Here is a 72,089-nt window from a genome sequence, read left to right as displayed (position 1 = left end):
CACTTAACCACCATGCATTTTCAAGCCTGGACTAACTACCAAACGTCCCTTAAGGTTGTAGCACCCTCGGCCAATGAAGCTAGTCAGCAACGCAACATCCCTTCCGTCACTGTAAGGCCACCATTTTCCGCACCACCGGCAGTATCTGTGCAGGTTTCTTTGCCAGCCAAAAGCAGTCAGGGTCAGGGAATCACCAGTTTAGTAGGAGGAAATATTGCATCTAGGGCACCGGCGGAAACAATACCGTCTCCAACCGTCTCTCAGTCTGCCATGTACACCGGCACACCCGAAAGTTCCACGATCTCCTGCTCTCCAGTCCAGCTCACCCTACATGAGACTCTGGTTAGAAAAAGGAAGTACTTATCCTCGCATCCGCGTACACAGGGTTTTAACGCCCACATAGCTAGACTAATCTCGTTAGAGATGATGCCCTACCGTTTAGTTGAAAGCGAAGCTTTTAAAGCCCTGATGGAGTACGCTGAACCACGATACGAGCTACCTAGTCGACACTTTTTTTCCAGAAAAGCCATCCCAGCCCTGCACCAGCATGTTAAACAGCGCATCGTCCATGCACTTAGGCAATCTGTGAGTACAAAGGTGCACCTGACTACAGATGCATGGACCAGTAGGCATGGCCAGGGACGTTATGTGTCCATCACGGCACACTGGGTGAATGTGGTGGATGCAGGGTCCACAGGCGACATCAATTTAGGGACAGTTGTGCCTAGCCCACGGTCTAGGAAACAGTTGGCTGTAGGCGTTCGCACCCCCTCCTCCTCCTCCTCGTCCTCCTGCAGAAGCTACAGCTCTTCCACAGAACGCAGTCGGCCAACCACTCCATCGGCAGATGACACTGTTGCACACCAGTTGTCCCATTATGGGCCAGCTACTGCCAAGCGTCAGCAGGCTGTATTGGCTATGAAGTGTTTGGGCGACAACAGACACACCGCGGAAGTTCTGTCCGAGTTCTTGCAACAAGAAACGCAGTCGTGGCTGGGCACAGTAGATCTTGAGGCAGGCAAGGTAGTGAGTGATAACGGAAGGAATTTCATGGCTGCCATCTCCCTTTCCCAACTGAAACACATTCCTTGCCTGGCTCACACCTTAAACCTGGTGGTGCAGTGCTTATTGAAAACTTATCCTGGGTTCTCCGACCTGCTCCTCAAAGTGCGTGCACTTTGCTCACATATCCGACGTTCGCCTGTACACGCCAGCCGTATGCAGACCTATCAGCGGTCTTTGAACCTTCCCCAGCATCGCCTAATCATAGACGTTGCAACAAGGTGGAACTCAACACTGCACATGCTTCAGAGACTGTGCGAACAGAGGCGTGCTGTTATTTATTTGTGGGAGGATACACGGGCAGGCAGTAGGATGGCAGACATGGAGTTGTCAGGTGTGCAGTGGTCGAAGATACAAGACATGTGTCAAGTCCTTCAGTGTTTTGAGGAATGCACACGGCTGGTTAGTGCAGACAACGCCGTAATAAGCATGAGCATCCCCCTAATGCGTCTGCTGATGCAAAGTTTGACGCACATAAAGGAGCAGGCGTCTGCACCAGAGGAAGAGGGAAGCCTTGATGACAGTCAGCCATTGTCTGGTCAGGGCAGTGTACAGGACGAGGTAGCGGGCGAAGAGGAGGTGGAGGACGAGGAGGATGATGGGGATGAGTATATTTTTAATGCGGAAACTTTCACGGGGGCACAGGAAATTGGTTGCGTGTCACGGCCGGGTTCTGGTTTTTTGAGGGACACAAGTGACGTAGATTTGCCTGCAACTGCCCCTCAACCAATCACAACCGGAGATTTGACAACTGGAACTTTGGCCCACATGGCGGATTATGCCTTACGTATCCTAAAAAGGGACACACGCATTACGAAAATGATGAACGATGACGATTACTGGTTGGCCTGCCTCCTTGATCCACGCTATAAAGGCAAATTGCAAAATATTATGCCACATGAGAACTTGGAACTAATATTAGCAACCAAACAATCAACTCTTGTTGACCGTTTGCTTCAGGCATTCCCAGCACACAGCGCACGTGATCGTTCTCACACAAGCTCCAGGGGGCAGCAGACTAGGAGTGTTAGGGGTGCACACATCAGAAGTGGCGTTGGACAGAGGGGTTTTCTGACCAGGTTGTGGAGTGATTTTGCTATGACCGCAGACAGGACAGGTACTGCTGCATCAATTGAAAGTGACAGGAGACAACATTTGTCCAGTATGGTTACTAACTATTTTTCATCCCTTATCGATGTTCTCCCTCAACCGTCATTCCCATTTGATTACTGGGCCTCCAAATTAGACACCTGGCCAGAATTGGCAGAATATGCATTGCAGGAGCTTGCTTGCCCGGCAGCAAGTGTCCTATCAGAAAGAGTATTCAGTGCTGCAGGTTCAATATTAACCGAAAAAAGGACTCGTCTGGCTACCCAAAATGTTGACGATCTAACATTCATTAAAATGAACCACAACTGGATTTCGAAATCTTTTGCCCCACCTTGCCCGGCCGACACCTAGCTTTCCTATGAAAAGCTCTTGCCTGTGAATTACTTTTCTAATGTCTAATTTGCTGCAGCTGATTGTACAGCATACGACATGTTTACACCTCCCTAAATGGCAAAACTCCCCACACGGGGCCGTGGTATCGCGACTTGGCGCAAGCACCCGTGAGACTGCTGTTTGTCTGAAGAGGTGGGTGTGCTCGCTTTTGGTTGACGGCATTGCTACTGGGTCCCTCATAGTACAATGTAGTGTCTCTGGCGGTGGTGGTGCGCACCCAACGTCAGACACACCGTTGTAACATGAGGGGCCCTGGGGCGGTCCCGCCGGCCTCAAGAGAGTTCCCCCCTACCCCAGCTCAAAATGTGCTCTACCACGTGCAAAATTATGTCGCACAGCTCCACCAATCTTTAGTCTATTCGCTGACATCATTCAATGTCTGGCACTGACAATACAAATTTGTAGACATCTATGATGCAACTTAAAGTAGTCTGTGTCTGTGTCCTATATTGGCACCATTAAATAGTTACTGCCAAATTACAATGTCAGAAACTCAGTAGATGAGCCCACCCCTGTACCTAAGTATGCCACCTTTTTTTTTTGTTTTGGTTGTTTTGCGAGACATTAACATCTATTTATATTTTGGGAGTACTGGGACAGACACTCCTTGCACTACTCCTCCACTCACCACCAAGCTGCCTGTGTATCCATGTAACCGCTGTAAAACTGCCATGAGCCTATTGTTTGTTATTTTAGGCCTTTGATAGCCTGTCTGCGGTCCCTACTTTAAATACTCCTCCACTGACCACCAAGCTGCCTGCCCGTGTATCCATGTAACCGCTGTGAAACTGCCATGAGCCTATTGTTTGTTATGTTAGGCCTTTGATAGCCTGTCTGCGGTCCCTACTTTAAATACTCCTCCACTGACCAGACCACTGCTGCCCGTGTACCCCTGGAACCAATTATAAAGTGCCTACAGCCAGCCCATTTTCTTATGTTAGGCCTTTGAAGCCTGTCTGCGGTCCCTACTTTAAATACTCCTCCACTGACCAGACCACTGCTGCCCGTGTACCCCTGGAACCAATTATAAAGTGCCTACAGCCAGCCCATTTTCTTATGTTAGGCCTTTGAAGCCTTTCTGCGGTCCCTACTTTAAATACTCCTCCACTCACCACCACCAAGCTGCCTGCCCGTGTATCCATGTAACCGCTGTGAAACTGCCATGAGCCTATTGTTTGTTATTTTAGGCCTTTGATAGCCTGTCTGCGGTCCCTACTTTAAATACTCCTCCACTCACCACCAAGCTGCCTGTGTATCCATGTAACCGCTGTAAAACTGCCATGAGCCTATTGTTTGTTATTTTAGGCCTTTGATAGCCTGTCTGCGGTCCCTACTTTAAATACTCCTCCACTGACCAGACCACTGCTGCCCGTGTACCCCTGGAACCAATTATAAAGTGCCTACAGCCAGCCCATTTTCTTATGTTAGGCCTTTGAAGCCTGTCTGCGGTCCCTACTTTAAATACTCCTCCACTCACCACCACCAAGCTGCCTGCCCGTGTATCCATGTAACCGCTGTGAAACTGCCATCATGAGCCTATTGTTTGTTATGTTAGGCCTTTGATAGCCTGTCTGCGGTCCCTACTTTAAATACTCCTCCACTGACCAGACCACTGCTGCCCGTGTACCCCTGGAACCAATTATAAAGTGCCTACAGCCAGCCCATTTTCTTATGTTAGGCCTTTGAAGCCTTTCTGCGGTCCCTACTTTAAATACTCCTCCACTCACCACCACCAAGCTGCCTGCCCGTGTATCCATGTAACCGCTGTGAAACTGCCATGAGCCTATTGTTTGTTATTTTAGGCCTTTGATAGCCTGTCTGCGGTCCCTACTTTAAATACTCCTCCACTCACCACCAAGCTGCCTGTGTATCCATGTAACCGCTGTAAAACTGCCATGAGCCTATTGTTTGTTATTTTAGGCCTTTGATAGCCTGTCTGCGGTCCCTACTTTAAATACTCCTCCACTGACCAGACCACTGCTGCCCGTGTACCCCTGGAACCAATTATAAAGTGCCTACAGCCAGCCCATTTTCTTATGTTAGGCCTTTGAAGCCTGTCTGCGGTCCCTACTTTAAATACTCCTCCACTGACCAGACCACTGCTGCCCGTGTACCCCTGGAACCAATTATAAAGTGCCTACAGCCAGCCCATTTTCTTATGTTAGGCCTTTGAAGCCTTTCTGCGGTCCCTACTTTAAATACTCCTCCACTCACCACCACCAAGCTGCCTGCCCGTGTATCCATGTAACCGCTGTGAAACTGCCATGAGCCTATTGTTTGTTATTTTAGGCCTTTGATAGCCTGTCTGCGGTCCCTACTTTAAATACTCCTCCACTCACCACCAAGCTGCCTGCCCGTGTATCCATGTAACCGCTGTGAAACTGCCATCATGAGCCTATTGTTTGTTATGTTAGGCCTTTGATAGCCTGTCTGCGGTCCCTACTTTAAATACTCCTCCACTGACCAGACCACTGCTGCCCGTGTACCCCTGGAACCAATTATAAAGTGCCTACAGCCAGCCCATTTTCTTATGTTAGGCCTTTGATAGCCTGTCTGCGGTCCCTACTTTAAATACTCCTCCACTCACCACCAAGCTGCCTGCCCGTGTATCCATGTAACCGCTGTGAAACTGCCATCATGAGCCTATTGTTTGTTATGTTAGGCCTTTGATAGCCTGTCTGCGGTCCCAACTTTAAATACTCCTCCACTGACCAGACCACTGCTGCCCGTGTACCCCTGGAACCAATTATAAAGTGCCTACAGCCAGCCCATTTTCTTATGTTAGGCCTTTGAAGCCTGTCTGCGGTCCCTACTTTAAATACTCCTCCACTCACCACCACCAAGCTGCCTGCCCGTGTATCCATGTAACCGCTGTGAAACTGCCATGAGCCTATTGTTTGTTATTTTAGGCCTTTGATAGCCTGTGTGCGGTCCCTACTTTAAATACTCCTCCACTCACCACCAAGCTGCCTGCCCGTGTATCCATGTAACCGCTGTGAAACTGCCATGAGCCTATTGTTTGTTATGTTAGGCCTTTGATAGCCTGTCTGCGGTCCCTACTTTAAATACTCCTCCACTGACCAGACCACTGCTGCCCGTGTACCCCTGGAACCAATTATAAAGTGCCTACAGCCAGCCCATTTTCTTATGTTAGGCCTTTGAAGCCTGTCTGCGGTCCCTACTTTAAATACTCCTCCACTGACCAGACCACTGCTGCCCGTGTACCCCTGGAACCAATTATAAAGTGCCTACAGCCAGCCCATTTTCTTATGTTAGGCCTTTGAAGCCTTTCTGCGGTCCCTACTTTAAATACTCCTCCACTCACCACCACCAAGCTGCCTGCCCGTGTATCCATGTAACCGCTGTGAAACTGCCATGAGCCTATTGTTTGTTATTTTAGGCCTTTGATAGCCTGTCTGCGGTCCCTACTTTAAATACTCCTCCACTCACCACCAAGCTGCCTGTGTATCCATGTAACCGCTGTAAAACTGCCATGAGCCTATTGTTTGTTATTTTAGGCCTTTGATAGCCTGTCTGCGGTCCCTACTTTAAATACTCCTCCACTGACCAGACCACTGCTGCCCGTGTACCCCTGGAACCAATTATAAAGTGCCTACAGCCAGCCCATTTTCTTATGTTAGGCCTTTGAAGCCTGTCTGCGGTCCCTACTTTAAATACTCCTCCACTCACCACCACCAAGCTGCCTGCCCGTGTATCCATGTAACCGCTGTGAAACTGCCATGAGCCTATTGTTTGTTATTTTAGGCCTTTGATAGCCTGTCTGCGGTCCCTACTTTAAATACTCCTCCACTCACCACCAAGCTGCCTGCCCGTGTATCCATGTAACCGCTGTGAAACTGCCATCATGAGCCTATTGTTTGTTATGTTAGGCCTTTGATAGCCTGTCTGCGGTCCCTACTTTAAATACTCCTCTACTGACCAGACCACTGCTGCCCGTGTACCCCTGGAACCAATTATAAAGTGCCTACAGCCAGCCCATTTTCTTATGTTAGGCCTTTGATAGCCTGTCTGCGGTCCCTACTTTAAATACTCCTCCACTCACCACCAAGCTGCCTGCCCGTGTATCCATGTAACCGCTGTGAAACTGCCATCATGAGCCTATTGTTTGTTATGTTAGGCCTTTGATAGCCTGTCTGCGGTCCCTACTTTAAATACTCCTCCACTGACCAGACCACTGCTGCCCGTGTACCCCTGGAACCAATTATAAAGTGCCTACAGCCAGCCCATTTTCTTATGTTAGGCCTTTGAAGCCTGTCTGCGGTCCCTACTTTAAATACTCCTCCACTCACCACCACCAAGCTGCCTGCCCGTGTATCCATGTAACCGCTGTGAAACTGCCATGAGCCTATTGTTTGTTATTTTAGGCCTTTGATAGCCTGTGTGCGGTCCCTACTTTAAATACTCCTCCACTCACCACCAAGCTGCCTGCCCGTGTATCCATGTAACCGCTGTGAAACTGCCATGAGCCTATTGTTTGTTATTTTAGGCCTTTGATAGCCTGTGTGCGGTCCCTACTTTAAATACTCCTCCACTCACCACCAAGCTGCCTGCCCGTGTATCCATGTAACCGCTGTGAAACTGCCATGAGCCTATTGTTTGTTATGTTAGGCCTTTGATAGCCTGTCTGCGGTCCCTACTTTAAATACTCCTCCACTGACCAGACCACTGCTGCCCGTGTACCCCTGGAACCAATTATAAAGTGCCTACAGCCAGCCCATTTTCTTATGTTAGGCCTTTGAAGCCTGTCTGCGGTCCCTACTTTAAATACTCCTCCACTGACCAGACCACTGCTGCCCGTGTACCCCTGGAACCAATTATAAAGTGCCTACAGCCAGCCCATTTTCTTATGTTAGGCCTTTGAAGCCTGTCTGCGGTCCCTACTTTAAATACTCCTCCACTGACCAGACCACTGCTGCCCGTGTACCCCTGGAACCAATTATAAAGTGCCTACAGCCAGCCCATTTTCTTATGTTAGGCCTTTGAAGCCTGTCTGCGGTCCCTACTTTAAATACTCCTCCACTGACCAGACCACTGCTGCCCGTGTACCCCTGGAACCAATTATAAAGTGCCTACAGCCAGCCCATTTTCTTATGTTAGGCCTTTGAAGCCTGTCTGCGGTCCCTACTTTAAATACTCCTCCACTCACCACCACCAAGCTGCCTGCCCGTCTATCCATGTAACCGCTGTAAAACTGCAATGAGCCTATTGTTTGTTATTTTAGGCCTTTGATAGCCTGTCTGCGGCCCCTACTTGCAATACTCCTCCACTGACCACAATGCTGCCTGGAGTGCCTGCCTGTGTATCCATGTAACCGATGTAAAACTGCCATGACTGCCTACTGTTTGTTATTTTAGGCCTTTGATAGCCTGTCTGCAGCCCCTACTTGCAATACTCCTCCACTGACCACACCAATGCTGCCCGTGTACCCCTGGAACCTATTTAAAAGTTCATAGAGCCTAGTTATATATTTTATTTACTATTAATAAGGCCATGATGGACTACGCTGTACCACGCTACAAGCTAACCAGTCGACACTTCTTTTGCGAGAAAAGCCATCCCAACCCTCCACCAGCATGTAGAAGACCGCATTGTCCATGCACTCTGGCAATCTGTGAGTACAAAGGTGCACCTGACAACAGACGCATGGACCTGTAGGCATGGCCACGGAAGATTACGTGTCCATTACGGCGCAATGGGTTAATGTGGTGGATGCATGGTCCACAGGGGACAGCCTACTAAGTCTGTCTGCAGTTCCTAATTCAAATTGTGCTCCACTGTCTAAATCGGAACTTCCACCTTCTGGCTTTCGGCCTATAGTATCAGAAATTAAACTGCATTTGGCCTTCAACTTTGGTTAGGGCCTACTAACGGCTTCTGCCCCTCCCTGGTGTTGCCCTCAACTAAATAAAGCTGAGCTTCAACCTTCTGCTCCAAATTACCATTTTGAAAAATGCAATAGGCTTTTCAGGCCTACTAAAGGAGTCTGTCTGTGTGCCCCTCCCTGGTGTTGTCCTCAACTAAATAAAGCTGAGCTTCAACCTTCCGGCTCTCATTATGTGGTTTTAAAAAAAAAAAAGGTGGTTAGGGCCTACTAACGGCTTCTGCCCCTCCCTGGTGTTGTCCTCAACTAAATAAAGCTGAGCTTCAACCTTCCGGCTCTCATTATGTGGTTTTAAAAAAAAAAAAGGTGGTTAGGGCCTACTAACGGCTTCTGCCCCTCCCTGGTGTTGTCCTCAACTAAATAAAGCTGAGCTTCAACCTTCCGGCTCTCATTATGTGGTTTTAAAAAAAAAAAAGGTGGTTAGGGCCTACTAACGGCTTCTGCCCCTCCCTGGTGTTGTCCTCAACTAAATAAAGCTGAGCTTCAACCTTCCGGCTCTCATTATGTGGTTTTAAAAAAAAAAAAGGTGGTTAGGGCCTACTAACGGCTTCTGCCCCTCCCTGGTGTTGTCCTCAACTAAATAAAGCTGAGCTTCAACCTTCCGGCTCTCATTATGTGGTTTTAAAAAAAAAAAAGGTGGTTAGGGCCTACTAACGGCTTCTGCCCCTCCCTGGTGTTGTCCTCAACTAAATAAAGCTGAGCTTCAACCTTCCGGCTCTCATTATGTGGTTTTAAAAAAAAAAAAGGTGGTTAGGGCCTACTAACGGCTTCTGCCCCTCCCTGGTGTTGTCCTCAACTAAATAAAGCTGAGCTTCAACCTTCCGGCTCTCATTATGTGGTTTTAAAAAAAAAAAAGGTGGTTAGGGCCTACTAACGGCTTCTGCCCCTCCCTGGTGTTGTCCTCAACTAAATAAAGCTGAGCTTCAACCTTCCGGCTCTCATTATGTGGTTTTAAAAAAAAAAAAGGTGGTTAGGGCCTACTAACGGCTTCTGCCCCTCCCTGGTGTTGTCCTCAACTAAATAAAGCTGAGCTTCAACCTTCCGGCTCTCATTATGTGGTTTTAAAAAAAAAAAAGGTGGTTAGGGCCTACTAACGGCTTCTGCCCCTCCCTGGTGTTGTCCTCAACTAAATAAAGCTGAGCTTCAACCTTCCGGCTCTCATTATGTGGTTTTAAAAAAAAAAAAGGTGGTTAGGGCCTACTAACGGCTTCTGCCCCTCCCTGGTGTTGTCCTCAACTAAATAAAGCTGAGCTTCAACCTTCCGGCTCTCATTATGTGGTTTTAAAAAAAAAAAAGGTGGTTAGGGCCTACTAACGGCTTCTGCCCCTCCCTGGTGTTGTCCTCAACTAAATAAAGCTGAGCTTCAACCTTCCGGCTCTCATTATGTGGTTTTAAAAAAAAAAAAGGTGGTTAGGGCCTACTAACGGCTTCTGCCCCTCCCTGGTGTTGTCCTCAACTAAATAAAGCTGAGCTTCAACCTTCCGGCTCTCATTATGTGGTTTTAAAAAAAAAAAAGGTGGTTAGGGCCTACTAACGGCTTCTGCCCCTCCCTGGTGTTGCCCTCAACTAAATAAAGCTGAGCTTCAACCTTCTGCTCCAAATTACCATTTTAAAAAATGCAATAGGCTTTTCCGGCCTACTAAAGGTGTCTGCCCCTCCCTGGTGTTGTCCTCAACTGAACAAAGCTGAGCTTCCACATTCTGGCTTTCGCCCTATACTATCAGATATTAAACTGCATTTGGCCTACTAGTGTGGTTAGGCCCTTGAAACAGTGTCTGCTGCTCTTGGGTTTGCTACTCCACTGAACAAAGCAATGCCGCCTGTTTAGTCCTGTTACCAATTTTGAACTGCATGTAGCCTACTTTATTCTTTGGCCCTATATCTGTTTCCTCCTCATCCTGCCCATTGCCCAGCCACTGCTAAATGAGTCTGCTGGTACATTGACCGAGACCACTACATTCCCCTTGTACTCTACACAGCCAGAATCTGTCCCTGCTGAAAGTAAGGTTCCCCTTCCCGCATGTTATACCACCTTACACAGGGACAAAGAGGAAGGTGCAGATGAAAGTGCAGGTTCCTTCATCAGGTGGGGGGGCATACTCGTTGGCGACGTCACTGGCACAGGGCCCCTCAGAGTACGCAAAAGTGTCGCTGCTGGTGGGAGGCGCCCCCGCCATGCAAACACACCGCCGTACTTTGAGGGGCCCTGTGCCAGTGGCAATGCGAACGAGTGGGCCCCCCCCTGCTTGCTCAGGATCACAGCACTTGCAACTTTTAAATAATTACCTTTCCCTGCAACACCGCCGTGACGTAGTCCGCATTTCCTGGGCCCACGAAAAACTTGAGCCGGCCCTACTCCCCCCACAACTTTTGCCAAATGACCCCCAATTCCCTATGCCCAACTATTATTATAAAGTTAATTAAGATTGACAAGCTTCAGAAACAAGAATGGATGTTTTTGGCATTAAAATGGGCACTGTAGGTGTTTTCCTGGCCTCCACTCACTGCCGACTATGCTTCCCCATTGACTTGCATTGGGTTTCGTGTTTCGGTCGATCCCCGACTTTTAGCGATAATCGGCCGACTGCACTCGACTCGACTCTGGACAAAATCGGGTTTCCCAAAACCCTACTCGATCTTAAAAAAATGAAAGTCGCTCAACCCTAGTAGCCATGTAGTATATAGCCCAGCCACATAGTATATAGCACAGCCCATGCAGTATATAACACAGCCATGTTGTATAAAGCACAGCCACATAGTATATTGCACAGCCACATAGTATATAGCACAGGCACATAGTATATAGCACCGCTACATAGTATCTAGCACAGCCATGTAGTATATAGCACAGCCACGTAGTATATTGCAGAACCACGTAGTATATAGCACAGCCCACATAGTATATAGCACAGCCCATGCAGTATATAACACAGCCCACGCAGTATATAACACAACCCATGTAGTATACAGCACAGGCCACGTAGTATATAGCACAGCCCACATAGTATATAGCACAGCCACGTAGTATATTGCACAGCCACGTAGTATATAGCACAGCCCATGTTCTGTCTTCATACACGTTGATACGGTGTGTGATCCAACATACAGCATAAACCACTTCTGTCTTCCGAAATAAGCAGTCTGTTTTCTGTAGTCTAACTTGTTTATTGGTAACAGGTATTGAAATGCGGTAAAACTATAAGAATACAAATGATTTGGGTAAGTATTGGGCAAATAACAGCACAACTGATACTTATAACTAGCAGGGAAAGCATACAGGATGATGCAACTTCTACATGCAACTACATACAGTAACTGACAGATAATAGATTTCCCAGATACTAGTTGCTATACAGTAATCACATTCTATAGAACACTATATTGCAAGAACAGGGATAGCAATCTTACCGGATAAACTAACCAGGGTGGCAAGTAAGTGAAGTAGTTCCAACACAGCAGATTAACACGAGTGTACAGGAAAATACACAGAGAGAAAAATGGGGGATTCCCCTATCCCATGATGCTTTGGTGCAACCCAGAATGCAACACTCTAATGATTACTAAGAAAAACACAGGTAATAAATTTATCCACCACTGGGTGGTGCTATAACACAGCAAAACCAAAACTATAGCAGTGAAACTTTAATGCTTGGACGAACCCCTGTCCTTCATTAGGAAGGGCAGAACACTCCCCGCTTGGCATCAACCGATGCCACACACAGCTCTTTTGGCGAAAACAGTAAGACAAGTTCTGCAACTGGTCTGAGGAATTAAACGAACGAGGGCACGAACAAGCAAATTCCAAGTTGAGAACCTGGTGAAACGGTGGGATTTGAGGTGATTGTCTTTAGTCACCATATGTAGAACGGATACCTGAGGGCGGATTTCCTCATCTGCCTCTGGATCTACCAGTTCAAAGATGTTTGACTCGTCCATGTATGGCGTCGAACGGTATAAGAATGTAGGGCCAGTAAACCAGGTCGTGTCCTTAAGGTGACTTGCTTCAACGGATCTGGTTGCGTGGTCCGCAGGATTGTGGTTTGTGGACACATAGTGCCACTGTTTAGGTTCGGTGGGTCTCCTGATCCTTAGCACCCGATTGCTGACATAGACATAGAAGCGACGAGTTTCATTGCAAATGTACCCCAGCACTACCTTGCTGTCAGTGTAGAACTCGACTTCTTTGATTTCCAGGTCCGTTTCTGTCAAGATAAGCTCAGCAAACTCTACTGCTAGCACAGCTGCACAGAGTTCCAGTCTGGGTACTGTGTGTTCACGGAGTGGGGCCAGTTTTGTCTGGCTCATAACAAGCCTTACGTGGCATTGTTCATTGATGTCAGTTGTTTTCAAATATGCCACTGCCGCAATTGCTTTGGTTGAGGCATCGCAGAAGATACAAAGCCTTTGCATCTTGATTTCTGTTGATGGCACAGAAGTATATGGTCGAGCCACGTAGAGACTTGACAAGGCTTCTAAAGAGTTCTTCCATCTTACCCACAACTCTCTTTTTTCGCTGGGAAGCGGATCATCCCAATCGGACGTCTCTCGGGTGAAGTCTCTCAACATCATTTTACCTTGGATAGTCACAGGGGTTACAAATCCCAGAGGATCGTACAAGCTGTTCACAATGGACAGGACGCCTCTACGCGTGAAGGGTTTCTCTTCTTCGCTGATCTGGAAGGTGAATGCATCCTTTTTCAAATCCCAGAGTAAACCCAGGCTCCGCTGCATGGGAAGGGAGTCCATGCTTAAATCCAAGTCTTTTAAATCGGTTGAGTAATCTTGAGAGGGAAAGGCTGCCATTAGTTTCTGGCTGTTGGAAGCAATTTTGTGCAACCTCAAATTGGATGAAGCGAGCATTTCTTGTGCCCTTTTTAGGAGACTGACTGCCGACTCCTCTGTGGGTGTGGATTTCAGGCAATCATCTACATAGAAATCCTTTTCCACAAAAGTTCTTACATCCGATCCATACTTCGCTTCACCCTCTCTGGCTGAATGTCTAAGGCCATAGACAGCGACAGCAGAGGAAGGGCTGTTCCCGAAGATGTGTACCTTCATACAATATTCCATGATGTCCTTGTAGGGGTCATTATCACGGTACCAGAAGAACCTCAAGTAGTTTCTGTGTTCTTCTTTAACAAGGAAGCAGTGAAACATCTGTTGTATGTCGGCCATAAATGCTACTGCATCTTTGCTTAAATGAAGAAGTACTCCCAGAAGTCTGTTGTTGAGGTCTGGACAGGACAGGAAGACGTCATTTAAAGAAACACCTTCATATCTGGCACTTGAGTCAAATACCACTCTTATCTGACCTGGTTTCTTCGGATGATACACGCCGAAAATAGGTAAGTACCAACATTCCTCGGAAACTTGAAGTACAGGTGCAATTTCCGCATGGCCACTCTGGAATATTCTCTCCATGAAGGTAAAGAAGTGTTGTTTTGTTTCTGGTGCCTTCTGCAGTTTGCGTGTAAGGGAGACAAATCTACTGTAGACAAGTTCTCTGTTGTTGGGTAAGCGTTGCCTCCGTGGTTTGAATGGTAAAGGTGCGATCCAACTCTTTGATTCGTCTCTTACTATCTCTCGCTCCATGTTGTCCAAGAACAGTCTGTCCTCTATGGACGTTGCTACCTGGTTGTCTTCTCTTGTCCTGTGGAAAACTGTGCACCCTATATGATTTTGCTCACCGTCGCATGCATGGTCTTCACAGGAAGGATCAGCTAATGGACAAGGTGGAGGAGTGTGGTGTGGCAATACTTTAATCAGGAAACTGCTCTCGCATGGCTGGAAGAGAGATGGGCGTCCATTCTCGAGGGTATTGGTGAGCATGCTGTTGACTGATGTCAGCCTGTGTGCTCCACCCAAACAGACATCTCCCACAATGACCCATCCTAGGTCAAGTCTCTGAGCGTATGGGGCGTTTTGTGGGCCGTTGATCTGTCCTCTAGCCTTGTGGACCCGTAGTATGTCTCTTCCGAGAAGTAAGATGATAGGAGCTCCTTGGTCAAGCTCTGGTATCAGGTGAGCTATACATCTCAAGTGGGTGTGATAAGCTGCTACCTCTGGTGTAGGTATCTCAGACCTGTTGTCGGGAATCTGGTTGCACTCCAGTATTGATGGCAAGGATAAGCAGGTTTGACCGTCCATAGACTCTACTTTGAATCTAGTTGCTCTCCTCCCCGCCGTCTCGACAGTACCTGCACATGTCTTCAAGGAGTACGGAGAGCCGGGACCTGCAATGTTGAAGGTGTCGAAGAGAAAGGACTTAGCTAGAGACCTGTTGCTCTGATCGTCCAAGATTGCATATACCTTGATTGCCTTATCCCGTTGGCTCTCTGGGAATACTCTGACAAGACAGATCTTTGAGCAGGATCTTCCTGCTACGAGTTCCTTGCAGATCTCTGTGCACTGAGAGGTGACCACTGGGGTGTCCATGTCGGTGTCCATCTGTTTTTCGGCAGACTCTTCTACTCGCGATGATACCCCTGAAGGTGGTCCAGGATGCAAGGCCGTGTTGTGCTCCACACTACTACATTCTGTGCATTTCACACTGGTTTCACAGTTCTTGGCGAAGTGTGAGGTTGTCGCGCAGCATCTGAAGCATATCTTGTTTTCCTTTAGGAAACTCTTACGGTCTTCTAGAGACTTCTCCCTGAAGGCTCTACATTTTAGCAGAGGATGAGGTTTCTTGTGTAGGGGGCAGTGTTTGCTGAGATCCTGCAGTTTGTCCTCTTCTGGAGAAGACTTACTTGCCCTGTAAGGAAAACCTGTGGAGGTAACATTAGTTTTGTGGACTTCCACTGGTGTTTTACTGGGTTTTACACCAGAGGCAGTGGTACATGACATAGTGAAATCGAAACTAGGGTCATTTCTAACTTTAGCCTGCTGAGCAACAAAGTCTACAAACACCCTGAAAGGAGGAAATGGTACCTTATGAGCCTGTTTGTAACGGGACCCGTGACTGACCCACTTTTCTTGTAAGTTGTAAGGGAGCTTTTGGACAATCGGGTTGACACCTCTGGCAGTGTCCAGGAATGCCAACCCTGGTAGATCACCTTCTGCCTGAGCAGCATGTACCTCCATTAACAAGTCGCTCAGTTCCCTGAGCTTTTGATAACCCTTATTTGCTATCTTGGGGAAATCATCAATTCTTTTATACAAAGCATTTTCTATAGCTTCTATTGACCCATAACATTCTTCGAGTCTCTCCCACACCATACGAAGTCCTGTGTGTGGGTACTTTATGTTAATGTTCCTGATTCTTTTGGCGTGTTCAGCTGACTCGCTCCCAAGCCACTTAACCAGTAGATCTAACTCTTCACTACTGGAAAGATGCAAGTCTCTGGTGACATTCTGGAAAGAGGCTCGCCATGCTCTGTAGCTTTCAGCTCGATCAGTGAACTTTACAAGTCCCTTGGTCACCAGCTCCCGGTGGGTAAAGAACCTTGCAAAGTTCATAGTGGCTGAGTCAGTGCCAACGTGAGCTGGTGTGCTGTTGTCATGCGGTGTATGTGGTGCATCCTCATACCTGGTAGGAGCTTCTGGCTTAGGAAAGTCTGTATAAGCCCGTTCAGTGGCGAAGGGTGTCCCTGTCAGTCTGGGCGGAGGCCGTATCTTCTGTCCCGTAAGACGGTAGTGGTGGTCAATGTCGTTTCGCAGTATACCTTCCTGCTTCCAGTACGGTGTTTGGAGGAAGGATCTCTGGTAATCTGTATAGGCTGGTTGGTGTAACGGATCAGAGTTGTCTTCTATTTTGGGATGTTGGCAGACATTCTGAGAGCGGTGAGCAGGGTACTGACGATCAAGGTCTGGTCCACGTACGTCACTGTCACGCTCAGATTCAGGAAACTCCACGGCTTCTAAGAACTCAGCTTTGGCTATTGCGGCTGCTGCTTCTTTTTCAGCGGAAAGCCTTTCTAAGGTCGCTTGCAGGCGGGCTCTTTCTGCTTCTTGCTCTGCTTGCAGGCGGGCTCTTTCTGCTTCTTGCTCTGCTTGCAGGCGGGCTCTTTCTGCTTCTTGGCGGGCTCTTTCTGCTTGCAGGCGAGCACTTTCTACTTCTTGGTCTGCTTGTCTTAACTTTAACTGCATCTCTTGTGCGGCGAAGGAGGATCTTACTTTCGCCGCCTCAGCTTCCGCTCGGGCGAGGGTGACAGACCTTTGCGAGGAAGACTTGCTAGAGCGGCTTGTTTGGGACCTCGTCCTGAGTGAAGATGTTTGACTTGCAGACATTTTATGTCCGTTTGCAGGCTGTAGGACGTCTCAGAGCGGGTAGGAGTGACTTCAACGTGGACTGAGACGTGTGGTGCTTGGTGGGCTGCACTCTCGGTACTTGTGACTGTATGGTGGCCGCTGCGGTATCTGCAGGCAGTGCGGTGTGGTACAAGTGGCTGCGTAAGTGGTATTTGCTATCACTGGCGTCTAGCCTCCTTCCTGGCCTCCGCTGGTATTTAGCCTCCGTTTTACTGTCATCCCGGCGTCTAGCTTCCGTTTTACTGTTCTGTCTTCATACATGTTGATACGGTGTGTGATCCAACATACAGCATAAACCACTTCTGTCTTCCGAAATAAGCAGACTGTTTTCTGTAGTCTAACTTGTTTATTGGTAACAGATATTGAAATGCGGTAAAACTATAAGAATACAAATGATTTGGGTAAGTATTGGGCAAATAACAGCACAACTGATACTTATAACTAGCAGGGAAAGCATACAGGATGATGCAACTTCTACATGCAACTACATACAGTAACTGACAGATAATAGATTTCCCAGGTACTAGTTGCTATACAGTAATCACATTCTATAGAATACTATATTGCAAGAACAGGGATAGCAATCTTACCGGATAAACTAACCAGGGTGGCAAGTAAGTGAAGTAGTTCCAACACAGCAGATTAACACGAGTGTACAGGAAAATACACAGAGAGAAAAATGGGGGATTCCCCTATCCCATGATGCTTTGGTGCAACCCAGAATGCAACACTCTAATGATTACTAAGAAAAACACAGGTAATAAATTTATCCACCACTGGGTGGTGCTATAACACAGCAAAACCAAAATTATAGCAGTGAAACTTTAATGCTTGGAAGAACCCCTGTCCTTCATTAGGAAGGGCAGAACAGCCCACGTAGTGTAGAGCACAGCGACGTAGTATATAACACAGCCCACACAGTATATAACACAGCCCACACAGTATGTAACACAGCCCAAGTAGTATATAACACAGCCCATGTAGTATATTGCAATGTGGGCACCATATCCCTGTTAAAAAAATAATTAAAATAAAAAATAGTTATATACTCACCTTCTGGTGGCCCCCGGATCCAGCTCAGGCCTTATGCGATGCTCCTCACGACACTCCGTTCCCAGTAATGCCTTGCGGCAATAACCCGTGATGATATAACAGTCTCGCGAGACCGCTACGTCATCACGGGTCATTGCCACATTGCATTCTTGAGACCGGAGCGTCACGAGGAGCGGGAAAGGCTGCCACGGATGCAGGAAAGTGAGAATATAATGAATTTTTTTATTATTATTTTTAACTTTATATGTTTTTACTATTGATGCTGCATAGGCAGCATCAATATTAAAAAGTTGGTCACACAGGGTTAATGGTAGCGTTAACGGACTGCATTACATTGCGTTATGCCGCGGTGTAATGCAGTCCGTTTAACGTGCTGCTAAAACACTATGTGGCCGCTGACTGGGGAGTATGGAGTGGGCACTGACACTCCAACGAGCACTCAAACAGTCCCTCACTACTTTCAAGACCACACTCGCCACAGCAAAACAAACCTGCTTCTCATCTCTCATTTCCTCCCTGTCTCACAACCCTAAACAGTTATTCAACACCTTCAACTCTCTCCTCCGTCCCCCAGCACCTTCTCCCTCCCCACTTATCTTAGCTGGACTTTGCCTCATTTTTCAAGCAGAAGATTAAGACCATCAGAGACCGTTTTAGTCGACAACTCCCAGAGCCCTTCCTACCAACTACCCAGCCATCCACCTCCAAAACCAACTTCTCCACCATTACAGAAGATCGACTCTCCACTTTACTCTCAAGATCGCATCTCAACACCTGTGCACTTGACCTGATCCCTTCCCACTTCATCCTAAACCTCGCCACAGTCTTCATCCCAACCCTAACCCATCTCTTCAACCTATCTCTACCAACTGTTGTTTTCCCCTCTAGTTTTAAACATGCCTCAGTCACACCTATCCTCAAAAAGCCCTCTCTTGACCCATCCTCTGTATCTAGCTATCGCCCTGTATCACTTCTCCCCTATGCTGCAAAACTAATGGAACAACACTTCCATCTTGAACTGTCCTCCCATCTATCTTCCTGCTGACTCTTAGACCGCTTACAATCAGGCTTCCGGTCAAACCACTCCACTGAAACTGTCCTAACTAAGGTCACCAATTACCTATTAACCGCTAAGAGCAAGCAACACTACTCTATCCTCCTCCTCCTGGACCTGTCCTCTGCCTTTGACACATTGGACATTCACTGTTGCTGTGGACCCTCTCATCCCTTAGCATCACAGACTTGGTCATATTCTGGATCTTGTCATAACTAACTGACCGGACATTCAGCGTCTCCCACTCACACACCACCTCCTCACCTCGCCACCTATCTGTCGGAGTCCCGCAAGGTTCAGTTGTAGGGTCCCTGCTCTTCTCATTTACACTTTTGGCCTGGGACAGCTCATAAAATCTCACGATTTTCAGTATCATCTCTATGCTGACGACACACAGATCTACATCTCTGGACCAGATATCACCACTAGTGTTGAGCGATACCGTCCGATACTTGAAAGTATCGGTATCGGAAAGTATCGGCCGATACCGGCAAAGTATCGGATCCAATCCGATACCGATACCCGATACCAATACAAGTCAATGGGACTCATGTATCGGACGGTATTCCTGATGGTTCCCAGGGTCTGAAGGAGAGGAAACTCTCCTTCAGGCCCTGGGAACCATATAAATGTGTAAAAGAAAGAATTAAAATAAAAAATATCGCTATACTCACCTGTCCGACGCAGCCGGGACTTCAGCGAGGGAACCGGCAGCGTTGTTTGTTTAAAATTCGCGCTATTACTTGGTTACGTGAATTCCCGGCTTGTGATTGGTCAGGTCGGCCATGTTGCCAGGACGCGGACCAATCACAGCAAGCCGTGACGAAATTACGTCACGGCTTGCTGTGATTGGTCCGCGTCCCGGCAATATGGCCGCCCTGACCAATCACAAGCCGTGACGTCACGGGAGGCTGGACACGCGCTCATTTTAAAATGGGCGCGTGTCCAGCCTCCCGTGATGTCACGGCTTGTGATTGGTTGCGCCGCGGTCAACCAATCACAAGCCGGGAGGCTGGACGCGCTCATTTTAAAATGGGCGCGTGTCCAGCCTCCCGTGACGTCACGGCTTGTGATTGGTTGCGCCGCGGTCAACCAATCACAAGCCGGGAGGCTGGACGCGCTCATTTTAAAATGGGCGCGTGTCCAGCCTCCCGTGACGTCACGGCTTGTGATTGGTTGCGCCGCGGTCAACCAATCACAAGCCGGGAGGCTGGACGCGCTCATTTTAAAATGGGCGCGTGTCCAGCCTCCCGTGACGTCACGGCTTGTGATTGGTTGCGCCGCGGTCAACCAATCACAAGCCGGGAGGCTGGACGCGCTCATTTTAAAATGGGCGCGTGTCCAGCCTCCCGTGACGTCACGGCTTGTGATTGGTCAGGGCGGCCATATTGCCGGGACGCGGACCAATCACAGCAAGCCGTGACGTAATTTCGTCACGGCTTGCTGTGATTGGTCCGCGTCCCGGCAACGTGGCCGACCTGACCAATCACAAGCCGGGAATTCACGTAACCAAGTAATAGCGCGAATTTTAAACAAACAACGCTGCCGGTTCCCTCGCTGAAGTCCCGGCTGCGTCGGAGAGGTGAGTATAGCGATATTTTTTATTTTAATTCTCTCTTTTACACATTTTAACATTAATGTTGTTGCGATACCCGATACCCGATACCACAAGAGTATCGGAATCCCGGTATCGGAATTCCGATACAGCAAGTATCGGCCGATACCCGATACTTGCAGCATCGGAATGCTCAACACTAATCACCACCCTACTAACCTGAATCCCTCAATGTCTATCCGCTATTTCATCCTTCTTCTCTGCTAGATTTCTAAAACTTAACATGGACAAAACAGAATTCATCGACTTTCCCCATCTCACGTGACCCCCCCTACAAACCTATTCATTACAGTAAACGGCTGCCCACTCTCCCCAGTCCCACATGCTTGCTGTCTCAGGGTAATCCTTGACACTGATCTCTCCTTCAAACCACATACCCAAGCCCTTTCCACTTCCTGCTGCCTTCAACTCAAAAATATTTTACGGATCCGTACATTCCTAAACCAAGAATCTGCAAAAACCCTAGTCCATGCCCCCATCTTCTCCTGCCTCGACTACTGTAACCTCCTGCTCTGTGGCCTCCCCTCTAACTCTCTCTCCAATCTATTCTAAACCTGTCCACCGCTATTCCCCGGCCTCTACCTTCTGTCAATCCCTTCACTGGCTCCCCATTACCCAGAGACTCCAGTACAAAAGCCTAACCATGACATACAAAGCCATCCACAACCTGTCTCCTCCATACATCTGTGACCTCATCTCCCGGTACTTTCCTGCATGCAACCTCCGATCCTCACAAGATCTCCTTCTCTCCTCCCCTCTTATCTCCTCTTCCCACAATCGCATACAAGATTTCTCTCACTCATCACCCCTACTCTGGAACTTTCTACCACAACATATCAGACTCTCACCTACAATTGAAACCTTCAAAAAGAACCTGAAGACCTACCTCTTCTGGCAAGCCTGCAACCTGCAATAACCACTGATCGACCAAACCACTGCACGACCAGCTCTATCCTCACCTACTGTATCCTCACCCATCCCTTGTAGATTGTGAGCCCTCATGGGCAAGATCCTCTCTCCTCCTGTACCAGTTGTGACTTGTATTGTTAAAGATTATTGTACTTGTTTTTATTATGTACTAGATGGTGGCCCGATCGGGTATTCTAGAATATGTAGGTAGTATATAGCACAGGCCACATACTATATTGCACAGTCACGTAGTATACATAACACAACTGACGTAGTATATAACATAGCTACGTAGTATATAACAAAGCCACGTAGTATATAACTCAGCGCATGTAGTATATAAAACAGCCACATAGTGTATTGCACAGCCATGTAGTATCGTTATCTGTTAGCTGGTTTCCTATTTAGTTCACTTGGACTCTCAGTTGTTGCCTGCTGTCGTTGTATTCAGTGCTATTCTGATTGCTCCTGTCTACATCCGTTATCAGTCTCTCCAAGAGAAGCTAAGTTTTGTTTGCTTATTTTTGCTCATCTGTGTTCAAGATGTGTCCTAGTATATGATGTGTTTAGTCCAGCTTGCTAATATGTGATTTCCCTGCTTGCTGGTGCTCTGGGGTGCTGAGTTGCTCCCCCCACATCGTTAGTTGGTTTGGGGGTTCTCGCATTCTCTGCGTGGATATTTTTGCATAGGGTTTTTTACTGACCGCACAGATCCCTTGCTATTTTCTGCTATCTAGCGTTAGCGGGCCTCATTTGCTTAATCTGTTTCATCTCTGCGTTTGTCTTTTCCTCTTAACTCACCGTTATTATTTGTGGGGGCTTCTATATCTTTGGGGTTTCTCAGGCCATGAAGAGACGTCTAGGATTTTAGGAAACGTTCCACGGCTACCTTTAGTGTGTTTGGTTAGGATCAGGTTTGCGGTCAGTCCAGTTACCACATCCCCAGAGCTCGTCCTATTATCTCTGACTTAGCTGGTTAGATTTGTGATCCTAAGCCACTGGGATCATAACAGGTTACGTAGTATAAAGCACAGTGATTTAGTATATTGCCCAGCTACATAGTGTATAGCACAGAGATGTAGTATATAACAGAGCCCATGCAGTATGTAACACAGGCCACGTAGTATATAGCAATGTGGGCATTATATGCGTGGTAAAAAAAAGAACTAAAATAAAAAATAAACATATACTCACCTTCCGAAGGCCCCTTGAAGTCCTGGCGCCTGTGTGCGGTGCATGCAGCAGCTTCCGGTCCCAGGGTTGGTATGAGCGCAGGACCTGTGATGACGTCGCGGTCACATGGCCGTGACGTCATGGCAGGTCCTTCTTGCATAGCATCCTTGGCACCAGGACCTGCCGATTGCACTGCCGAGGACAGCGGGCGACGTCGGATGGTGAGAATAACCATTTTTTTATTATTATTATTTTTAACATTAGATCTTTTTACTATTGATGCTGCATAGGCAGCATCAATAGTAAAAAGGGGTTCACACAGGGTTAATAGCAGCGTTAACGGAGTGCGTTACACCGCAGCATAACGCGGTCTGTTAATGCTGCCATTAAGCCTGTGTGAGCGCTGACTTGAGGGGAGTATGGACGGGACACTGAGTGCAAGGCAGTAAGCAGCAGCCATTTCGCTGCTGGACTATGCCTGTCGCTGATTGGTCGTGGGCGTTTTGCCACGACCAATCAGCGCCTTGGATTTCCATGACAGACAGAGGCTGCGACCAATGAATATCCGTGACAGACAGAAAGAAAGAAAGACAGAAGGACAGACGGAAGTGACACAATTATATAGTAGATACCCCTCCTCACATGTAAAGCACCATGGAATAAATGGCGTTATAATAATAATAATAATGTCTTGAAATGTGTGCACGATTAAGACTATTTTGATTTTTTCTATTTTGTTATTTAACAATCTTCATATCAAGTCATTTTTTGTACCATGGATGCAAATTCTATGGAACCAGGGGTCTTCAACTATACAGCTGAAGATGCTGCTTTTTAAAAAACATGATCCACATTGACCCATTGATCCATTTTAGACAAAAATCAAACTATGAGAGTGATTTAAAAAATTTGACAAGTTTGCAATTGCATTTAACAACATTTGGACAGTACTATAATGACTGTAAAATTCCAAGAGGACTGAGGTCCAAGCTATGCCCAAATTTATTTACAGGGAACTCTTCATTCTGTTTACCATGATATCAAACAAGTACGCCATGGATATTATTTTTCTGAATATTGAGTACTTGCAGATGGAGATAAAAAAAACTACAATGTGGTATTGGTGAATTAGAACAAAAGTTACAATCAATTTTGAAAGCAGAAGAATGGATGGTATTTAAAGAAAATATTGACATTGTTAAGTTCCGTAATGATTTAGAAGAAACAAAGAGAAGGAAATGGAGTAGGGACATGGAGGACTATGATACTGGTCATGTTTACGCTTGGCAGAAGGACAATAGTAAACCCATATGGAGAAAAAGAGGTTATTTTCAGACTGGCAGTACTGTGTTACAAAATGACTACTTGATTGCTAATGACTTTGCTTTTCATAGATACGGAGATGGGAATGGAGGGTTCCCTAGGCTCAAGAGGCGAGGAGGAAAACGCCACCATCACTGGCAGAAAAAAGCAAGAGAAGAACAGATTACAACCCCAGAGACAAGCAACGCTGAAGAAAAAGGAGTAGAGCTTGTAATCAACATTTTGGGAAAGGTATTCACTGACTCACAAATTTCGGTACTAAGTAAGGGACTATCTTTTAGCCCCTGTTCACACACTGACTGGTTTGAGTTACAGGTCGACTTGAATTTTTTTTTTAGAATATTAAGGATTAAGGAATGGTTTCAGGATAAAAATATGGTAGGGAAAGTCAAAAATAGTGAGTTTGATCTCAATCAGGTAGGATTAAAAAAGAAAAGTAATTTTTGTCCCTCCTACAAATTCTGCTGTTATTGATGCTTTTGAGAAAGCTGTTAAAATGGATATAGATGGGTTAAAAATTAAGGCTACAAATGGTTTTAGACATCCAAATGTTTCTAAAGAATAATATTCAGCATTACATGAGCTTGTACATGACGACAGCATCGTAATAAAACCAGCTGACAAGGGGACGCTGTCATCGTCGTAGACAGGACAAAATATATTGCAGAAATCACGAGACAGCTTGGCGATGTAAATGTATATGAAAAAATGGACGGTGATCCGAAATTTAAAATAATTAAGGAGATTGAAAACTGTTTACATGAAGCATTGAATTTACATATGATTGATCAGGATCTACATGACCACTTGTCATGCTCCTAGAACCCCAGGGTTGTACATTATTCCTAAGGTACACAAGTCCCTTGAAAATCCTCATGGATGCTCAATAGTGTCAGGGGTGGGCTCTGTGTTCAATAAAATTGGTGTGTTTTTAGACAAAAATTTAAATCCTATTGCTAAGAATTGTACTGCTAGACCTAATATTAACCAACAGGCCAGACCGCATATCAAATATAAGAGCTGGGGGTCACTTGGGTAATAGTGATCACAAAATAATAAGCTTTCATGTATCCTTTAATAAGATGTGTAATAGAGGGGTTACAAGGACACTAAACTTCAGGAGGGCAAATTTCCAACGGATGAGAGATGATATTGGAGCAATTAACTGGGACGATATCCTGAAACATAAAAATACACAAAGAAAATCGGAGATGTTTATTAGCATCCTGGATAGGACACAGTATATACTGGATAGTGCACAGTATATACCGTATGGGAATAATCATGCTAGAAATAGGAGGAAACCAATATGGCTAAATGGAGCTGTAAGGGGCGCAATCAGTGACAAAAAGAAAGCATTTAGAGAATTAAAGAAAGTAGGCAGTGATGAGGCATTAAATAAATACAGAAAATTAAATAAATTCTGTAAAAAGCAAATCAAGGCAGCAAAAATTGAGACAGAGAGACTCATTGCCAGAGAGAGTAAAAATAATCCCAAAATATTCTTTAACTACGTAAATAGTAAGAAACTAAAAAATGATAGTGTTGGCCCCCTTAAAAATAGTCTGGGTGAAATGATGGATGAGGATGAAGAAAAAACCAATATGCTAAATTACTATTTTCATCAGTATTTACACAAGAAAATCCCATGGCAGACAATATGATCAGTGATAACAAAAATTCCCCATTAAGTGTCACCTGCTTAACCCAGCAGGAAATAAGGCGGCATCTAAAAATCACTAAAATTGACAAATCTCCGGGCCCGGATGGGATACACCCCCGAGTACTGCAGGAATTAAGTACAGTCATTGATAGACCATTATTTTTAATCTTAAAAGACTCCATAATAACAGGGTCTGTACCACAGGACTGGCTTATAGCAAATGTGGTGCCAATATTCAAAAAGAGGACAAAAACTGAACTCGGTAATTATAGACCAGTAAGCTTAACCTCTACGGTGGGTAAAATCCTGGAGGGCATTCTAAGGGATGCTATACTGGAGTATCTGAAGAGGAATAACCTCATGACCCAGTATCAGCACGGGTTTACTAGGGACCGTTCATGTCAGACTAATCTGATCAATTTCTATGAAGAGGTAAGTTTCGGACTGGACCAAGGGAACCCAGTGGACGTAGTGTATATGGACATTTCATTAACTTCAAAATTACACTTGGGGCTATTTAGTTTGGAAAAACAAAGGCTAAGGGGTGATCTTATTTTAATGTATAAATATATGAGGGGACAGGACAAAGACCTTTCTGATGATCTTTTTAATCATAGACCTGAGACAGGGACAAGGGGGCATCCTCTACGTCTGGAGGAAAGAAGGTTTAAGCTTAATCACAGACGCGGATTCTTTACTGTAAGAGCAGTGAGACTATGGAACTCTCTGCCGTATGATGTTTTAATGAGTGATTCATTACTTAAATTTAAGAGGAAACTGGATACCTTGCTTGAAAAGTATAATGTTACAGGGTATATATACTAGATTCCTTGATAGGGCGCTGATCCAGGGAACTAGTCTGATTGCCGTATGAGGAGTCGGGAAGGAACTTTTTTCCCCAATGTGGAGCTTACTCTTTGCCACATGGGATTTTTTTGCCTTCCTCTGGATCAACATGTTAGGGCATGTTAGGTTAGGTTATGGGTTGAACCAGATAGACTTAAAGTCTTCCTTCTACATTAACTCCTTCATGCCACGGCCCTGTTCGTTTTTGCGTTTTCGTTTTTCGCTCACCTCCTTCCCAGAGACATAACTTTTTTATTTTTCCATCAATATGGCCATGTGACGGCTTGTTTTTTGTGGGACAAGTTGCACTTTTGAACAACATCATTGGTTTTAGCATGTCGTGTACTAGAAAATGGGAAAAAAAATTCCAAGTGCGGTGAAATTGCATAAAAAGTGCAATTCCACACTTGGTTTTTTTTTGTTTTTTTTGCTAGGTTTACTAAATGCTAAAACTGACCTGCCATTATGATTCTCCAGGTCATTACGAGTTCATAGACACCTAAAATGTCTAGGTTATTTTTTATCTAAGTGATGAAAAAAAAACTTTGCAAAAAAAAAAGCGCCATTTTCCGATACCCTTAGCGTCTCCATTTTTTGTGATCTGGGGTCGAGTGAGGGCTTATTTTTTGCATGCCAAGCTGACATTTTTAATTATACCACGTTTGTGCAGATACGTTCTTTTGATCGCCCGTTATTGCATTTTAATTCAATGTCACCGCCACCAAAACAACGTAATTCTGGCATTTCACATTTTTTTCTCGCTACGCTGTTTAGCGATCAGGTTAATGCTTTTTTTATTGATATATCGGGCGATTCTGAACGTGGCGATACCAAATATGTGTAGGTTTGATTTTTTTTAATTGTTTTATTTTGGATGGGGCGAAAGGGGGTAATTTAAACTTTTATATTTTTTTATTTTTTTCATATTTTTAAAAACATTTTTTTTACTTTTGCCATGCTTCAATAGCCTCCATAAGAGGCTAGAAGCTGGCACAACTAGATCGGCTCAGCTACATAGGAGCAATCATCAGATCGCTGCTATGTAGCTGAAATGCAGGCTTGCTATGAGCGCCGACCACAGGGTGGCGCTCACAGCAGGTTGGCATCAGTAACCATAGAGGTCTCAAGGACCTCTATGGTTACCATCCTGACACATCACCGACCCCCGATCATGTGACGGGGGTTGGCGATGCACTCACTTACGGCCATGCGGCCGGAAGTGGTAGTTAAATGCCGCTGTCAGCGTTTGACAGCGGCATTTAACAGGTTAATAGCGGCAGGTGGATCACGATTCCACATGTCGTGACTTTGATGTGCGCCGGAGCCCACATCAAAGGGATAGACACGACATGCGCCATACTAGTATGGGGCATGTCATGATGGTGTTAATAACTATGTTACTATGTTACTATGTTACTTTGTATATCCAGGACACCACAAACTTTATGCACAACATCATTTCCCTCAACACCTCGATTGATCATGAATGTGGTTTGTAAACCATAGCAAAGAAGTTGCATACAGTGAGAATTACTGTGGAGGATAAAACATTTATCTTGAAAATGTTGGAAATAATTTTGAAACAGAGTTACTTTATTTTTGGTGATACTGTCTATGCACAAAAATGGGGTACCATCCTGGGGATATTGGCCCCTTCATACACAAACTTGGTTATGGGGGTCTTGGAGGAAAACCTTATCTATGTGTCCCACCACTTCCGACATGTATTGGTGTGGTAGAGATACGTTGATGACATCTTCCTCCTATGGACAGGTACCTATGAGGATTTAAATGAGTTCTATATATTCCTTAATGAGATTGATCAAGCTATCAAATTTACTCTGTTATCATCCAGAGCGGAAATACAATTTCTAGATGTTTTGATAAAACAAAAGATGATAAATGATGTACAACCCTATATGTGAAAGAGACCATAGGAACAATTTACTGATATATGATAGTCAACATCCACGTAATATGGTGAGATCTATTCCTTTGAGTCAACTTTTAACAGTGCGATGGATTGTAAATGAAACAAGGGAAGCAAGTGATGTGATGGATTCTTTGATAAGAAATTTTCTGAATAGGGGTTACCGGAGAGATCTTTTGGACATAACTAAAAATTAAGTCATTAAACAAGAAAGAAGGGAGTTGCTAAAAATGAAACCTAGAGAGAAGGGTTTGACACGCATCCCTTTTGTGACTACTTATACAGAAGAAAGTAGAGAAATTGCAAACTCAGACTATGTCATATAATTATAGGAAAGATAAATATCTTGGTACCGTGTTAGCCAGTAGATAGGAAAATATTTAGAATTGAGAGTCCTCAGTGGTTGATACCTTTTAATGGCTAACTGAAAAGATGGTAACAAATTGCAAGCTTTGTTTTCTTTTTTTTTTTTTTTTTTCTGTGTTGTGCATAAATATGTGATTCTTCAGAATTTGTTTTAGTCTTTGCCTGATGAAGAGACCTGTGTAGTCCCGAAAGCTTGCAGTTTGTTACCATCTTTTCAGCTAGCCATTAAAAGGTATCAACCACTGAGGAATCTCAATTCTAAATATTTTTTTATGTCATACAACTCCTCCATTGTCCTTGCAATCTGTGGTATATTGGTGTAACGACCTGTGACTTCAAAATGAGGATAAACCAGCACCGGTATACCATCAGAAAAAAGAGATTGGATCTAAGAGTCCCTAAACATTTCATAGAGTTTAAACATACGGAAAAACAGCTTATATTTAAAATTATAGATGCAATTCCAGTACAAAGAAGAGGGGACAAGAGAGAAAGACTTCTAAAAAACAGGAACTTAAATGGATATATGAACTGAATACTTTGAAACCAATGTGGATTTCAAGATTCATTCGATTACTTGATAACCTTTCGAGATTTTTTTTCTTAATAATCAGCTGTTAGAGACCCATGATATATGTATGGATATAGTTGTTCAGAAAAGAAATTAGTTGTGAAAAGTAATTTTTGAACGGATATATTCTAATTTTAATTATTTTTTTATATTTATTTTACAGATGAATCACCTATTTTCATCAATCACTATATTCACCTGGAGAGGAGCATGAATATATGGAGGATTAATTTTCTATTTTTTATTTATTATTATTATTTTATTATTATTTTATTATTTTTGGCATTGATAAATAAAATTTAGCATCATTAATAGGACTGTCGGCCAATTTTTTTATATATAAGCATAAACTTTTTTAAGGATACGGAGCAAATATTGAGGAATAAGCTGTAGGGATGTAGGCATATCTACCATTATAGTAGCCTAAGCTGAATCATTGGGGTCCGGAGGGATCCTATGTTTCACTATGGCACTATTGGTGATCAGAGGTAGCCTGAGCAGGGTGCAGTCCGTTGCATCAGGGTAGTTTTAAATGTCTTCACTCAATTTTATTAATCTAAATAAAGAAGATAAAAACTTAATTTATATATAAAGATATGTTGTAGAACTGAATTTGCCACCAATAATGGGGTTGGGCTGCTTTGTGTAAGCTTGAGTGGCGCTGTTTAGCTGTGAGTGCCACCCTTTGTAACTTGGATGGTGTTTTCCCTTATAAAGTCCGTATATATCCATATAATTGTTTAAGGTGTACTTCTGTCTGTCTGTCTGTTTGTCTGTAACTAAAATCCCACTTCACTGATTGGTCGCGGCTGGCAGGCCGTGACCAATCAGCGACGGCCACAGTCCGGCCGCGAATTCGCCCCTTCCTATTCTCCATCACTGCCCCCTCCATACTCCCCTCCAGTCAGTGCTCACACAGGGTTAATGGCTGCATTACACCGCGTTATGCCACAGTGTAGCGCAGTCCGTTAACACTGCTATTAACCCTGTGTGACCAACCTTTTACTATTGATGCTGCCTATGCAGCATTAATAGTAAAAAGATCTAATGTTAAAAATAATAAAAAATAATTTTATGCCTTTCCCGCTCCTCCCGACGCTCCGGTCCATGCATTGCGGTCTCACGAGATGATGATGTAGCGGCCTCACAAGACCGCTACATGTAGGATAGCTGCGGAGACACCATCACGTGTTTCTCAACGCAAGCAGTGAATAGCCAGACCTTTCCCCGGGAAGGAACAACCACGGGAAGGGCAGCATCCAATAAAGGAAAACATCCAATACAGGAAAACCACCTATGCCAAGCATGGTATCCATCCACAGACAGCTGTTTCGGGGTGTTTGCCCCTCATCAGTGTGGAGTAGGAATCTGGCTATTAGGAGCAGTGCCTAGTAAAAGGCTGTAAAGGCACAGATGATTGGCCTCGGGGAGACCAAAACATCTGAACACCGCGGAGACACCATCACGTGTTTCTCAACGCAGTGATCCAGAACACTGCCCCCATCCCATCTGTGCCTTTACAGCCTTTTACTAGGCACTGCTCCTAATAGCCATATTCCTACTCCACACTGATGAGGGGCAAAGACCCCGAAACAGCTGTCTGTGGATGGATACCATGCTTGTCATAGGTGGTTTTCCTGTATTGGATGTTTTCCTTTATTGGATGCTGCACTTCCCGTGGTTGTTCCTTCCCGGGGAAAGGTCCGGCTATTCACTGCTTGCATTGAGAAACACGTAATGGTGTCTCCGCAGCTATCCTACATGCATTTGCATATTTCCCATAAAAGATGGGGGCAGTGTTCTGGATCACTGCGTTGAGAAACACGTGATGGTGTCTCCGCAGTGTTGAGATGTTTTGGTCTCCCCGAGGCCAATCATCTGTGCCTTTACATCACAAGACCGCTACATCATCATTTCACGAGACCGCAATGCATTCTTGGGACCAGAGCGTCGCGAGGAGCATCGCTAAATGCCTGGTCTGGATCTGGGGGCCGCTGCTACGTGGGCTGTTATATGCTACGTGGCAGTGCTATATGCTACATGGCTGTGCTATATGCTATGTGGGCTGTGCTATATACTACGTGGCCTGTGCTACATACTACATAGCCTGTGCTATATGCTACGTGGCTGTGCTATATGCTACGTGGGCTGTGTTATATGCTACATGGGCTGTGTTATAAGCTATGTGGGTTGTGCTATATTTCTCTGCTGTATCTGTGCATCATGAATCGTGGTATGTGTTAAAGAGGGGGACCACTGAGACTCTTTTCCAGGGCCCTCAAAAACCTGGAGCAGGCCCTGGCTTCACTGATTGGTCACGTCTGGCCAGCCGCGAACAATCAGCGACTGGCGCAGTCCTTCCGCGAATTGACACGGAATTTGAACCACGCTTCGCTAATTGGTCGATAACGGTGTATAAATTGCATTATTCTGAAAATTTCATAAATAAACTACATACATATTCTAGAATACCCGATGCGTTAGAGTTGGGCCACCATCTAATCATATATATTGCCTCTCCTAAGTTGGCGCTGGGATGACGACATAATGGGAGTGCGCATGCGCGGCCCGAAAAAATACCACACAGTGTTTTTAATTGGCTGATAGCTTATTTGATGCTAATGAAGCACTGGAACATGTGCAATGGATATAGAAGAACCCTGAGAACAGCGGCAAGGGCATCCTCATTGTTAACATGTTTGATCTGACAGGTAAAACACTATAAACGCTAGATGCACAGTTGTAACGTTGCAAAATTTGATTAAGATATTGCGCTAATCACATGACAATAATAACATTGCAAATCAATATTTTTGACACTTTAGCACAAGGGCACTTTATGTAAGTGGATTAATGATATGGAATATATGTTTTTACATCACTGTTTTTAATTGTATAAGATGATTGCAAATGCTTGTGAATGTTGAATATGACTATAAATGCACACCTGAGTGTAATACCCACTACTTGACAAAGACTCAGGAAGAGCCAAAACATTGCCCAGGATATGTGGGGCTGAAAAAAGTTTTTTCACTTTTTTCACCTTGAAAATTTTGGAGTGCTGCCTTCATTTATCTTCTGTCTAAATTGGGCAAGTATTGGACTTTTGCCTGGTAGGCCTGGCATCCACCAGAGTTTATTGTGCTGTTTCTTTTTTGTGATTAATTTATGTCAGGAAATTTATGTACAGTACAGACCAAAAGTTTGGACACACCTTCTCATTTAAAGATTTTTCTGTATTTTCATGCATATGAAAATTGTACATTCACACTGAAGGCATCAAAACTATGAATTAACACATGTGGAATTATATACTTAACAAAAAAGTGTGAAACAACTGAAATTATGTCTTATATTCTAGGTTCTTCAAAGTAGCCACCTTTTGCTTTGATGACTGCTTTGCACACTCTTGGCATTCTCTTGATGAGCTTCAAGAGGTAGTCACCGGGAATGGTTTTCACTTCACAGGTGTGCCCTGTCAGGTTTAATAAGTGGGATTTCTTGCCTTATAAATGGGGTTGGGACCATCAGTTGTGTTGTGCAGAAGTCTGGTGGATACACAGCTGATAGTGCTACTGAATAGACTGTTAGAATTTGTATTATGGCAAGAAAAATGCAGCTAAGTAAAGAAAAACGAGTGGCCATCATTAGGGTTGAGAGAAACGGATCGGTCATTTTTATAAGTCGCCGACTTTTGGCAAAGTTGGGTTTCATGAAACCCGACCCGATCCCAGAGTGGGATCAGCCATGCGGTACACGATCTTCGTGCCAAAGTTGCGTTTCATATGACGCTTAAAGCGCCATTTCTTAGCCAATGAAGGTGCACGCAGAGTGTGGGCAGCGTGATGACATAGGTCCTGGTCCCCACCATCTTAGAGAAGGGCATGGCAGTGATTGGCTTGCTTTCTGCGGCGTCACAGGGGTTTTAAAGGGGCGTTCCCACCGACCGCCATGTTACTGCTGCTGATCTGAGCAAAGGGAGAGGATGCTGCCGCTTCGTCAGAAGCAGGGATAGCATTAGGCAGGGTAAATTAACCCCCAAACCGCTTGTGCTGTAGCGATTTCCACTGTCCAACACCACCTTTTCTTTACAGGGACAGTGGAGGCAAGATTTGTGTGCAACAGCTCTGTAGCTTATAAGGGTATGTGTCCACGTTCCGGAAACGCTGCGTTTTTGACGCAGCATTGAGCCGCAGCGTCAAAAATGCAGTGTCCAGATGTTACAGCATAGTGGAGGGGATTTAAAGAAATCCCGTGTCCACTGTGCATTAAAAAACGCATGCGTTATTCCCGCAAAAACGCACATGCGGTGCATTTTTTCAGAACGCAGCATGTTGCTACAATGAGCAAAACACGCAGGAACACCGCAGGTGACCTGCCAGTGACCTCAGGTGCATTTTTGGTCAGGATTTTACCTGCATAAAATCCTGACCAAAGCCTGAAGCAATCCTGAACGTGGACACATACCCTTAGGCTCCCTGATCGCTGCGTTGCTGTGTGTACGCCGCTGTGCAAACCAACTGCTTTTTTAAAAGCACAAATCCTGTTGCTCCTTCCTTTCTGCACAGCTATCTTGTTTGTTTGTCCTCATTTTTTGTGTGCAGCAGTCCTTTTTATTGCTGCCTGCCATACTTTTCAGAGATTATTGTAGGGAGATAGTAACTGTAGTACGGTCCCTTTTTTTTTTTAATATCGTCCAGCCACTTTCAGCCCCTGTAATTGTGTAGTGTAAAACAGTGGGCCTGTATTTTTCTGCACTGTCCCACACCTAAGAAGGGAGATTTATATTGCAATCAGTGCATCTGTGCCAGTGCTGTCTGTGGTATCTGTCATTCATTTTGTGCCACAGGAAATATACTGTTAGATAGTGGGCCTGATTTATTCACTTGTCACCCATACCAAAAAAGAAATACATTTAAATAAAGGGAGAATAATCTTGGCAAATCTGTGCATCTGTGCCATTGCTGTCTGTGGTATCTGTCATTCATTTTGTGCCACAGGAAATATACCGTGATATAGTGGGCCTGATTTATTCACTTGTCTCCCATATAAAAAAAAAAATTAAAGGGAGAATAATCTTGCCAAATCTGTGCATCTGTGCCAGTGCTGTCTGTGTATCTGTCATTCATTTTGTGCCACAGGAAATATACCGTGATATAGTGGGCCTGATTTATTCACTTGTCTCCCATATCAAAATAAAAAAAAAATTAAATAAAGGGAGAATAATCTTGGCAAATCTGTGCCAGTGCTGTCTGTGGTATCTGTCATTCATTTTTTGCCACAGAAAATATACTGCTGGATAGTGGGCCTGATTTATTCACTTGTCTCCCATACCAAAAAAGAAATACATTTAAATAAAGGGAGAGTAATCTTGGCAAATCTGTGCATCTGTGCCAGTGCTGTCTGTGGTATCTGTCATTCATTTTTTGCCACAGAAAATATACTGTCATATAGTGGGCCTGATTTATTGACTTGTCTCCCCTATCAAAAAAAATAAAAATTAAAATAAAGGGAGAATAATCTTGGCAAATCTGTGCCAGTGCTGTCTGTGGTATCTGTCATTCATTTTTTGCCACAGAAAATTTACTGTCATATAGTGGGCCTGATTTATTCACTTGTCTCCCATATTAAAAAAAAATAAATAAAGGGAGAATAATCTTGCCAAATCTGTGCATCTGTGCCAGTGCTGTCTAAGGTATCTGTCATTCATTTTGTGCCACAGGAAATATACTGTGATATAGTGGGCCTGATTAAATCCTGCATTCTCCCACACATAAAGAGTGAGATTTCTATTGCCAGTGTGTGCATCTGCATGCGTCAGTCCTGTTCGTGGCATATCTGCCAGCCTCTTTCTGCCAATCAAACTGTGTAGTGTAATCCAGTGGGCCTGATTGTTCCCTGCATTCTCCCACACATAAAAAAGGGAGATTTTAATTCACAACAAGTTTACGTACACCTTCTACCTGCTTGTACAGGACCACATAAAGGTTGTTAGTTTGGTTTAATTTTTCCAAGAATGAGAAAGTCTGGTGGAAGAGGTCGTGGCCGTGGGCGGTCATTGCCAGCTGGTAATGATGTTGGTGGTGGTGGAGCATCTGGTGGTAGTGGGAAAAGCAAAATAGCACCTAAGTCTCAAGTTGTTGAGCCAGAGTCATCGTCTGGCTACACAAGGCCTCGAAGGCTCCCTTTTCTGGGAGTAGGAAAACCGCTTTTAAAGCCGGAGCAGCAGGAACAAGTTTTGGCTTTCATTGCTGACTCTGCCTCTAGCTCTTTCGCCTCCTCCTCCTCGGAAAGTGCCAAATGTAAGAGCAGTGCATCGTCAGTGGATGTTCCCGGTCAGGGACAAGTCGCTTCCTTGTGTTCTTCACCCAGAACAACAGAGAAGGATGCGTCAGGTGACACAACAGGTTACTCCATGGAGCTATTTACACATACCGTTCCTGGGTTAGAAAGGGAAATTGTTAACAGGCCATGCCCATTACAAGATGAATCGGACATGGAGTGCACAGATGCACAGCCACAGCCAGATTATTATGCTGTTCCTTTGACTCAGATCAGAACATTGCCCTTGCAGTGTACTGATCCAGAATCTGACCCTGATGACACTATTCAGCCCCGTCACGAACGCTATAGCACCGGCTTACACGGTGACCCAGAGGAAGGTGCCCAGGACATAGAAGAGGAGGTCATAGATGACACAGTTGTTGACCCCAATTGGCAGCCATTGGGGGAACAGGGTGCAGGCGGCAGTAGCTCTGAAGCGGAGGAGGAGGAGCCGCAGCAGGCATCAACATCGCAACAGGTTCCATCTGGCAGGCCCGTATCTGGTCAAAAACGTGTGGCAAAACCAAAACCAGTTGTAGGACAGCGTGGCCATCCGGTTAAAGTAGCTCAGTGTGCAATGCCTGAAAAGGTATCCGATAGGAAGAGTGCAGTCTGGTATTTTTTTAACCAAGATCCAAATGATCAGTGCAAAGTCATCTGTAAGAAATGCTCAAGGATAGTGTTGAGCATTCCGATACCGCAAGTATCGGGTATCGTCCGATACTTGCGGGTATCGGAATTCCGATACCGAGATCCGATACTTTTGTGGTATCGGGTATCAGTATCGAAACAACATTAATGTGTAAAATAAAGAATTAAAATAAAAAATATTGCTATACTCACATCTCCGACGCAGCCTGGACCTCACCGAGGGAACCGGCAGCGTTCTTTGCTTAAAATGCGCGCGTTTCCTGCCTCCCGTGACGTCACGGCTTGTGATTGGTCGCGTGCCGCCCATGTGGCCGCGACGCGACCAATCACAGCAAGCCGTGACATAATTTTCAGGTCCTGAATGCCTAATTCTAGGCATTCAGCATTTTAAAATTACGCTACAGCCTTGTGATTGGTCGCGTCGCGGTCACATGAGCGACGTGACCAATCACAAGCCGTGACGTCACGGGAGGCAGGAAACGCGCGCATTTTAAAATTACGTCACGGCTTGTGATTGGTTGCGTGCCGCCCATGTGACCGCGACGCGACCAATCACAGCAAGCCGTGACGTAATTTTCAGGTCCTGAATGCAGAATTAGTACAATGAAGTGTCTCTGGCGGTGGTGGTGCGCACCCAACGTCAGACACACCGTTGTAACATGAGGGGCCCTGGTCCTGTACCGCCGGCGACGAGAGAGTGACCCCCCCAGCTCAAACAGTGCTCTACCAGTTGCAAAATTATCTCTCGCTGCTCCACCACTGTTTAGTCTATGCGCTGAAATTCTTCAATGCCTGGCACTGACAATAACAATTTGTTGACATGTATGATGCTATTTAAAATAGGCAGGGGCCCTGTCCTACTTTTACAACGGTAAATACTTTGCGCCAAATTACAATGTCTGAAAGTCAGCATAGGAGCCCAACCCTGTACCGAAGTATGCCCCCCCTTTTTTTTTTGGGGGGGGGGGCGAGACATTGACATCTCATTAGTTTTTGGGAGTACTTACTGTCTGTGGTCCCTCCTTTGAATTGTCCTCCTGAAAGCACAGCAATGCTGCCTGTGTACCCCTGTCACATAATGGAAGCTGCATAGAGCCTATTTTGTTATTTTAGGCCTTCTACGTCTGTCTGCGGTCCCTCCTTCCAATTGTCCTCCTGAGAGCACAGCAATGCTGCCTGTGTACCCCTGCCACATAATGGAAGCTGCATAGAGCCTATTTTGTTATTTTAGGCCTACTAAGTTTGTCTGCGGTCTCTCCTTCAAATTGTCCCCCACTCAGCACACCAATGCTGCCTGTGTACCCCTGCCACATAATGGAAGCTGCATAGAGCCTATTTTGTTATTTTAGGCCTTCTAAGTCTGTCTGCGGTCACTCCTTCCAATTGTCCTCCACTCAGCACACCAATAATGCCTGTGTACTCCTGCCACATAATGGAAGCTGCATAGAGCCTATTTTGTTATTTTAGGCCTTCTAAGTCTGTCTGCGGTCACTCCTTCGGATTGTCCTCTGCTGAGCACACCAATGCTGCCTGTGTACCCCTGTAACCTACTTTAAACTGCATAGAGCCTACTTTCCATTGTAGGCCTACTACATGTGTCTGTCTCGGCCAGTCCACTCCTTGCAGTTGTCCTCCACTGAACAAAGCTATGCCGCCTGTGTACTCCTGTTACCAATAGTGAACTGCATTTATCCTACTTACTTATTTGTGCCTAGTAACTGTGTAAGCCTGTCATAACAGTTGTCCTCCACCACAGAACCCAGCTATGCCACATGTGTACTCCTTTTACCAATTTTGAACTTAATATAGCCTTCATTTTATTTTAGGCCTACTTCGTGTGTCAGAGCCACTAATTACACGTGCTCTCCTCCGCTGAACCACGCTATGCTGCAAGTTTACTCCACTTACCAATTTTGAACAGCATTTTGCCTAATTACTTATTTAGGCCTACTTATTGTGTCTGTCTACCATTACAGTTGTCCTCCACTGCACAAAGCTGAGCTTCAATCTTCAGGCTCTCATTAAGTAGTTGTTGTTAATATGTGTGGTTGGGGCCTACTAACGGTGTCTGCTGCTCCCTGGTGTTGTCCTCCACTGTACAAAGCTGAGCTTCAATCTTCAGGCTCTCATTAAGTAGTTGTTGTTAATATGTGTCGTTGGGGCCTACTAACGGTGTCTGGCCCTCAAAGGTGTTCTCCAGGTTTACTTGCCTGAGCTTCAATCTTCAGGCTCTCATTAAGTAGTTGTTGTTAATATGTGTGGTTGGGGCCTACTAACGGTGTCTGGCCCTCAAAGGTGTTCTCCAGGTTTACTTGCCTGAGCTTCAATCTTCAGGCTCTCATTAAGTAGTTGTTGTTAATATGTGTGGTTGGGGCCTACTAATGGTGTCTGCCGCTCCCTGGTGTTGCCCTCCACTGTACAAAGCTGAGCTTCAATCTTCAGGCTCTCTCATTAAGTAGTTGTTGTTAATATGTGTGGTTGGGGCCTACTAATGGTGTCTGCCGCTCCCTGGTGTTGTCCTCCACTGTACAAAGCTGAGCTTCAATCTTCAGGCTCTCATTAAGTAGTTGTTGTTAATATGTGTGGTTGGGGCCTACTAACGGTGTCTGGCCCTCAAAGGTGTTCTCCAGGTTTACTTGCCTGAGCTTCAATCTTCATACTCTCATTAAGTAGTTTGTCATGGTTCCCAATGGCAGGGGAACGTCAGGACACATAAATAACGAACGAGCTCTTGGGTGATGGAATCTCGAGCTGACCGTGAGCTAAACCTACCACACAACTAGTAGTGGCCGGGGGGCGTGCCTACGTTTTATCCCTAGACGTCTCTCGCCAGCCGGAGAACTAACTTACCCTAGTAGAGGAAAAAAACAGACCTGGCTTACCTCTAGGGAAATTCCCCCAAAAAGGAGACAGAAGCCCCCCACATATATTGACGGTGAGTTCAGAGGAAAAGACATACGCAGTATGAAGGTAGGTTCAGCAAAGCGAGGTCCACTTACTAGATAGTAGAAAGATACAAAAGGGAACTGCACGGTCAGCTGAAAACCCTTTTAAAATACCATCCTGAAATTACTTTAAAACTCATGTGTCAACTCATGACACCGGAGTGGTGATTTCAGCCCACAAGAGCTTCCAGCTACAGAGAAAGACTTAACTGTAAACTGGAACAAAAATGCAAACAAACTTAGGACTAAGAGTCCAACTTAGCTGATCAGTAGTCTAGGAGCAGGAACATGCAACAGAAAGGCTCTGGTTACATTGATGGCCGGCAAGGCAATGACTGAAGAGCAGGAATAAATAGGAACTCCCCACTACTGATGAAAACAGGTGAACTGAGAAAGGAAACACACCCGAGTCACCAGTACCACTAGCCACCACCAGAAGGAGCCCAAAAGCAGATTCACAACAGTAGTTGTTGTTAATATGTGTGGTTGGGGCCTACTAACGGTGTCTGCCGCTCCCTGGTGTTGTCCTCCACTGTACAAAGCTGAGCTTCAATCTTCAGGCTCTCATTAAGTAGTTGTTGTTAATATAACACTGCAGTTGGCCTACTAGTGTGGTTGGGGCCTACTAACGGTGTCTGGCCCTCAAAGGTGTTCTCCAGGTTTACTTGCCTGAGCTTCAATCTTCAGGCTCTCATTAAGTAGTTGTTGTTAATATGTGTGGTTGGGGCCTACTAATGGTGTCTGCCGCTCCCTGGTGTTGTCCTTCACTGTACAAAGCTGAGCTTGAGTCTTCAGGCTTTCGGCCTATAGTATCAGATATTTAACTGCATTTGGCCTACTTGTCTGGTTGGGCCCTACTAACGGTGTCTGCCGCTCCTGGGTTTTCTCCTGTTTTGTTTTCTTGAGCTTCAATCTTCAGGCTCTGATTAAGTAGTTGTTGTTAATATAACACTGCATTTGGCCTACTAGTGTGCTTGGGGCCTACTAACGGTGTCTGGCCCTCAAAGGTGTTCTCCAGGTTTACTTGCCTGAGCTTCAATCTTCAGGCTCTCATTAAGTAGTTGTTGTTAATATAACACTGCTGTTGGCCTACTAGTGTGGTTGGGGCCTACTAACGGTGTCTGCCGCTGCTTTCTGTTCTCCACTGTACAGAGCTGAGCTTCAATCTTCAGGCTCTCATTAAGTTGTTGTTTATATAACACTGCAGTTGGCCTACTATTTTGGTTGGGCCTAGTAACGGTGTCTGCTGCACCTTGGTGTTGTCCTGTGTTATTTTCCAGAGCTTCAATCTTCAGGCTTTCGGGCTAGATTTGTAATATTAAACTGCATTGGGCCTACTACTGTGGTTGGGCCCTTAAAATGGTGTCTGCCGCTCCTGGGTTTTCTCCTGTTTTGTTTTCCCAAGCTTCCATCTTCAGGCTTTTGGCCTTTATTTGTAATATTAAACTGCATTGGGCCTACTACTGTGGTTGGGCCCTTAAAACGGTGTCTGCCGCTCCTGGGTTTTCTACTCCACTGAACAAAGCAATGCCGCCTGGTTAGTCCTGTTACCAATTTTGAACTGCATTTAGCCCACTTTATTATTTGGGCCTATACCTGTGTTTCATCCTCATCCTGCCCATTGCCCAGCCAGTGCTAGATGAGTCTTGTGGTACATTGACCCAGACCACTACATTCCCCTTGCACGCTACACAGCCACAATCTGACCCTGCTGAAAGTCAGGTTCCCCTTCCCGCATACTATACCACCTTACACAGGGACAAATAGGAAGGTGCATATGAAAGTGCAGGTTCCTTCATCAGGTGGGGGGCATACTCGTTGGTGACGTCACTGGCACAGGGCCCCTAAGAGTACGCAGAAGTGTCGCTGCCGGTGGGAGGCGCCCCCGCCGTGCAAACACACCACCGTACTTTGAGGGGCCCTGTGCCAGTGCCAATGCCAACGAGTGGGCCCCCCCTGCTTGCTCAGGATCACAGCAGTTGCAAACTTGAAATACTTACCTCTCACTGCTCCACCGCCGTGACGTAGTCCACGTTTCCTGGGCCCACTAAAAACTTGAACCAGCCCTACCCCCCACAACTTTAGCCACATGACCCCCAATTTCCAATGCACAACTATTATTATAAAGTTAGTTAAGATTGACAAGCTTCAGAAACAAGAATGGATGTTTTTGCCATTAAAATCGGCACTGTAGGTGTTTTCCTGGCCCCCACTCACTGCCGACTATGCTTCCCCATTGACTTGCATTGGGTTTCGTGTTTCGGTCGATCCCCGACTTTTTGCGATAATCGGCCGATTGCACTCGACTCGACTTTTGAGATAGTCGGGTTTCGCAAAACCCGACTCGACCCCAAAAAATAAAAGTCGCTCAACCCTAGCCATCATTACTTTAAGAAATGAAGGTCAGTCAGTCCGAAAAATTGGGAAAACTTTGAAAGTGTCCCAAAGTGCAGTGGCAAAAACCATCAAGCGCCACGAAGTAATTGGCTCACATGAGGACCACCCCAGGAAAGGAAGACCAAGAGTCACCTCTGCTTCTGAAGATAAGTTTATCAGAGTTACCAGCCTCAGAACTCGCAGGTTAACAGCAGCTCAGATTAGAGACCAGGTCAATGCCACACAGAGGTCTAGCAGCAGACACATCTCTACAACAACTGTTAAGAGGAGACTTTGTGCAGCAGGCCTTCATGGTAAATTAGCTGCTAGGAAACCACTGCTAAGGACAGGCAACAAGCAGAAGAGACTTTCTTGGGCCAAAGAACACAAGGAATGGACATTAGACCAGTGGAAATCTGTGCTTTGCTCTGACGAGTCCAAATTTGAGATCTTTGGTTCCAACCACCGTGTCCTTGTGCGATGCAGAAAAGGTGAATGGATGGACTCTACATGCCTGGTTCCCACCGTGAAGCATGGAGGAGGAGGTGTGATGGTGTGGGGGTGCTTTGCTGGTGACACTGTTGGGGATTTCTTCAAAATTGAAGGCATACTGAACCAGCATAGCTACCACAGCATCTTGCAGCGGCATGCTATTCCATCCAGTTTGCATTTAGTTGGACCATCATTTATTTTTCAACAGGACAATGACCCCAAACACACCTCCAGGCTGTGTAAGGGCTATTTGACCAAGAAGGAGAGTGATGGGGTACTATGTCAGATGACGTGGCCTCCATAGTCACCAGACTTGAACCCAATCGAGATGGCTTGGGGTGAGCTGGACCGCAGAGTGAAGGCAAAAGGGCCAACAAGTGCTAATCATCTCTGGGAACTCCTTCAAGATTGTTGGAAGACCACTCCCTGTGACTACCTCTTGAAGCTCATCAAGAGAATGCCAAGAGTGTGCAAAGCAGTCATCAAAGCAAAAGGTGGCTACTTTGAAGAACCTAGAATATAAGACATAATTTCAGTTGTTTCACACTTTTTTTGTTAAGTATATAATTCCACATGTGTTAATTCATAGTTTTGATGCCTACAGTGTGAATGTACAATTTTCATATACATGAAGATACAGAAAAATCTTTAAATGAGAAGGTTTGTCCAAACTTTTGGTCTGTACTGTATATATATATATATATATATATATATATATATACAGTGGGGCAAAAAAGTATTTAGTCAGTCAGCAATAGTGCAGGTTCCACCACTTAAAAAGATGAGAGGCGTCTGTAATTTACATCATAGGTAGACCTCAACTATGGGAGACAAACTGAGAAAAAAAAATCCAGAAAATCACATTGTCTGTTTTTTTATCATTTTATTTGCATATTATGGTGGAAAATAAGTATTTGGTCAGAAACAAAATTTCATCTCAATACTTTGTAATATATCCTTTGTTGGCAATGACAGAGGTCAAACGTTTTCTGTAAGTCTTCACAAGGTTGCCACACACTGTTGTTGGTATGTTGGCCCATTCCTCCATGCAGATCTCCTCTAGAGCAGTGATGTTTTTGGCTTTTCGCTTGGCAACACGGACTTTCAACTCCCTCCAAAGGTTTTCTATAGGGTTGAGATCTGGAGACTGGCTAGGCCACTCCAGGACCTTGAAATGCTTCTTACGAAGCCACTCCTTCGTTGCCCTGGCGGTGTGCTTTGGATCATTGTCATGTTGAAAGACCCAGCCACGTTTCATCTTCAATGCCCTTGCTGATGGAAGGAGGTTTGCACTCAAAATCTCACGATACATGGCCCCATTCATTCTTTCATGTACCCGGATCAGTCGTCCTGGCCCCTTTGCAGAGAAACAGCCCCAAAGCATGATGTTTCCACCACCATGCTTTACAGTAGGTATGGTGTTTGATGGATGCAACTCAGTATTCTTTTTCCTCCAAACATGACAAGTTGTGTTTCTACCAAACAGTTCCAGTTTGGTTTCATCAGACCATAGGACATTCTCCCAAAACTCCTCTGGATCATCCAAATGCTCCCTAGCAAGCTTCAGACGGGTCCGTACATGTACTGGCTTAAGCAGTGGGACACGTCTGGCACTGCAGGATCTGAGTCCATGGTGGCGTAGTGTGTTACTTATGGTAGGCCTTGTTACATTGGTCCCAGCTCTCTGCAGTTCATTCACTAGGTCCCCCCGCGTGGTTCTGGGATTTTTGCTCACCGTTCTTGTGATCATTCTGACCCCACGGGGTGGGATTTTGCGTGGAGCCACAGATCGAGGGAGATTATCAGTGGTCTTGAATGTCTTCCATTTTCTAATTATTGCTCCCACTGTTGATTTCTTCACTCCAAGCTGGTTGGCTATTGCAGATTCAGTCTTCCCAGCCTGGTGCAGGGCTACAATTTTGTTTCTGGTGTCCTTTGACAGCTCTTTGGTCTTCACCATAGTGGAGTTTGGAGTCAGACTGTTTGAGGGTGTGCACAGGTGTCTTTTTATACTGATAACAAGTTTAAACAGGTGCCATTACTACAGGTAATGAGTGGAGGAAAGAGGAGACTCTTAAAGAAGAAGTTACAGGTCTGTGAGAGCCAGAAATCGTGATTGTTTGTTTCTGACCAAATACTTATTTTCCACCATAATATGCAAATAAAATGATAAAAAAACAGACAATGTGATTTTCGGGATTTTTTTTTCTCAGTTTGTCTCCCATAGTTGAGGTCTACCTATGATGTAAATTACAGATGCCTCTCATCTTTTTAAGTGGTGGAACTTGCACTATTGCTGACTGACTAAATACTTTTTTGCCCCACTGTATATATATATACACACAAAGACAAAGAACATGTTAAAAAGCAAGGATGCCTCATAACAGAGGGAGACCGAAGATAGACCTACTTTTACTGCATGTGACACACAAGAAATTATATTATTGCTACTAGATGAAAAGATTGCATACAGAATTTGCTTCAATATTGTGCAGTGCAGGATGCCCGTACTGCTTACATTTATGATATAGATCATCATATATCACCCAATAATGATCTTAGAAATGGTAATAATACCTTGTAGTGGGAAAGTGCACAGGTCCCGTGTACGAGTCAGAACCAGTGTTCCTGCACCCTGACGTGCTTTCCGTCTTGCTTCTTCAGGGGACGTGTCAGTGATGGGGACCCTGGTCTGTTAAGTTTTATGCATTCACTAATTAGAACACACAGATCAGATCATGTGTTGAGGAGGTGACGGCGAGGACCAATAAGTATGGAGGGTACAATGTGTTTTTAGTGCATGGTGCTTCACATCAACCCCAAATGGTAATAAGTAGTGTTGAGCATTCCGATACCGCAAGTATCGGGTATCGGCCGATCCTTGCGGTATCGGAATTCCGATACCGAGATCCGATATTTTTGTGGTATCGGGTATCGGAATCGGAAGTCCCCACAGTGCTAAAATCACTATAATGTAAAGTGGGCGGTGCGTGGGCGGAGACTGCGTGTCTCTGTGCGGGTGGGGTCTGTGCGGGCCTGCCAGGGATCTCATTCTATGCGGCCGGCGCTGTATGCCCAGGCTTGATGCGGCGTGCCGGGGCTTGATGCGGCGTGGGAGGGCTCTGCGGCGTGCTGGGGGGGTCTATGCGGCGTGCTGGGGGGGTCTATGCGGCGTGAGGGGCTCTCTGCGGCGTTCTGGGGCATCTATGCGGCGTGCTGGGGGATCTATGCGGCGTGAGGGGCTCTCTGCGGCGTTCTGGGGCGTCTATGCGGCGTGCTGGGGGGGTCTATGCGGCGTGCTGGGGGGTCTATGCGGCGTGCTGGGGGGTCTATGTGGCGTGCGGGGGTCTCAGCAGCGTGCGGGGGTCTCTGCGGCGTGCTGGGGGGTCTCTGCGGCGTGGGGGGGGGTCTCTGCGGCGTGCGGGGGTCTCAGTGCGGGCATCGTCCGATGGGACTACAAGTCCCATCGGGCTATGCCTGCTACACTGACAGTGATTGACACATTAGCCAATGATGGGACAGTAGTAGTCCCATCATCCGGCTAATGTGTTGAATGAAAAAAAAAAAAAATACTCCATACATACATTCTACATACATACATACATATAGACATACAGTACATTCATACATTACATACATGACATACATTACATTAAACATAGATTACATACTCACCATTACTTGTCATTTTGATCCCCGAAGCCAGTGTCATCTATAAAAAATGTGAAAAAAACAAACAACCAATATACTCCCTGTCCGCAGAAATCCACGAGTGTCCCACGACGATCTCCCGTGGAGAGCAGCAGCATCAAATAATGCGACCGCTCTCTAGGGGCTCAGAAACACAATGACGGGAGGAAGGTATCCTTCCGCCACTGTATTCCTCCGCCGCTGTAAAAAAAAAAAGTCCCTAGTCTCACTTTATGGCATTGCTGTATGAGACATTTTCCCATGCAGCAATTATATAAAGTGAAACTTTGAACTCAGGTAACCTCAGTGATGCACTGCAGGAGCCATTGTCTCCTGTCAGTGTGTCACTGAGGGTCCTATAGAGCAGTGACGTCACCCGATGTCACTGTTCTATAGGGGAGATCGCCGTGGGACACTCGTTATTAATTGGACTACGGCGGACAGGTAGTATGCGGTTTATTATTTTACGTTTTTTGCAGGCGCTGAAGTATGGTAAGTATGGTGAAATGAAGAATATTAAAATACTTTTTCCTAATGTGTGCGTGTTTTATTAACCCTTTTCTTACTATTGGATTAATAACGGATAGGCGTCTTATTGACGCCTCTCCGTTATTAACCCGGCTTAATGTCACCTTACGATAGCAAGGTGACATTAACCCCTTATTACCCCATATCCCACCGCTACACGGGAGTGGGAAGAGAGGGGCTAAGTGCCGGAATTGGCGCATCTTACGGATGCGCCATTTTCGGGGCGGCTGCGGACTGGTATTTGTAGCTGGGGGGGGGCCAATATCCATGGCCCCTCTCTAGGCTATGAATATCAGCCCGCAGCTGTCTGCGTAGCCTTTCTGGCTATAAAATATAGGGGGACCCCACGTCATTTTTTTGGGGGGTCCCCCTATTTTAATAGCCAGTAAAGGCTACGCAGACAGCTGCGAGCTGATATTCATAGCAGGCTACAAATATTGGCCCCCGGCCGTCGGCTTTCCCCCTCTGGCGCAGAAAATTGCGCGGGAGCCCACGCCGTTTTTTTCCATTTTTTTTTTTTTAAATTCAACGCTCATAAAGGCCTCTTTCACCCTTGCGTCAGTACGGGTCCGTCGCTATGCGTCGAGCCGACGTACCGACGCACGTTGTGAAATTTGTACACGACGTGGGCAGCGGATGCAGTTTTTCAACGCATCCACTGCCCATTCTGTAGTGTGGGGAGGAGGGGGCAGAGTTTCTGCTGCGCATGCGCAGTAGAAAATGGCAGACGCGACGGACAAAAAAACGTTCACTTGAACGTTTTTTCGTGCCGACGGTCCGCCAAAACTCGACGGATCCGTTGCAGAACGGACGCGACGTGTGGCCATTCGTCGCGATCCGTCGCTAATACAAGTCTATGGGGAAAAAAAATGCATCCTGCGAGCACATTTGCAGGATCCGTTTTTTTCCGCCAGATCCGTTTTTTCAGTCGGATCCGTTGTTTTCCGCCAGATCGTTTTTTTTCCACCGGATCCGTTTTTTTCCGCCGGATCCGTTTTTTCCTGCCGGATCCATTTTTTTCCGCCAGATCCGTTTTTTCTCATAGAGTTGTAATAGCGCCGGATTGCGCCTGATGGCCACACATTTCATCCGTTTTTTGCAGGATTCATAAAAAAAAACTTTCCGGCGGACGGAAAACTCATTGAAACGTTTTTTGTCCGTTATTTTTCATGCATGTTTCCATTCAAATCATGCACATTTTCCATTTATTTATTTTCCAAAAACCTCATCAAAACCTGCATCAAAACTAAACTGCATGAAAAACCGCACCAAAAACCTGCAGCAAAAAAAGCACCAAAAACTGCATCAAAAACTACATCAAAAACCGCACCAAAAACATGCAGCAAAAAAGCACCAAAAACTGCATCAAAAACCGCATCAAAAACTGCACCAAAAACCGCACCAAAAACCTGCAGCAAAAAGCACCAAAAACTGCATAAAAAACCGCATCAAAAACTGCACCAAAAACTGCATCAAAAACCGCACCAAAAACCTGCATCAAAAAAAGCACCAAAAACTGCATCAAAAACTGAACCAAAAACTACATCAAAAACCGCACCAAAAACATGCGGTTTTTGATGCAGTTTTTGGTGCTTTTTTGCTGCATGTTTTTGGTGCGGTTTTTGATGTAGTTTTTGGTTCAGTTTTTGATACAGTTTTTGGTGCTTTTTTTGATGCAGGTTTTTGGTGCGGTTTTTGATGCAGTTTTTGATGCGGTTTTTGGTGCTTTTTGCTGCAGGTTTTTGGTGCGGTTTTTGATGTAGTTTTTGGTTCAGTTTTTGATGCAGTTTTTGGTGCTTTTTTTGCTGCAGGTTTTTGGTGCGGTTTTTGATGCAGTTTTTGGTGCAGTTTTTGATGCGGTTTTTGATGCAGTTTTGGGTGCTTTTTTGATGCACCAAAAACCGCACCAAAAACCTGCAGCAAAAAACACCAAAAACTGCATCAAATACTGCACCAAAAACTGCATAAAAAACCGCATCAAAAACTGCACCAAAAACTGCATCAAAAACCGCACCAAAAACCTGCATCAAAAAAAGCACCAAAAACTGCATCAAAAACTGAACCAAAAACTACATCAAAAACCGCACCAAAAACATGCGGTTTTTGATGCAGTTTTTGGTGCTTTTTTGCTGCATGTTTTTGGTGCGGTTTTTGATGTAGTTTTTGGTTCAGTTTTTGATACAGTTTTTGGTGCTTTTTTTGATGCAGGTTTTTGGTGCGGTTTTTGATGCAGTTTTTGATGCGGTTTTTGGTGCTTTTTGCTGCAGGTTTTTGGTGCGGTTTTTGATGTAGTTTTTGGTTCAGTTTTTGATGCAGTTTTTGGTGCTTTTTTTGCTGCAGGTTTTTGGTGCGGTTTTTGATGCAGTTTTTGGTGCAGTTTTTGATGCGGTTTTTGATGCAGTTTTGGGTGCTTTTTTGATGCACCAAAAACCGCACCAAAAACCTGCAGCAAAAAACACCAAAAACTGCATCAAATACTGCACCAAAAACTGCATCAAAAACCTGTAGCAAAAAAGCACCAAAAACTGCATCAAAAACGGCATCAAAAACCTGCAGCAAAAAAAGCACCAAAAACACCACCAAAAACCTGCATCAAAAATGCACCAAAAACTGCATCAAAAACCGCATCAAAAACAGCACCAAAAACTGCATCAAAAACCGCATCAAAAACTGCACCAAAAACCTGCAGCAAAAAAGCACCAAAAACTGCATCAAAAACGGCATCAAAAACCTGCAGCAAAAAAAGCACCAAAAACTGCATCAAAAACCTCAACAAAAAGCTACATAAAAAACAGCACCAAAAACTGCATCAAAAACCTGCAGCAAAAAAAGCACCAAAAACTGCATCAAAAACTGAACCAAAAACTAAATCAAAAACCGCACCAAAAACATGCAGCAAAAAAGCACCAAAAACTGCATAAAAAAACGCATCAAAAACTGCACCAAAAACTGCATCAAAAACAGCACCAAAAACCTGCAGCAAAAAAAGCACCAAAAACTGCATCAAAAACCGCATCAAAAACTGCACCAAAAACTGCATCAAAACCTGCATAAAAAACTGGTGCAGTTTTGATGCTGTTTTTGATGCAGTTTTTGCTGCAGGTTTTTGGTGCGGTTTTTGATGCAGTTTTTGGTGCAGTATTTGATGCAGTTTTTGGTGCTTTTTTTGCTCCATCTTTTTGATGCGGTTTTTGATGCAGTTTTTGGTGCAGTTTTTGATGCGGTTTTTGATGCAGTTTTTGGTGCTTTTTTGCTGCAGGTTTTTGGTGCGGTTTTTGATGCAGTTTTTGGTGCTGTTTTTGATGTAGCTTTTTGATGCGGTTTTTGATGCAGTTTTTGGTGCTTTTTTGCTGCAGTTTTTTGGTGCTGTTTTTGATGCAGTTTTTGGTGCAGTTTTTGGTGCTGTTTTTGATGTAGCTTTTTGATGCGGTTTTTGATGCAGTTTTTGGTGCTTTTTTTGCTGCAGTTTTTTGCTGCAGTTTTTTGGTGCGGTTTTTGATGCAGTTTTTGATGCAGTTTTTGGTGCTTTTTTGTTGCAGGTTTTTGGTGCGGTTTTTGATGCAGTTTTTGGTGCGGTTTTTGATGCTGTTTTTGGTGCGGTTTTTGATGCAGGTTTTTGGTGCGGTTTTTGATGCTGTTTTTGATGCAGGTTTTTGGTGCGGTTTTTCATGCAGTTTTGATGCAGGTTTTGATGAGGTTTTTGGAAAATAAATAAACGGAAAATGTGCATGATTTGAATGGAAACATGCATGAAAAATAACGGACAAAAAACGTTCCTATGAGTTTTCCGTCCGGCGGAAACAGTTTTTTTAACGAATCCTGCAAAAAACGGATGAAATGTGTGGCCATCAGGCGCAATCCGGCGCTATTACAACTCTATGAGAAAAAACGGATCTGGCGGAAAAAAATGGATCCGGCAGGAAAAAACGGATCTGGCGGAAAAAAAACGGATCTGGTGGAAAAAAACGGATCCGGTGGAAAAAAACAGATCTGGCAGAAAAAAACGGATCCAATGTAAAAAAAACCGGATCTGGCGGAAAAAAACGGATCCGGTGGAAAAAACCGATCTGGCGGAAAACAACGGATCCGACTGAAAAAACGGATCTGGCGGAAAAAAACGGATCCTGCAAATGTGCTCGCAGGATGCATTTTTTTTCCCCATAGACTTGTATTAGCGACGGATCGCGACGAATGGCCACACGTCGCGTCCGTTCTGCAACGGATCCGTCGAGTTTTGGCGGACCGTCGGCACGAAAAAACGTTCAAGTGAACGTTTTTTTGTCCGTCGCGTCTGCCATTTTCTACTGCGCATGCGCAGCAGAAACTCTGCCCCCTCCTCCCCACACTACAGAATGGGCAGTGGATGCGTTGAAAAACTGCATCCGCTGCCCACGTCGTGTACAAATTTCACAACGTGCGTCGGTACGTCGGCTCGACGCATAGCGACGGACCCGTACTGACGCAAGGGTGAAAGAGGCCTTTATGAGCGTTGAATTTAAAAAAAAAAAAATGGAAAAAAACGGCGTGGGCTCCCGCGCAATTTTCTGCGCCAGAGGGGGAAAGCCGACGGCCGGGGGCCAATATTTGTAGCCTGCTATGAATATCAGCTCGCAGCTGTCTGCGTAGCCTTTACTGGCTATTAAAATAGGGGGACCCCCCAAAAAAATGACGTGGGGTCCCCCTATATTTTATAGCCAGAAAGGCTACGCAGACAGCTGCGGGCTGATATTCATAGCCTTCCGGCACTTAGCCCCTCTCTTCCCACTCCCGTGTAGCGGTGGGATATGGGGTAATAAGGGGTTAATGTCACCTTGCTATCGTAAGGTGACATTAAGCCGGGTTAATAACGGAGAGGCGTCAATAAGACGCCTATCCGTTATTAATCCAATAGTAAGAAAAGGGTTAATAAAACACGCACACATTAGGAAAAAGTATTTTAATATTCTTCATTTCACCATACTTACCATACTTCAGCGCCTGCAAAAAACGTAAAATAATAAACCGCATACTACCTGACCGCCGTAGTCCAATTAATAACGAGTGTCCCACGACGATCTCCCCTATAGAACAGTGACATCGGGTGACGTCACTGCTCTATAGGACCCTCAGTGACACACTGACAGGAGACAATGGCTCCTGCAGTGCATCACTGAGGTTACCTGAGTTCAAAGTGTCACTTTATATAATTGCTGCATGGGAAAATGTCTCATACAGCAATGCCATAAAGTGAGACTAGGGACTTTTTTTTACAGCGGCGGAGGAATACAGTGGCGGAAGGATACCTTCCTCCCGTCATTGTGTTTCTGAGCCCCTAGAGAGCGGTCGCATTATTTGATGCTGCTGCTCTCCACGGGAGATCGTCGTGGGACACTCGTGGATTTCTGCGGACAGGGAGTATATTGGTTGTTTGTTTTTTTCACATTTTTTATAGATGACACTGGCTTCGGGGATCAAAATGACAAGTAATGGTGAGTAGGGTTGAGCGAAACGGGTCGATCATTTTCAAAAGTCGCCGACTTTTGGCTAAGTCGGCGTCTCATGAAACCCGATCCGACCCCTGTGCTTGTCGGCCATGCGGTACGCGACTTTCGCGCCAAAGTCGCGTTTCAATGACGCAAAAAGCGCCATTTCTCAGCCAATGAAGGTGAACGCAGAGTGTGGGCAGCGTGATGACATAGATCCTGGTCCCCACCATCTTAGAGAAGGGCATTGCAGTGATTGGCTTGCTGTCTGCGGCGTCACAGGGGCTATAAAGGGGCGTTCCCGCCGACCGCCATCTTACTGCTGCTGATCTGAGCTTAGGGAGAGGTTGCTGCCGCTTCGTCAGAAGCAGGGAGAGCGTTAGGCAGGGTCCACTAACCACCAAACCGCTTGTGCTGTAGCGATTTCCACTGTCCAACACCACCTTCGGTGTGCAGGGACAGTGGAAGCTATTTTTTTTTTTTTTTCCTCAGCGCTGTAGCTCATTGGGCTGCCCTAGAAGGCTCCGTGATAGCTGTATTGCTGTGTGTACGCCACTGTGGAAACCAACTGCTTTTTTCAAAGCACATATCCTCTTGTTCCTTTCTGCACAGCTATCTTTTTTGTTTGTCCACACTTTTTATTTAATTTGTGCATCAATCCACTCCTATTGCTGCCTGCCATACCTGGCTTAGATTACTGCAGGGAGATAGTAATTGTAGGACAGTCCCTGTTTTTTTTTTTTTTGTTTGTTTTTTTGTGGGAGATTAAGATTGGCATTTCTGCTACAGTGCCATCCCTGTGTGTGCCATCTCTCACTGAGTGGGCCATAGAAAGCCTATTTATTTTTTCCGTGATTTGTGTTCTAAATTCTACCTCAACACAAAAACACTACATCAATCAGTGGTAGAAAAATATTGGCCTCAGTCAGGGCTTGTGTGCCACTGCTGTGTGTGCTATCTCTCATTCAGTGGGCTATAGAAAGCCTATTTATTTATTTATTTTTTTTCTTATTATTTGGTTTCTAAAGTCTCCCTGAAAAAAAATAAATAAATAAAAAAACAGTGGGAGAGTAATATTGCCCTTTCAGCTTGTGTGCCAGTCTTGACTCCTGGGTGTGCCACCTCTCTCTCTCATTCAGTGGGCCATAGAAAGCCTTTTTTTTTTTTTTTAAATATTATTGGGTTTCTAAAGTCTCCCTTAAAAAACAAAAAATACATAAAAAAACAGTGGGAGAGTAATATTGCCCTTTCAGCTTGTGTGCCAGTCTTGACTCCTGGGTGTGCCACCTCTCTCTCTCATTCAGTGGGCCATAGAAAGGCTATTTATTTTTTTGGTTTTTTTAATATTATTTGGTTTCTAAAGTCTCCCTGAAAATAAAAAAAAAACTTAAAAAAACAGTGGGAGAGTAATATTGCCCTTTCAGCTTGTGCGCCAGTCTTGACTCCTGGGTGTGCCACCTCTCTCTCTCTAATTGTGGGCCATAGAAAGCCTTTTTTTTTTTGTTTTTTTTTAAATATTATTTGGTTTCTAAAGTCTCCCTTAAAAAACAAAAAATACATAAAAAAACAGTGGGAGAGTAATATTGCCCTTTCAGCTTGTGTGCCAGTCTTGACTCCTGGGTGTGCCACCTCTCTCTCTCATTCAGTGGGCCATAGAAAGGCTATTTATTTTTTTGGTTTTTTTAATATTATTTGGTTTCTAAAGTCTCCCTGAAAATAAAAAAAAAACTTAAAAAAACAGTGGGAGAGTAATATTGCCCTTTCAGCTTGTGCGCCAGTCTTGACTCCTGGGTGTGCCACCTCTCTCTCTCTAATTGTGGGCCATAGAAAGCCTTTTTTTTTTTTTTTTTAAATATTATTGGGTTTCTAAAGTCTCCCTTAAAAAACAAAAAATACATAAAAAAACAGTGGGAGAGTAATATTGCCCTTTCAGCTTGTGTGCCAGTCTTGACTCCTGGGTGTGCCACCTCTCTCTCTCTCATTCAGTGGGCCATAGAAAGGCTATTTATTTTTTTGGTTTTTTTAATATTATTTGGTTTCTAAAGTCTCCCTGAAAATAAAAAAAAAACTTAAAAAAACAGTGGGAGAGTAATATTGCCCTTTCAGCTTGTGCGCCAGTCTTGACTCCTGGGTGTGCCACCTCTCTCTCTCTAATTGTGGGCCATAGAAAGCCTTTTTTTTTTTGTTTTTTTTTTAATATTATTTGGTTTCTAAAGTCTCCCTTAAAAAACAAAAAATACATAAAAAAACAGTGGGAGAGTAATATTGCCCTTTCAGCTTGTGTGCCAGTCTTGACTCCTGGGTGTGCCACCTCTCTCTCTCTAATTGTGGGCCATAGAAAGCCTTTTTTTGTTTGTTTTTTTTTTAATATTATTTGGTTTCTAAAGTCTCCCTGAGAAAAAAAAATAAATAAATTAGGTGGGAGATTAATATTGACATTAGTGCTTGAGTGACAGTCCTGCGTGTGTGTCATCTCTGTGATTTTGTGCCACAGAAAACAGAGTGTGTAACATTGTGCCTGATTTTCCTTGTGGTCTCACCAACCTGTTAAGGGATATTGAAATCATACTGAAGTTATAGCTCACCGTGTAAGTTGTTTGACAGCAACAAATAAAGTTACTTTGGTTAAGATTTTAAAACAATGAGGAAGTCTGGTGCAAGAGGTCGTCGTGGGCGTTCATTGTCAGCTGGTAATGATGGTAGTGGTAGTGGAGCATCAGGTGGTCGTGGGGATAAAAATATTCCACCTAAGTCTGGAGCTGTGGAGCCAGTTTCGTCGTCAGGCTACACAAGGCCTCGAACGCTCTCTTTTCTGGGAGTAGGAAAACCGCTTTTAAAGGCGGAGCAGCAACAGCAAGTTTTGGCTTACATTGCAGACTCAGCCTCTAGCTCTTTTGCCTCCTCTTCCGAAACTGGTAAATGTAAAAGCAGCGCGTCGCTTGTGGATGTTCACGGTCAGGGACAAGTCGCTTCCTTGTCCTCCTCAGCAAAAACTACAACAAGAGAGAAGGATGCAGCAGGCGACACAACGGGTCACTCCATGGAGCTCTTTACACATACCGTCCCTGGCTTAGAAAGTGAAACATTTAACAGGCCATGCCCATTACAAGTAGATTCTGACATGGAGTGCACTGATGCACAGCCACAGCCAGAGTACTATGCTGCTCCTTTGACTCAGACCACCACATTGCCCTCTCAGGGTACAGATCCACAATCAGACCCTGATGAGACTATGTTTCCCCGCCACGAACGCTATACCACCGACCGACACAGTGACACAGACGAAGTTGCACACGAGCTCGAAGAGGAGGTAATAGATGACCCAGTTATTGACCCCGATTGGCAGCCATTGGGGGAACAGGGTGCAGGCGGCAGTAGTTCAGAAGCGGAGGTGGAGGAGGGGCCGCAGCAGGCATCAACATCGCAACAGGTTCCATCTGCCGGGCCCGTATCTGGCCCAAAACGCGTGTCAAAGCCAAAACCTGTTGGAGGACAGCGTGGCCATCCGGTTAAAGCTCAGTCTGCAATCCCTGAAAAGGGATCCGAGTCTAGGAAGAGTGCAGTCTGGCATTTTTTTAAACAACATCCAACTGATCAGCGCAAAGTCATCTGTCAAAAATGTTCAACTAGCTTAAGCAGAGGTCAGAATCTGAAAAGTCTAAATACTAGTTGCATGCATAGACACTTAACCACCATGCATTTTCAAGCCTGGACTAACTACCAAACGTCCCTTAAGGTTGTAGCACCCTCGGCCAATGAAGCTAGTCAGCAACGCAACATCCCTTCCGTCACTGTAAGGCCACCATTTTCCGCACCACCGGCAGTATCTGTGCAGGTTTCTTTGCCAGCCAAAAGCAGTCAGGGTCAGGGAACCACCAGTTTTGTAGGAGGAAATATTGCATCTAGGGCACCGGCGGAAACAATACCGTCTCCAACCGTCTCTCAGTCTGCCATGTACACCGGCACACCCGAAAGTTCCACGATCTCCAGCTCTCCAGTCCAGCTCACCCTACATGAGACTCTGGTTAGAAAAAGGAAGTACTTATCCTCGCATCCGCGTACACAGGGTTTTAACGCCCACATAGCTAGACTAATCTCGTTAGAGATGATGCCCTACCGGTTAGTTGAAAGCGAAGCTTTCAAAGCCCTGATGGAGTACGCTGAACCACGATACGAGCTACCCAGTCGACACTTTTTTTCCAGAAAAGCCATCCCAGCCCTGCACCAGCATGTTAAACAGCGCATCGTCCATGCACTCAGGCAATCTGTGAGTACAAAGGTGCACCTGACTACAGATGCATGGACCAGTAGGCATGGCCAGGGACGTTATGTGTCCATCATGGCACACTGGGTGAATGTGGTGGATGCAGGGTCCACAGGCGACATCAATTTAGGGACAGTTGTGCCTAGCCCACGGTCTAGGAAACAGTTGGCTGTAGGCGTTCGCACCCCCTCCTCCTCCTCCTCCTCGTCCTCCTGCAGAAGCTACAGCTCTTCCACAGAACGCAGTCTGCCAACCACTCCATCGGCAGATGACACTGTTGCACACCAGTTGTCCCATTATGGGCCAGCTACTGCCAAGCGTCAGCAGGCTGTATTGGCTATGAAGTGTTTGGGCGACAACAGACACACCGCGGAAGTTCTGTCCGAGTTCTTGCAACAAGAAACGCAGTCGTGGCTGGGCACAGTAGATCTTGAGGCAGGCAAGGTAGTGAGTGATAACGGAAGGAATTTCATGGCTGCCATCTCCCTTTCCCAACTGAAACACATTCCTTGCCTGGCTCACACCTTAAACCTGGTGGTGCAGTGCTTATTGAAAACTTATCCTGGGTTCTCCGACCTGCTCCTCAAAGTGCGTGCACTTTGCTCACATATCCGACGTTCGCCTGTACACGCCAGCCGTATGCAGACCTATCAGCGGTCTTTGAACCTTCCCCAGCATCGCCTCATCATAGACGTTGCAACAAGGTGGAACTCAACACTGCACATGCTTCAGAGACTGTGCGAACAGAGGCGTGCTGTTATTTATTTGTGGGAGGATACACGGGCAGGCAGTAGGATGGCAGACATGGAGTTGTCAGGTGTGCAGTGGTCTAAGATACAAGACATGTGTCAAGTCCTTCAGTGTTTTGAGGAATGCACACGGCTGGTTAGTGCAGACAACGCCGTAATAAGCATGAGCATCCCCCTAATGCGTCTGCTGATGCAAAGTTTGACGCACATAAAGGAGCAGGCGTCTGCACCAGAGGAAGAGGAAAGCCTTGATGACAGTCAGCCATTGTCTGGTCAGGGCAGTGTACAGGACGAGGTAGCAGGCGAAGAGGAGGTGGAGGACGAGGAGGATGATGGGGATGAGTATATTTTTAATGCCGAACCTTTCCCGGGGGCACAGGAAATTGGTTGCGTGTCACGGCCGGGTTCTGGTTTTTTGAGGGACACAAGTGACGTAGATTTGCCTGCAACTGCCCCTCAACCAATCACAACCGTAGATTTGACAACTGGAACTTTGGCCCACATGGCGGATTATGCCTTACGTATCCTAAAAAGGGACACACGCATTACGAAAATGATGAACGATGACGATTACTGGTTGGCCTGCCTCCTTGATCCACGCTATAAAGGCAAATTGCAAAATATTATGCCACATGAGAACTTGGAACTAATATTAGCAACCAAACAATCAACTCTTGTTGACCGTTTGCTTCAGGCATTCCCAGCACACAGCGCACGTGATCGTTCTCACACGAGCTCCAGGGGGCAGCAGACTAGGAGTGTTAGGGGTGCACACATCAGAAGTGGCGTTGGACAGAGGGGTTTTCTGACCAGGTTGTGGAGTGATTTTGCTATGACCGCAGACAGGACAGGTACTGCTGCATCAATTGAAAGTGACAGGAGACAACATTTGTCCAGTATGGTTACTAACTATTTTTCATCCCTTATCGATGTTCTCTCTCAACCGTCATTCCCATTTGATTACTGGGCCTCCAAATTAGACACCTGGCCAGAATTGGCAGAATATGCATTGCAGGAGCTTGCTTGCCCGGCAGCAAGTGTCCTATCAGAAAGAGTATTCAGTGCTGCAGGTTCAATATTAACCGAAAAAAGGACTCGTCTGGCTACCCAAAATGTTGACGATCTAACATTCATTAAAATGAACCACAACTGGATTTCGAAATCTTTTGCCCCACCTTGCCCGGCCGACACCTAGCTTTCCTATGAAAAGCTCTTGCCTGTGAATTACTTTTCTAATGTCTAATTTGCTGCAGCTGATTGTACAGCATACGACATGTTTACACCTCCCTAAATGGCAAAACTCCCCACACGGGGCCGTGGTATCGCGACTTGGCGCAAGCACCCGTGAGACTGCTGTTTGTCTGAAGAGGTGGGTGTGCTCGCTTTTGGTTGACGGCATTGCTACTGGGTCCCTCATAGTACAATGTAGTGTCTCTGGCGGTGGTGGTGCGCACCCAACGTCAGACACACCGTTGTAACATGAGGGGCCCTGGGGCGGTCCCGCCGGCCTCAAGAGAGTTCCCCCCTACCCCAGCTCAAAATGTGCTCTACCACGTGCAAAATTATGTCGCACAGCTCCACCAATCTTTAGTCTATTCGCTGACATCATTCAATGTCTGGCACTGACAATACAAATTTGTAGACATCTATGATGCAACTTAAAGTAGTCTGTGTCTGTGTCCTATATTGGCACCATTAAATAGTTACTGCCAAATTACTATGTCAGAAACTCAGTAGATGAGCCCACCCCTGTACCTAAGTATGCCACCTTTTTTTTTGTTTTGGTTGTTTTGCGAGACATTAACATCTATTTATATTTTGGGAGTACTGGGTCAGACACTCCTTGCACTACTCCTCCACTCACCACCAAGCTGCCTGTGTATCCATGTAACCGCTGTAAAGCTGCCATGAGCCTATTGTTTGTTATTTTAGGCCTTTGATAGCCTGTCTGCGGTCCCTACTTTAAATACTCCTCCACTCATCACCAGCTGCCTGCCCGTGTATCCATGTAACCGCTGTAAAACTGCCATAAGCCTATTGTTTGTTATTTTAGGCCTTTGATAGCCTGTCTGCGGTCCCTACTTTAAATACTCCTCCACTGACCACCAAGCTGCCTGCCCGTGTATCCATGTAACCGCTGTAAAACTGCCATAAGCCTATTGTTTGTTATTTTAGGCCTTTGATAGCCTGTGTGCGGTCCCTACTTTAAATACTCCTCCACTCATCACCAGCTGCCTGCCCGTGTATCCATGTAACCGCTGTAAAGCTGCCATGAGCCTATTGTTTGTTATTTTAGGCCTTTGATAGCCTGTCTGCGGTCCCTACTTTAAATACTCCTCCACTCATCACCAGCTGCCTGCCCGTGTATCCATGTAACCGCTGTAAAACTGCCATAAGCCTATTGTTTGTTATTTTAGGCCTTTGATAGCCTGTCTGCGGTCCCTACTTTAAATACTCCTCCACTGACCACCAAGCTGCCTGCCCGTGTATCCATGTAACCGCTGTAAAACTGCCATGAGCCTATTGTTTGTTATTTTAGGCCTTTGATAGCCTGTCTGCGGTCCCTACTTTAAATACTCCTCCACTGACCACCAAGCTGCCTGCCCGTGTATCCATGTAACCGCTGTAAAACTGCCATAAGCCTATTGTTTGTTATTTTAGGCGTTTGATAGCCTGTCTGCGGTCCCTACTTTAAATACTCCTCCACTGACCACCAAGCTGCCTGCCCGTGTATCCATGTAACCGCTGTAAAACTGCCATAAGCCTATTGTTTGTTATTTTAGGCCTTTGATAGCCTGTCTGCGGTCCCTACTTTAAATACTCCTCCACTCATCACCAGCTGCCTGCCCGTGTATCCATGTAACCGCTGTAAAACTGCCATAAGCCTATTGTTTGTTATTTTAGGCCTTTGAAGCCTGTCTGCGGTCCCTCCTTCCACTAGGCCTCCACTGACCAGACGACTGCTGCCCGTGTACCCCTGGAACCAATTATAAAGTGCCTACAGCCAGCTCATTTTTTTATGTTAGGCCTTCGAAGCCTGTCTAAGGTCCCTCCTTCCACTAGGCCTCCACTCACCTGACCACTGCTGCCCGTGTACCCCTGGAACCAATAATAAAGTGCCTACAGCCAGACCATTTTATTATGTTAGGCCTTTGAAGCCTGTCTGCGGTCCCTCCTTCCACTAGGCCTCCACTGACCAGACCACTGCTGCCCGTGTACCCCTGGAACCAATAATAAAGTGCCTACAGCCAGCCCATTTTATTATGTTAGGCCTTTGAAGCCTGTCTGCGGTCCCTCCTTCCACTAGGCCTCCACTGACCAGACCACTGCTGCCCGTGTACCCCTGGTACCAATTATAAAGTGCCTACAGCCAGCTCATTTTTTTATGTTAGGCCTTCGAAGCCTGTCTGCGGTCCCTCCTTCCACTAGGCCTCCACTGACCAGACCACTGCTGCCCGTGTACCCCTGGAACCAATAATAAAGTGCCTACCGCCAGCCCATTTTATTATGTTAGGCCTTCGAAGCCTGTCTAAGGTCCCTCCTTCCACTAGGCCTCCACTCACCTGACCACTGCTGCCCGTGTACCCCTGGAACCAATAATAAAGTGCCTAGAGCCTATTTTTTTATTTAATTTAATATTAATAAAGCCAGGATGAACTACGATATACCACGCTATGAGCTACCCAGTTGACAATTCTTTTGCGAGAAAAGCCATCCCACCCCTCCACCTGCATGTTAAAGACCGCATTGTCCTTGCATTCTGTCAATTTGTCAGTCCAAAGGTATACCTGACAACAGACACATGGACCTGTAGGCCTGGCCACGGAAGGTTACGTGTCCTTTGTGGCTAAATGGGTTAATGTATTGGATGCATGGTCCACACAGGGGACAGCCTGCAAAGTCTGTCTGCAGTCCCTAATTCAAGTTGTCCTCAACTGAATAAAGCTGAGCTTCTACCTTCTGGCTCTGATTAACTGCTGTTTTTAAAAAAAATTGGCTGTTCCGTCCTTCTAAAGGTGTCTGCCCCTGCCTGGTGTTGTCCTCAACTGAATAAAGCTGAGCTTCAACCTTCAGTTCCAAACATACAACAGAAAACTGGTACAATACAAAAAGTGGCCTCCAGCTACAAAAACTTTCTCCTACAAGTAGTTAACTGACAGTTTTTTTTCCAGTGAAAACACAGATATGGCATCCAACGAGTGTTGTCCTGTCTCGTCTTCTTTATATTATTGCCAAGAAGCTGCAACTGAATAAAGCTGAGCTTCAACCTTCAGTTCCAAATTACCATTTTTAAAAATGCAATTGGCTGTTCCGGCCTACTAAAGGTGTTTGTCTGCCCCTGCCTGGTGTTGTCCTCAACTGAATAAAGCTGAGCTTCAACCTTCAGTTCCAAATTACCATTTTTAAAAATGCCATTGGCTGTTCCGGCCTACTAAAGGTGTCTGTCTGCCCCTGCCTGGTGTTGTCCTCAACTGAATAAAGCTGAGCTTCAACCTTCTGTTCCAAATTACCATTTTTAAAAATGCAATTGGCTGTTCCGGCCTACTAAAGGTGTCTGTCTGCCCCTGCCTGGTGTTGTCCTCAACTGAATAAAGCTGAGCTTCTACCTTCTGCCTCTTACTAACTGCTGTTTTTTTAAAAAATTGGCTGTTCCGGCCTACTAAAGGTGTCTGTCTGCCCCTGCCTGGTGTTGTCCTCAACTGAATAAAGCTGAGCTTCAACCTTCAGTTCCAAATTACCATTTTTAAAAATGCAATTGGCTGTTCCGGCCTACTAAAGGTGTCTGTCTGCCCCTGCCTGGTGTTGTCCTCAACTGAATAAAGCTGAGCTTCTACCTTCTGCCTCTTACTAACTGCTGTTTTTTTTAAAAATTGGCTGTTCCGGCCTACTAAAGGTGTCTGTCTGCCCCTGCCTGGTGTTGTCCTCAACTGAATAAAGCTGAGCTTCAACCTTCTGTTCCAAATTACCATTTTTAAAAATGCAATTGGCTGTTCCGGCCTACTAAAGGTGAATGTCTGCCCCTGCCTGGTGTTGTCCTCAACTGAATAAAGCTGAGCTTCAACCTTCAGTTCCAAATTACCTTTTTTAAAAATGCAATTGGCTGTTCCGGCCTACTAAAGGTGTCTGTCTGCCCCTGCCTGGTGTTGTCCTCAACTGAATAAAGCTGAGCTTCAACCTTCTGTTCCAAATTACCATTTTTAAAAATGCAATTGGCTGTTCCGGCCTACTAAAGGTGTCTGTCTGCCCCTGCCTGGTGTTGTCCTCAACTGAATAAAGCTGAGCTTCTACCTTCTGCCTCTTACTAACTGCTGTTTTTTTAAAAAATTGGCTGTTCCGGCCTACTAAAGGTGTCTGTCTGCCCCTGCCTGGTGTTGTCCTCAACTGAATAAAGCTGAGCTTCAACCTTCAGTTCCAAATTACCTTTTTTAAAAATGCAATTGGCTGTTCCGGCCTACTAAAGGTGTCTGTCTGCCCCTGCCTGGTGTTGTCCTCAACTGAATAAAGCTGAGCTTCAACCTTCTGTTCCAAATTACCATTTTTAAAAATGCAATTGGCTGTTCCGGCCTACTAAAGGTGTCTGTCTGCCCCTGCCTGGTGTTGTCCTCAACTGAATAAAGCTGAGCTTCTACCTTCTGCCTCTTACTAACTGCTGTTTTTTTAAAAAATTGGCTGTTCCGGCCTACTAAAGGTGTCTGTCTGCCCCTGCCTGGTGTTGTCCTCAACTGAATAAAGCTGAGCTTCAACCTTCAGTTCCAAATTACCATTTTTAAAAATGCAATTTGCTGTTCCGGCCTACTAAAGGTGTCTGTCTGCCCCTGCCTGGTGTTGTCCTCAACTGAATAAAGCTGAGCTTCTACCTTCTGCCTCTTACTAACTGCTGTTTTTTAAAAAATTGGCTGTTCCGGCCTACTAAAGGTGTCTGTCTGCCCCTGCCTGGTGTTGTCCTCAACTGAATAAAGCTGAGCTTCAACCTTCAGTTCCAAATTACCATTTTTAAAAATGCAATTGGCTGTTCCGGCCTACTAAAGGTGTCTGTCTGCCCCTGCCTGGTGTTGTCCTCAACTGAATAAAGCTGAGCTTCTACCTTCTGCCTCTTACTAACTGCTGTTTTTTTAAAAAATTGGCTGTTCCGGCCTACTAAAGGTGTCTGTCTGCCCCTGCCTGGTGTTGTCCTCAACTGAATAAAGCTGAGCTTCAACCTTCAGTTCCAAATTACCATTTTTAAAAATGCAATTGGCTGTTCCGGCCTACTAAAGGTGTCTGTCTGCCCCTGCCTGGTGTTGTCCTCAACTGAATAAAGCTGAGCTTCTACCTTCTGCCTCTTACTAACTGCTGTTTTTTAAAAAAATTGGCTGTTCCGGCCTACTAAAGGTGTCTGTCTGCCCCTGCCTGGTGTTGTCCTCAACTGAATAAAGCTGAGCTTCAACCTTCTGTTCCAAATTACCATTTTTAAAAATGCAATTGGCTGTTCCGGCCTACTAAAGGTGAATGTCTGCCCCTGCCTGGTGTTGTCCTCAACTGAATAAAGCTGAGCTTCAACCTTCAGTTCCAAATTACCTTTTTTAAAAATGCAATTGGCTGTTCCGGCCTACTAAAGGTGTCTGTCTGCCCCTGCCTGGTGTTGTCCTCAACTGAATAAAGCTGAGCTTCAACCTTCTGTTCCAAATTACCATTTTTAAAAATGCAATTGGCTGTTCCGGCCTACTAAAGGTGTCTGTCTGCCCCTGCCTGGTGTTGTCCTCAACTGAATAAAGCTGAGCTTCTACCTTCTGCCTCTTACTAACTGCTGTTTTTTTAAAAAATTGGCTGTTCCGGCCTACTAAAGGTGTCTGTCTGCCCCTGCCTGGTGTTGTCCTCAACTGAATAAAGCTGAGCTTCTACCTTCTGCCTCTTACTAACTGCTGTTTTTTTAAAAAATTGGCTGTTCCGGCCTACTAAAGGTGTCTGTCTGCCCCTGCCTGGTGTTGTCCTCAACTGAATAAAGCTGAGCTTCAACCTTCAGTTCCAAATTACCATTTTTAAAAATGCAATTGGCTGTTCCGGCCTACTAAAGGTGTCTGTCTGCCCCTGCCTGGTGTTGTCCTCAACTGAATAAAGCTGAGCTTCAACCTTCAGTTCCAAATTACCTTTTTTAAAAATGCAATTGGCTGTTCCGGCCTACTAAAGGTGTCTGTCTGCCCCTGCCTGGTGTTGTCCTCAACTGAATAAAGCTGAGCTTCAACCTTCTGTTCCAAATTACCATTTTTAAAAATGCAATTGGCTGTTCCGGCCTACTAAAGGTGTCTGTCTGCCCCTGCCTGGTGTTGTCCTCAACTGAATAAAGCTGAGCTTCTACCTTCTGCCTCTTACTAACTGCTGTTTTTTTAAAAAATTGGCTGTTCCGGCCTACTAAAGGTGTCTGTCTGCCCCTGCCTGGTGTTGTCCTCAACTGAATAAAGCTGAGCTTCAACCTTCAGTTCCAAATTACCATTTTTAAAAATGCCATTGGCTGTTCCGGCCTACTAAAGGTGTCTGTCTGCCCCTGCCTGGTGTTGTCCTCAACTGAATAAAGCTGAGCTTCAACCTTCTGTTCCAAATTACCATTTTTAAAAATGCAATTGGCTGTTCCGGCTGTTGTGAATTTGGATTCTGGGCTCCCCCGGTGGCTACTGGTGGAATTGAACTGGTGTCTTCATCTTCTCTGTTCACCTGTTCCCATCAAGATGTGGGAGTCGCTATATAACCTTGCTGTTCTGTTAGTTGCTTGCCGGTCAACAATGTTATCAGAAGCCTCTCTGTGCTTGTTCCTGCTCCTAGACAACTACTAGATAAGTTGGACTCTTGTCCATGTTTGTTTTGCATTTTTGTTCCAGTTCACAGCTGTAGTTTCGTTACTGTGTCTGGAAAGCTCTTGTGAACAGGAATTGCCACTCTGGTGTTATGAGTTAATGCCAGAGTTTTAAAGTAATTTCTGGATGGTGTTTTGATAGGGTTTTCAGCTGACCATGAAAGTGTCCTTTCTGTCTTCTGCTATGTAGTAAGTGGACCTCAAATTTGCTAAACCTATTTTCATACTACGTTTGTTATTTCATCTTAACTCACCGCCAATACATGTGGGGGGCCTCTGTCTCCTTTCGGGGTATTTCTCTAGAGGTGAGCTAGGACTAATATTTTCCTCTGCTAGCTTTATTTAGTCCTCCGGCTGGTGCTGGGCATCTAGAATCAACGTAGGCATGCTACCCGGCCACTGCTAGTTGTGCGTTAGGTTTAGTTCATGGTCAGCTCAGTTTCCATCTTCCAAGAGCTAGTTCCTATATATGCTGATGCTATGTTCTCTTGCCATTGAGATCATGACATCCGGCCTACTAAAGGTGTCTGTCTGCCCCTGCCTGGTGTTGTCCTCAACTGAATAAAGCTGAGCTTCTACCTTCTGCCTCTTACTAACTGCTGTTTTTTTAAAAAATTGGCTGTTCCGGCCTACTAAAGGTGAATGTCTGCCCCTGCCTGGTGTTGTCCTCAACTGAATAAAGCTGAGCTTCAACCTTCAGTTCCAAATTACCATTTTTAAAAATGCAATTGGCTGTTCCGGCCTACTAAAGGTGTCTGTCTGACCCTGCCTGGTGTTGTCCTCAACTGAATAAAGCTGAGCTTCAACCTTCTGTTCCAAATTACCATTTTTAAAAATGCAATTGGCTGTTCCGGCCTACTAAAGGTGTCTGTCTGCCCCTGCCTGGTGTTGTCCTCAACTGAATAAAGCTGAGCTTCTACCTTCTGCCTCTTACTAACTGCTGTTTTTTTTAAAAATTGGCTGTTCCGGCCTACTAAAGGTGTCTGTCTGCCCCTGCCTGGTGTTGTCCTCAACTGAATAAAGCTGAGCTTCAACCTTCAGTTCCAAATTACCATTTTTAAAAATGCAATTGGCTGTTCCGGCCTACTAAAGGTGTCTGTCTGCCCCTGCCTGGTGTTGTCCTCAACTGAATAAAGCTGAGCTTCTACCTTCTGCCTCTTACTAACTGCTGTTTTTTTAAAAAATTGGCTGTTCCGGCCTACTAAAGGTGAATGTCTGCCCCTGTCTGGTGTTGTCCTCAACTGAATAAAGCTGAGCTTCAACCTTCAGTTCCAAATTACCATTTTTAAAAATGCAATTGGCTGTTCCGGCCTACTAAAGGTGTCTGTCTGCCCCTGCCTGGTGTTGTCCTCAACTGAATAAAGCTGAGCTTCAACCTTCAGTTCCAAATTACCATTTTTAAAAATGCAATTGGCTGTTCCGGCCTACTAAAGGTGTCTGTCTGCCCCTGCCTGGTGTTGTCCTCAACTGAATAAAGCTGAGCTTCTACCTTCTGCCTCTTACTAACTGCTGTTTTTTTAAAAAATTGGCTGTTCCGGCCTACTAAAGGTGTCTGTCTGCCCCTGCCTGGTGTTGTCCTCAACTGAACAAAGCTGAGCTTCCACATTCTGGCTTTCGCCCTATACTATCAGATATTAAACTGCATTTGGCCTACTAGTGTGGTTAGGCCCTTGAAACAGTGTCTGCTGCTCTTGGGTTTGCTACTCCACTGAACAAAGCAATGCCGCCTGTTTAGTCCTGTTACCAATTTTGAACTGCATTTAGCCTACTTTATTCTTTGGCCCTATATCTGTTTCCTCCTCATCCTGCCCATTGCCCAGCCACTGCTAGATGAGTCTGCTGGTACATTGACCTAGACCACTACATTCCCCTTATACTCTACACAGCCAGAATCTGACCCTGCTGAAAGTAAGGTTCCCCTTCCCGCATGTTATACCACCTTACACAGGGACAGAGAGGAAGGTGCAGATGAAAGTGCAGGTTCCTTCATCAGGTGGGGGGGCATACTCGTTGGCGACGTCACTGGCACAGGGCCCCTCAGAGTACGCAAAAGTGTCGCTGCTGGTGGGAGGCGCCCCCGCCATGCAAACACACATCGCTGTACTTTGAGGGGCCCTGTGCCAGTGCCAATGCGAACGAGTGGGCCCCCCCTGCTTGCTCAGGATCACAGCACTTGCAACGTTGAAATACTTACCTTTCCCTGCAACACCGCCGTGACGTAGTCCGCATTTCCTGGGCCCACGAAAAACTTGAGCCGGCCCTACTCCCCCCACAACTTTTGCCAAATGACCCCCAATTCCCTATGCCCAACTATTATTATAAAGTTAATTAAGATTGACAAGCTTCAGAAACAAGAATGGATGTTTTTGGCATTAAAATGGGCACTGTAGATGTTTTCCTGGCCTCCACTCACTGCCGACTATGCTTCCCCATTGACTTGCATTGGGTTTCGTGTTTCGGTCGATCCCCGACTTTTAGCGATAATCGGCCGACTGCACTCGACTCGACTCTGGACAAAATCGGGTTTCACAAAACCCGACTCGATCTTAAAAAAATGAAAGTCGCTCAACTCTAATGGTGAGTATGTAATCTATGTTTAATGTAATGTATGTCATGTATGTAATGTATGAATGTACTGTATGTCTATATGTATTTATGTATGTAGAATGTATGTATGGAGTATTTTTTTTTTCATTCAACACATTAGCCGGATGATGGGACTACTACTGTCCCATCATTGGCTAATGTGTCAATCACTGTCAGTGTAGCAGGCATAGCCCGATGGGACTTGTAGTCCCATCGGACGATGCCCGCACTGAGACCCCCGCATGCTGCAGAGACCCCCCCCACGCCGCAGAGACCCCCCCCACGCCGCAGAGACCCCCCCCCCACGCCGCAGAGACCCCCCAGCACGCCGCAGAGACCCCCGCACGCCGCTGAGACCCCCGCACGCCGCATAGACCCCCCAGCACGCCACATAGACCCCCCAGCACGCCGCATAGACCCCCCAGCACGCCGCATAGACACCCCAGAACGCCGCAGAGAGCCCCTCACGCCGCATAGATCCCCGAGCACGCCGCATAGACGCCCCAGAACGCCGCAGAGAGCCCCTCACGCCGCATAGACCCCCCAGCACGCCGCTTAGACCCCCTCACGCCGCATAGACCCCCCCAGCACGCCGCAGAGCCCTCCCATGCCGCATCAAGCCTGGGCATACAGCGCCGGCCGCATAGAATGAGATCCCTGGCAGGCCCGCACAGACCCCGCCCGCACAGAGACACGCAGTCTCCGCCCACGCACCGCCCACACTCCCCCCCCCCTCCAGAACCCCATATAGAAGGACAGAAAGGGCTGATTTACCGTCCGATACTTGAGTCCCATTCACTTGTATTGGTATCAGGTATCGGTATCGGATTAGATCCGATACTTTGCCGGTATCGGCCGATACTTTCCGATACCGATACTTTCAAGTATCGGACGGTATCGCTCAACCCTAGTAATAAGTGACTTCTGGCTTCTGGTCAGTGAACTGTAAGCCTGCTGTGTCACCCAGGAAACCAAAAGGTTTTCCCTCTACACAGAATTTTATATGCAGCAACTGTCATCTCCTGTATCAATAGTGTCAAAATCTGTCTTCACTGAATTTAGATTTTACCCATATATTGAGAATGCTTATATATATATCATATTCCGCAGTGATTTATATACTTAATCATTACATTATATCATTATATAATATCATTATATCATTACATGATATAATTAGTCCTAGAAGAGAAAGGAGCAGATGTCTCTGATAAAATAGATTATTTTTATGTATATATATATATATATATATATATATATATATATATATAATTGATTTATGAAATAAAAATTAAACATATGGTTACACTTTAAGTAAGTAAACTACATCTTGACAGCATGTAGTCAGTAAAATAAATGTGAAAAGTATGTTAACCGGCAAAGGAAAAATTTAAAATTGCTCTTTATAACATTTTCAGTTTACACAGGCAATGTGAACCAAGGTGAAACTTCACAATAAATATTTATATGTAACCATTATGCATTTTGTTTTCAAAGTTTATAATTGGGCTTTTTGCATAATTGAGTGGCTAATGCCTTAGAAGTCCACACACTGTGGATACAGAAGTACAACAAATCAGCTTTATGCCTATCAGCAAGCCATAAGAGTATATAAATTCAAAAAACCTCAGTGACATATTACATGTCAAAGAAGTGGGGCTTAGAACAAAGCCTAGCCACAAGCAACATGCAAGAAAAGCCCACTCCAAAATGTAGAAATGAAGGAGGAGAAGGAGCGAATAGGCATATATAGTAACCAAAACAATAATTTTATTAGTAATCAAAATAGTATACAAGAACAGTGACCGTTTAGCAAATAACACATGATAAAACTAAAGCAGTACGGAAACAGAGGAACCCAGGAGATCCATAATTGCAAGTTGCCCATATAATCATTGTAGCATATAAAGTAAAGTGCCAGTGCCTATATATGCAATAGAGTGGTAAGAACACCACTCCCAATAATGTGCGGTGGAGTAAATATAGCAGCTAACAGGAGGGTTTTGTTAATTTACCATGGGCAAAGCAAGAGTGGACCCTGAACTCTGAAGAACAAAATATGTCTTCCCCATTTCATCCGTGTCTTATGGTTCCCCATGATTTTTAATGGCAAATGTGATCAGAAACATATGATCAGAATAGGACATGCTCTAAGACTCTTGGGCTGGATACATGGAGACATTTTTAAAACTGATGTTTGTATGGCTAAATGAAACGAGAGTCAGTGTAGTCTGAGAAAAAAAATGGGCAGCACTTTTCAAAAAATAAATGAAGAAAAGATACTCTAGCTAAATTGTATGCAGTGACACTGAATATAACACATAACTGTCAAAGTAAATATATATTATTAATCAGATCATTAAGTAATTCTGGACCACCCATGGATGCTAAACTTCTCAGTGGTCTGCATTCTATTCTGCAGTAATGTTGTAAAGCATCACTGCCAAACATAAGATGCATGCAGTCGTGTAGCTGTGAAAGCCGGGAGCCGTCTGTGAAATGAAGGGTCAGGACTGTTTGTTACTAGCTCTACCTTCTTGATCGCTGTACACACAGCGCAAGCATATAGGAAGTGCTGACAGTGCTCCTCCTTAGCCAGTGATCATGTGATCGCTGGATCTAAGGAAGGAGCAAGAGGAGTCCCAGTCAGCCTTGCTATGCAGCTATGAGGCTGCATTTCCACTGTAACTTCATTTAATATTCCAGCCCCAGCTACAGTCCAAGTCAGATAAAAAAATATTTCAATTTGGAAAATTCCCCACCCACCCAAGGTCTTTTATGTGAAATAAATTAAAAATAAAATCAATATATAAAAAAATTGGTATGATAAAAATATAAAAATAAGCCCCCTGTATCATGAAAATAGATACAAAAATTCAAGGAATAAAATGTATTCACACCTCTTGAACCCCTTAATAACCGCCGATTTGCCTTTTAACGGCAGTCATTAATGAGCTTTAGCCCTCAAAGCCGCTTTTTAACGGTACTGAGGTATAAGGGAATAGCACCATCTAGTGGTGGCAATTCCGGTGATGTCAGCTGTACATGACAGCCGACACCCTGCATTATTTGCCTGTATTGAAGCCGATCAGGGCTGCGGTATTTAATTGGTTGCAATGGGGTAACAAGACCCACTTACTAACCAAGAGAGAATTGCGTGTTCTGATGGTTAACATGGTACCCTGAGGTCTCACAGGTTGTGTAAGTGACTCACTGACAGTCAATTGCACTTCAGTACATGAGTACTGCAGAGTATGAGTCCAGAGATCAAAATAAAAATGATACATGTCCCACATTGGGACTAAGAGAAAAAGTAAAAAAAAAAGTAAAATAAAATAAGTGAAAAGTAAAATAAGTAAAAATGTGAAAAAAACACAAAAAAGTGCACCAAATAACGAAAAGCAGTTTCGCCATACAAAACGCAGTGTTAGATCAGGATGATAGATATCTTTGGGATAGCTTTTTATCTTTTTGCAGAGCATTATCAATAAGAGACTGTATGAGGCTTATATTTTATCTAGACTGAGGTCATTCGTTGGTACTGGTGATGAGCAAACGTGCTCGCTACTACTCGTTACTCGCCCGAGTATCACTATGCTCGGTGTACTCAGCGAGCACCGAGCATTTCCGGGATTATTCGGTGGTAACTGTTGTCTCCACCCAGCATTTTTGGCAGACTTTAGAGACCCAATCATGCTGCAGGGATTGTCTGTCAGGCCATGAAATGACGCAGCCATCTTTGTTGTTGTCGTGTAGTGATTGGCTTGGCAGCACAGCATGATCCCAAGTATGAGAGACCTGACGCCACCCTGCTCCCAATTCAGCAAGAGTAGGGAGAGCTGCTGCAGAGATAGGGTCAGAATCGTGGTTTTTAAAGTTAGTGTAGGTCTGCAACGGTTAAATCCACAACTCCTGAGAAACCAACAGTCCTCTTTAGGGCTAATTCGTGGGTCCCTATATTGCAGCGCTAGGTAGGCAGGACACAGCATATCCACATCAGTGCAAGGCCTGGAGGCACTGTATGTGCATACATTGCTTCCACTGCATCCCTCCCAAAGCTCCATAACTGTCTGCTGCTGCAGCTTCTTTACTATATACCTAGTTGCATTTTTTTCCCAAAAATTCACCCCCCCAAAAAAAATATACAGTGTGTTCTGTCAGACTGAGGCCTGTTTAAAAATCATAGTTTGTCAGGCATACGTTGTTAGGTGTCGAGTTCCTGCCGCTGCACAGGAGGAATCTCAAACCATGTCCGCTGCGGTCTCCCATTCTTCTCCAGCCACAGTGGAACCTGCTCAGCGGAGCATGCCCAAGGGAATACCTCTCATGCTCAGGTCCTGTAGCAGCTCCTATTGGTCCACTAGGAAGGTCCTGGAGAACTACAACTATAAAAGGTTCGCATGGTCGCACGGCCATGCGCTGGTATCATTTGTGTTTGGCTGTTGCCAGTGGATACTCTACCACTCAGGATATATGTGGTGTGAGTCTGTTTAGCTTTGGGGCTGTACACTCAAGCAGGCAGCTAGCATCAGTGGGGGCAATTAGCCTTGGCTTAGCATCTGGTTCCTTCATGTGTGCGGTTAGAAGAGTTCCAGAGCAAGCACAACCCTAGTCGCTTACATTTCACATGGGGTGAAGTTTAAACCATGTGTGAGCTCAGTGTCCATCCGCTGTTACTTTGCAGCAGGTATCTCTGCATGGTGGACCCCGGGCTGCGAACGCACCTTGTATCAATCTCTCTATCACTTGATGCGTTCTGCTAGCTCTAACATACGTAGCATAGTTGTGTGTGCTAGCCTTGTGTCACTAGTTTTTTTTGTGTTTTAAATTGAACAAAAAAGCCTCATATATCTGCGTTCTCCAAGTTTGGGCATTTTAAGCCGTTTGCCACTGTTTTTGCTGTCTGTCACTCTAATTATATACAGCACTATTTTGCATTTTAAAAAAAACAGGCCACATACACTGTGTTCCAAG

Source organism: Ranitomeya variabilis, chromosome 2 (assembly GCF_051348905.1).
Source record: "Ranitomeya variabilis isolate aRanVar5 chromosome 2, aRanVar5.hap1, whole genome shotgun sequence".
Classification (NCBI taxonomy): Eukaryota; Metazoa; Chordata; class Amphibia; order Anura; family Dendrobatidae; genus Ranitomeya; species Ranitomeya variabilis.
This window is presented reverse-complemented; position numbering follows the sequence as displayed.